Source organism: Triticum urartu, chromosome 2A (assembly GCF_056163025.1).
Source record: "Triticum urartu cultivar PI428250 chromosome 2A, HENAU_Tu73, whole genome shotgun sequence".
NCBI lineage: Eukaryota > Viridiplantae > Streptophyta > Magnoliopsida > Poales > Poaceae > Triticum > Triticum urartu.
This window is the reverse complement of record NC_141874.1, coordinates 93,109,131-93,181,219: the sequence shown is the minus strand read 5'-3', so window position 1 is coordinate 93,181,219 and position 72,089 is coordinate 93,109,131. Positions and strand designations below refer to the sequence as shown.

The following is a 72,089-nucleotide window of genomic DNA, read 5'->3' as shown; positions in this document are numbered from 1 at the left end:
ATATTGTAGCGGTGCTTAGGCGAAGCCCTGCGACGGTTAAACATCAAGATCGTCACCACGACGTCGTGCTGACGAAACTCCTCCCCGAAGCTTTGCTGGATCGGAGCCTGGGGTGCGTCATCGAGCTGTACGTGTGTCAAGAACTCAGAGGTGCCGGAGTAACGGTGCTTGGATCGGTTGGACCGGGAAGACGTACGACTACTTCCTCTACGTTGCGTCAACGCTTCCGCTTCAGTCTACGAGGGTACATAGACAACACTCTCCCCTCTCGTTGCTATGCATCACCATGATCTTGCGTGTGCGTAGGAAATTTTTTGAAATTACTACGTTCTCCAACAGTTAATCATATGGTGATGTGAACTATTGATGTTAAATCACATGGCGATGTGAAATAGATTATTGACTCTAGTGCAAGTGGGAGACTGAAGGAAATATGCCCTAGAGGCAATAATAAAGTTATTATTTATTTCCTTATATCATTATAAATGTTTATTATTCATGCTAGAATTGTATTAACCGGAAACATGATACATGTGTGAATACATAGACAAACAGAGTGTCACTAGTATGCCTCTACTTGACTAGCTCGTTGATCAAAGATGGTCATGTTTCCTAGCCATAGACAAAGAGTTGTCATTTGATTAACGGGATCACATCATTAGGAGAATGATGTGATTGACTTGACCCATTCCGTTAGCATAGCACTTGATCGTTTAGTTTATTGCTATTGCTTTCTTCATGACTTATACATGTTCCTATGACTATGAGATTATGCAACTCCTGTTTACCGGAGGAACACTTTGTGTGCTACCAAACGTCATAACGTAACTGGGTGATTATAAAGGTGCTCTACAGGTTTCTCCGAAGGTACTTATTGGGTTGCCGTATTTCGAGATTAGGATTTGTCACTCCGGTTGTCGGAGAGATATCTCTGGGCCCACTTGGTAATGCACATCACTATAAGCCTTGCAAGCATTGCAACTAATGAGTTAGTTGCGGGATGATGTATTACGGAACGAGTAAAGGGACTTGCCGGTAACGATATTGAACTAGGTATTGAGATATCGATGATCGAATCTCGGGCAAGTAACATACCGATGACAAAGGGAACAATGTATGTTGTTATGCGGTTTGACCGATAAAGATCTTCGTAGAATATGTAGGAGCCAATATGAGCATCCAGGTTCCGCTATCGGTTATTGACCGGAGACGTGTCTCGGTCATGTCTACATAGTTCTCGAACCCGTAGGGTCCGCACGCTTAAAGTTCGATGACGGTTATATTATGAGTTTATGTGTTTTGATGTACCGAAGGAGTTCGGAGTCCCGGATGAGATCGGGGACATGACGAGGAGTCTCGAAATGGTCGAGACGTAAAGATTGATATATTGGACGACTATATTCGGACATCGGAAAGGTTCTGAGTGATTCGGGTATTTTCGGGAGTACCGGGGAGTTACGGGAATTCGTATTGGGCCTTAATGGGCCATATGGGAAAGAAGAGAAAGGCCTCAAAGGGTGGCCGCACCCCTCCCCATGGGCTGGTCCGAATTGGACTAGGGAGGGGGGCGCCCCCTTCCTTCCTTCTCCTTTTCCCTTCCCTTTCCTTCCCTCCTACTCCTACTACTTGGAAGGGCTCCTAGCTCTACTAGGAAAGGGGGAATCCTACTCCCGGTGGGAGTAGGACTCCCCTAGGGCGCGCCATAGAGAGGGCCGGACCTCCCCCTCCTCCACTCCTTTATATACGGGGCAGGGGGCACCCCAAAGACACACAAGTTGATCTTCGTGATCGTTCCTTAGCCGTGTGCGGTGCCCCCTTCCACCATATTCCACCTCGGTCATATCGTAGCGGTGCTTAGGCGAAGCCCTGCGTCGGTAGAACGTCATCACCGTCATCACGCCGTCGTGCTGACGAAACTCTCCCTCAACACTCGGCTGGATCGGAGTTCGAGGGACGTCACCGAGTTGAACGTGTGCAGAACTCGGAGGTGCCGTATGTTCGGTACTTGGATCGGTCGGATCGGGAAGACGTACGACTACTTCCTCTACGTTGTGTCAACACTTCCGTTGCCGGTCTACGAGGGTACGTAGATAACACTCTCCCCTCTCGTTGCTATGCATCACCATGATCTTGCGTGTGCGTAGGAATTTTTTTGAAATTACTACGTTCCCTAACAGAAATGTCATGTAATGTGATGCAAACAATGTTGCCAAGCAAGATAAAAGGGTATTCTCACCTTTCTGAGAAATAATAATGTAAATTGGCACACTTAAAATCTATGATCTTCAAGGACTTATGCCCCGGAAAGAAAAAGTACTCCATTGCGGCAGATGGAGTTCTTTTTGTACAATGATAATTAATAAGATAAGTATAAAACATAGAGACACACAATTATATCTGATATCATCCAAAAATTATGAATGCAATAACTTATTTATCATATTTATTTATAGGGATAAAGACAATGCACAAGCTCCAATTAACACGTCATGGTGCACAGTGGCATCTTTACTGAAGATAAACTGCCACACAACCTATTAGAGCCTACATGGGAATGGTTTCAACAAAAAGGCTCTCAACAGTATCCTTAAGATGGATATTGAAGGTATATGCATCTTTCTCAGCATAGAATAATGGCATGCTATTAGCAAAGTTAATAATCCTCCGCACCATCGGGAGTTGTGCGTGATGTTGAAAGAGGGCTTGATTTAGAGTTTTCCAGTCATCTTCTAGCAGTGAAAGGATCTTGGAAATGGCAACCGCACTTGTGACCCTATGCTCAACCATGTAACACTCTATAGAGATTGCTATATCTCCCTTGGCCTTCCCGCCCTGCATATTTATATTATAATAGTAATTAGATACATTATCTTGATTCCCGGTGGTGGTTGATGCTTATAGTTTGGCCTAAATAAGAAGATGAAAGAGTATACTTTAAATGCAGCAATGTCATCCATTAGACATGCTATCTTCCCGCATGATATGGTGACATTAGGGTAACCAGCTGCCCACTCAAATGATTCCCTCGTCACTAGATCACCCATGCCAACCATCAAACCTATACATAATGTTGGTGATCCTATGGACATGGCAGATAAACTCATGTGATCTTTGAAGCTTGGCTTGTGATTCTGGTGTAACCATTCAGCTTCTTGGAGATAATAAGCTGATAGATCTTGAAACTACATAGAAGAAAATAAATTAGATACAAAGCCATCAGTATATAGAATGATAGTAATGATATAAGGCACATGGTGGTGTACCGCTTTCCGGGCATAGGCAACATGGTAGGTGTCACGAATGGCCACTTCACGCTTATGTTCATTAAATATCCTTAACAATTCAATATAGAATCTTTGAAGGTAGTTGGGCAGAAGAGAAGTGGCACTCTCATCCCATCTACATGTCGTCAATGAAAAATTAAATAGAAACTGATTGTATGTTAGTTCTTGACACATGGATGTAAATCAAATCCAAATTTAACAAACCTTTGTATGGCCGCATTTAGCAATCGACATTCCTCTATGGTGGCATGGGAATCATACGTGTCATCCATCAGGGAAATAAGCATCAACTGCTTCCTAAGAAATATTCTGGACAACGCAAAATCTTTCTCATGGTATACCGCATAGCACCAAATGTAACCCTTGACCAGGCGGTCCCGAGCATAGTTTAGCCCGACATGTCTGTAAAGATCACGCCACCACCTACAATACTTTGGTTAGTCCAGGTAAAATAGATTTTTTCCCTAATAATCCACATGATGGACAATGTCCAAACTATATATGTGTAGGATACAACATGTGAAGGGCACGTTTTATATTGATTCCATCTTCATTGTGTAATTGAGTATGACGAAGACATACTTAGTGAGATATTTCAGTTCCTTCAAGTGGACATGCTATAGAAGGTTAAAATCCAGCTTTGCTAGCTCCAATAGAGTTGGGTTATGTCCTTCCTCATGCTTATACTCAGAGATATAACGCAGTGTTTCCATCCTCTTAAACGTCCTTGAGAATGGCATGTGAAGGGCACGTTTGACTTGCTCAACTAAAGGGGACTTGAGAGTGTCCCTCATCAATTGAAGATGGTGCCTTGAAAAAGAGATAGCTTGTTCCAGTGATGGCTCGGCATGAATGAGAAGATGAGCTGCGTTGTATAGACATAAAAGTCCCTTAGGGTCACTAGTAATATCTTCCCTAAAGCTCCCATCTTCATTTTTAAATTTGTCGAAAACATCTGCAAGACAAATGTTGGCTAGACATTGTTCAAATAACTCATGCCATTTTATAGTTAGTAATGAAAGCTCAGTGTTACCCTAGTGGAGAATAATATTGTTCTATGATTTGTGAATATTCGTGCAAAAATCCATCTCTGCACCCGAGCTCATCTGCACCCGCGCTGACGAAAAAAATCAAAACAAATACTAGAAAAATTCTAATTTTTTTGTGTGGTAGACAATTTAATGCGTCAGGTCCGCTTCAATTTTAAAATCATTTGGACATCTGAGGAGCTCTCAGCAAAAAAGACAAATTAGGGGTCTGTAATTTTTTTACTGTTCATGTACTGTTTTGGCCTGATTTATCTTTTTTGCTGAGAGCTGCTCAGATGTCCGAATGACTTGAAATTTGGAGTGGGCCCTCATGCATCAAATTGTCTACCGCACAAAAAATGATTTTTTTGAATTTATTTTGAATTTTTATGAATTATTTTCTAACCGGGTGTAGATGAGCCTGGGCACTGAATCGCCCTACTCATATTCGTTCCTTGTATTTATTTATTTATTCATTTATTTATAAATAGATACTCCATACACACCTGAAGACACCCAAAGACCATGCTCTCTAAGCAAGCGAAACCGAAGGGCAACCTGATGGAGGCTAGAGATATTGAATTCACCCTCAAAAATTTGACTTGACGTGGTATCAACATGTTTCTTAAAGTGATGATCTATTCCAAGATGTTGGACAGTGTCCAATAAGGTTATTCTTTCCACCATGCAGTTGCAACTCTTAAACAACATGTCAACGTCCTCCTTTAATTTGTCAGCCCTTGCACTCATCCATTTCTCCGATCTCTGCACACATGCACGAATGCATTGATTAGCTGGGTCAAACCAAAAGGGACAATACATACCTGAAAGTAATAGGTATGCCGTTTGTGATGACTAATATTTTTATACTCCCTTCAATCCATATTAATTGTCGTTGATTTAGTACAAAGTTCTAAATTAGTGACAATTAATATGGATCGCAGAGAATATTATATTTTTAGGACTTTATGTCTATTAATATACCATATATGCATATAAAAATTAATGCCAAAAAAATTCTAAGTTGAGAGAATAGCTTGTAATATTGCAATGAAACAAATATCTTGATTGGTGATGTTCGTCCCAAACCATAATGATGAGGAAGAAAGCAAATTATATGTATACGTGGGAGTAGTGTATGCCTGCAGTGGTTTTGGCTCGTAGTTGAGGAAGTAGTCACCCCACAAAGAGGGCCCATAGCTGGACAACGTCTTGGGAGCAACGTCATCATAATCCACATCTGTTGTTTTTTGTTCAATACTAGAGGATGGTGTAGCTTTCGCTGCCACAGGTGATGCTTGGACATGGGGGAAGCAGGGGCGAGGAGATGCTTGGAGAGGAAGACGAGAGGAGTAGTTGCCACGGGTTGCGATGGCAGATGAGAAGAAGGGGCTGCTAAAGAGGATTGGCGGTGTTGGCGTCAAACTCACTGCCATCGTGTAATGAGTTTAGTGTAGTTGTGACTTATGACCTAGGAAGCAGCGTGGTACCCAGGTTTTATAAGAGCATCCACATCCATGGAGCTTTTATATAGGAAAGATGTTGTGTACGTCTAACCTCCACCACTCAGTGAACTGTCGGCCTCCTGAATCCTCATCCACACCAGGCTCTTGCGTTCATGTAGTAGGTCGTTGTCGACTTGTCGTGTAACCTGCCCTTGCCGAGCGCGCTAATAGTTTGTAAACGGAAGGTAGTGTGGGAATTAAAGTTAATGATGACATAGGTCATTACTTTCAGACACATAAAGGCCTAAGACAAGGAGATCCGATGTCCCCTATCATGTTTAACATTGTGGTGGATATGTTAGCAATTTTGATAGGAAGGGCTAAGGAAAATGGTCACGTAGGTGGATTGGTACCTCATCTCGTTGATGGAGGTGTATCCATCCTTCAGTACGCTGATGATACAATTATCTTTATGGCGCATGACTTGGCCAAGGCGAGAAATATGAAGCTTGTGTTATGCCTATTTGAACAATTGACCGGATTAAAGATTAACTTTCATAAGAGCGAGCTGTTCTGTTTTGGTAGAGCCAAAGACGAACATGAGGCTTATAGGCAATTGTTTGGGTGCGAGTTAGGAGAGTTACCCTTCTCTTACCTGGGTATTCCAATCCACCATCGTAGGCTGACAAATAAAGAGTGGAAGTGTATCGAGGACCGATTTGAGAAGAAATTGAGTTGTTGGAAGGGTAAGCTCATGTCATACAAAGGCCGATTAATCCTGATTAATTCGGTGCTCACGAGTATGCCTATGTTTCTCCTATCGTTCTTTGAGGTCCCAGTTGGTGTTAGGAAGAGACTGGACTTCTATCGATCGCGTTTCTTTTGGCAGGGTGATGAGTTTAAACGAAAATACCGGCTTGCTAAATGGGATATCATCTGTAGACCGAAAAACCAAGGGGGTCTCGGTATTGAGAATCTAGAAGTTAAGAATAGATGCCTTCTTAGCAAGTGGCTGTGGAAGCTCTCAACGGAGAATGATGCCATGTGGGCTCAAATTCTTCGTTCCAAGTACCTCCAGACAAAAACTTTGTCCCAGGTTACAGTCAGGTCGACTGATTCACCTTTTTGGAAAGGTCTGATGAAAGTCAAACAATCTTTCTTTAATAGGATGAAGTTTGTTATTGGAAACGGCTCTAGTACACGTTTCTGGGAGGATACTTGGCTCGGCGAGACACCTTTGGCCATCCAATATCCGTCTTTGTACCGTATTGTTCAACGACGTGAAGTGTTCGTCGCCTCGGTATTTCAATCTATCCCCCTTAATATTCAGTTCCGACGGACGCTAGCGGGCAATCATTGGGAAGAATGGCTCCGTTTAGTTAGGAGACTAATGGAGGTCCAACTATCTCAACAACCCGATGAATTACGCTGGAAATTGACTAGGTCTGGAGTATTCATTGTTAAATCAATGTATATTGATGTTATTAATTCGAACTCCATTCCTACCTCTAAGCATGTTTGGGCTGTCAAAGTTTCTTTGAAAATAAAAGTGTTTATGTGGTTTGTCCATAAACAAGTTATTTTAACCAAGGACAACTTGATAAAGCGTAGTTGGACAGGACCTACTAGGTGTAGTTTCTGTGATCGGGATGAGACAATCAAACATCTCTTTTTTGATTGCCCGTTGGCCAAAGTACTTTGGCAGACGGTCCACATTGCTTTTAATATAAATCCACCGAATTCTGTTAACACGTTATTTGGGACATGGCTTAATGGGATTGAGCCTGACTTAGCGAGACACATTCGGGTTGGAGTTTGTGCTTTGCTGTGGACTATCTGGACCTGCAGAAATGATTTGGTTTTTAACAGAATATCATGTATTCATTTTTTGCAGGTTTTATTCCGAACTACGGCTCTGATCCGTTCCTGGTCGCTACTCACCCAGATGGAGGTCAGGGAGCACTTGGTTACTGGGTCTTTCCGATGGGAGATGGTAGCTCGGGATATCTTCAACCGGTTTGGATGGCGGTCATGTAATAGGATAGGCATGTAGTTTACCTATCTAGTTTTAGCCAGCCGGTTGTGGCGTCTTTACATGGCTAGTGGGTGTTTCTAGCCCTTTTTGGCTCTGTGTGAGCTTTCTTTTGCTTTTTATTACTTTTTGAAGACCTTGGAACTATGTTTGCACTGCTTTATTTGTTTAATAAGATGGCCGTATGCATCTTTTTGATGCAGAGGCCGGGGATTTCCACCTTTTCTAGAAAAAAGACAGTCAATCTTTTAAACATGGAGACATGCGTATCACCGCCAGACATAGAACTTGTCACCGAACGAACTTCTGCTGGAGATGAAGGGGCATCACGCTTGTAAAAAAACTGAGTAGGATACAATGTATCCATAATTCATAGACGATCTTGAGCTCATATGCTCCCACATAAACAATACATAAGAAAATATAACTGAATATTTGTGGCATCAAAGATGTTCAAGTGTTCTAGGTGCGCAAAAAATTACGTCAAGAAATGACACCTGAGGAGCTGTAGACAGAAAAAAAGGGCTTTCCAGAAGGCCATTTGTCCATCAAATTTTGCATTCACCTAGCACACTCAAGCATCCTTGGTACCAAAAACGTTTAGATTTTTTTTTTGAATTTACTGTTCATCTAGGTGGAGAGAAACACACACCATTTGAGCCAATATTGTTGGGAAATACTCCTGCATGGGTAAGTATGCGTGGGGCGTGTGTATGAACGCCTGTAACAGACGCTTCTAACTACCGAATAGGTGGTATAATCTAACCAAATGAACAAAAAAACTAGATCACGGTCTACCGAACGAATGACGGAATGATCTCTCCTACTCAAGAATAAAATCTTAGCGTAGTATTTTTATCGAGGAGTCAGTCTAACCAAATATAATCTTATTAAGAGGAATTGGCATGGAAGCGTGCAATGTGTTTTTTGTCACTATGATGAGACTATAAAACACTTGTTCTTTCAATGCAAATTGACTTGTCTTATATGGTCAGTCATCAGTAGTTTCTGACTTGTATCCTTCATGTAGTGTTGCTAATATTTCTGGTAACTGGTTACATGGGATCAATAACAAGTTTAGAACTCTTCTTGGAGTGGGGGCGCTTGCCGTGATTTGGTCGCATTGGCTATGAAGAAATGATAAGGTTTTAACGATAAAAGTTCTTCTGTTCTGCAGGTTATCTACAGATGTATTGGTACGCTCTGTTTATAGTCGTCTCTACATCATGTGGAGAATCAAGACCTGTTTACGGAGGTGTGCACATGCTTGGAGGCCACGGCGAGGGATATTTTACCCGACATGGATGGCAGCATGATGTTTCGATTGGCCCTCCTATGTCTTAGGCGTTATACAGTCTCCACATGATTACTTGTATTCCGCCTTTTCTGTTTTTCTGAAACTTGAACTTGGTTATGCTTGTATGCATCTTAGTTATGCGGAGGCCGGATGTAATGCTTAAACCTTTTAAGCAATAAAGCGCCCTTTATTAAAAAATATCATAGTTCTTGCTAAATTTCGTACTAGTTATCATGATTTGCGCGACACATCAAACTACCTTTAGATCATATGCAACCAAAAGTACCAAATCCCGGTACCCAAGCGATAGGCGCGTTTGTGGACAGTGACGGGACAACAAACAAAATTTGTCCCCCACAATCAGATACATCAAATCGAATTCTCAAATCCATATTCTTCTCATACTACATACGTACATAGCTAAACTCGTGTCATCGGTCTACCAAAAATTGACATGCTCTACTAACTACGAACGAAGCGGCAGTGGGGAAAGTTCATCCACGGCCGCCCTTGCCCTTTCCATCATCCGTGCGGCTCTAGCGGTCGAAGATGCAAAACGGATCGAGGTGGATCTGCTCACTGCCGGAGTTGTCCGATCCATCATCGTCCTTGGCCTTCTTCTCCTTAGGAGGCCAACCCGACCGTGGCACAGACCACCCGACTTTACTCTTTTATCATCTCCTTCACTACACTCCTTTTCGTCGCTTCTTGGCTATGCAGGCACTGGGGCCTCCTCCGATGCTACTTCGCAGGCTGCCAAAGCCTCCCCCGCTTGAAGCGAGCCCGCAGCCTAGCGCATCGGGCTTGCCATGCCTCCTTTTTGGATTGACAACAACTCATGGAGGCGCAGATGGCCTCTTTTTTGGTGTCTGGCGCCACAGAGACGAGGCGCCACCAAAATGGTTCCGACGGCACAACGGGGTTTCTCCATGTGGTGGCCACCGCTTCCGGCGAGACCGTGGTCACACGCTGAGATTCATCGGCCCCGGATCAAAGCGTCATTTGGGTAACGGATGCCCGACGGCTCACGGAAGATTGGGGGAGGATGCACTCCTCATGGGAACGTCGGAGAGCAGCGCGGTCGGGCATCTGCTCCTCCAGAGCTACAAGGGATTCGCTCCTAGTCCTCAGATCCAGACATCTCTGAGTCGAATCCAGTGGCCTCCATGGAGGAGAATGCCAGAGCTTGACGGAGAGGAGCTTGATAGTGTGGGAGGGAAGTGGGGAGTGGAATGCGGCTAGGGTTTTGTCAGGAGTGCGTATAGGGTCCAATTTATGTGGGGCCGAGTGGGCCAGAGTCGGTCGGATCCGACATGACGGGCTCGTCCGGGCATCCCCATGTCCACCCTACATATGGGCTGAATATGGGGAGTATCACTCAGTCCGGGCTTTTGGGCCGATTAGAGCAAGGACTTGGCAAATCCAGGACCTAAAATGGCCGCGCCATGGATGCGCACGTGCACGTCCGCGGGCAGTGACTGGCTCAAATTTACTCCTCTGCATTCGGATACCTCATATTTGAAACCTTAAATCAATACAAAGCATGCAAACGAGGAAATCCTACGTAGATCAACCTATACTACCTTAATCCTCGTCGGAGATGTCCACTATCTCCGTGCCCGGCTCCAGGTACATGGGTGGCATCCGCAACTCCGGCTCTTGTGGCTCCTCTGGCTGCTCCACCTTGTCCTCCGTGCCCGCCACCGTGTCAAGTTCGGCGAAAAGTGTGTTGGCCGCCGCCCGTTCCCGCCGGATGAACTGCTGGTTGGTCTCGACATATGCCTCATCCTGGATGGACTCCAGGATGGCATGCTGCTCCTCCATCTTCGCCACTTGGGCGACCGCGAACTCTGCCATGGCGTCCTCCATGTCGAAGACCGCAACCGGCACTGGCTCGTCATCCGGCTCCTCCTCCTCCGGATCCGCCACCTCCATCAGAACCAGCTGCTGCTCTGGCTCCTCCTCCTCCTCCGGCCCAGGGAGTCCAGAGATAGGCCGTCTGCGATGCTGGCGGCGCGCCTCGCCCGGATCTCCTCCTCAATCCGAAATCGGCGGTCCGGTGTGAGAATAGCATACGCCATCTTATTTTTCTGGGCCATGACGAAGCCGGGTGACGTGGGAAGAGCAGCGGAGCGGGAGAGAGGTGGATGGGCTCGGGCTGGTGGCGCGGAGAGGGAGGATGTAGGCCGGCTTAAATAGCCGATTTTGGCATCCAACGGCAAACCGGGGTGGCACCATGTGGCGTTCACACCCCCACCGAAGGAGACGCCCGTCAGACTGTTGAGTTTCAGGGAGATTCCGTGTGGGGCTCCATCGTCAGTCCGACATGGCGGACATGTCCGGTCGTGCCCCGGCCTCCCCAGATTCGCCCCATATTTGGCTGAATATGAGGGGTGCCGGTCAGGCCGGGCGTTTGAGGCTCGTTTCAGCGCCTGTTTGGGTCGCCTTTTTTTTTGACGGGTCACTGGCCGGGCCGTCCGTCCGAACATCGGGGGAGGGGGGGGGGGGGGGGGGTGCCCGGCTGTAGATGCTCTTATTGGGAGCCTGGTTGGATGATTTTCTTTTTTGTCCGGACTCTTACCAGACAGTCCGTCCGGATATTCGGGGCGAGGATGGGTTCAGTTGTAGACACTCTTAAGAGACACTATTGTAAAATTGCCCTTTAGGTAAAAATGAACCAGGTACCACATCATTGTTGCATTAACGACGATCGACGTACAAAGAACCTTTAAGGTAGAAAGTGACAAACATGTGTTTGGCATTTACCGCCGCCCAATCGACTAGTCACTTGACAGTGAGCTCGATCGGCCGCCCAATCGACTGGTCACTCGACGTAAGGGACATCTCTAGCTTAGAAATCTCGTGGAGTTGTCATGTATCACGGCTCGATCTGCCGCCTAATCGACTGGTCACTCGACAGTGAGATCTTCCGGACAATCGCCAAGACACGGACAGGGTCGCAAAGCGCTAAACGTACAGTAGCTAGAACTTGCGCGCGATAGTGACGATGAAGACAGCCGATCCTCCGGTTAACACATGGAGTCCATGGCTCGGGCATGCATGTGCGGTGGTGTTGTTGCCGCCAAAATTCTCTATTCCCATCACGTGACTATGTACCGTAAGAGAGGGCATCCAATGAATCATTGAGCTCATAGTCTGACAAAACCAGCTCTTGTATCACGTACGATTTTTTATTGGAACCGGATGCAAAACATTTCAAATTCAGTAGTGAATATGGAGAATGTTTGTGCCCTCCGTAGTAGGCTCCTACTTCCTCTGTTCCTAAATATATGACGTTTTGTTAGTTTAAAGTTTCTTTTTTCTTTTTGCAATGTTCAAGTTCTCTCCATATATGAAAACCCTTCCGGTTCTTCTGCCTCACATGCCTAGAAAAACAAGTTGTTTATTACTCACTTGTTGGCAGGTACTCCCATACTGAAAGCTTTACTAAACACCAAGAGGTGAATGTTTGTGCCCTCCGTAGTAAAGCAGCTGAGAGGCAAGAGGATCACGTGCTCATGTGTGGTTGGTCCCAGAACGGACAACGGAGAGACGCGGCAACTACGAATGGATCAAGTTTTGAGAAATGGCGACAACAGAATGCATATGCAATGCGAATGATGCGCTGATGAATGCAACAAACATATAATTAACGCGACGAACACGAAACATGTAAGGCATCTAGAGCGTCGGTCTCGGGCTGTTACACTCCCCCCCCCCCCTCGGGGTCGTCCCTGCCTGTTTTGGGTCTCTGTGTGTGTGTGTGTGTTGTGATGGCGTGCATTTGTACCAGGTGTTGTTCTTCGTTGCTTTATATACAAAACTAGGAGAAAGACTTTTTCGGTAAATGCAGTTTGTTAATATAAAAGACAACAGTGTTTCGGGACTGGTTCCAGATGTCAGATACCAACATGCATGCTGCTGGAGGGTTCATTCAGGTTATGACATACTAGACGGATATGCACGCTTCGCCGTGCCGTTTCACACTTATTGGGCTAGATTTTTATTTTTATTCAGTCGATGGGTTGTTATGATTGACTAACTTGTTTTGATTTTGCTTGTTTGGGCTAAGCCTTAACCATGTTGGAGTTGGTACCACACCCGCCGCTGAAGCGCTAGTGTTAAACCCTCCCCCGCCCTCTCGATAAAGGCAATGACCTTGGGTTGGTGCCCACGCTCACTCTCGATAGACGCGGGGCCGGATCGGAGAGCAGCATTGTTGGCTTCCTTCGTGACCTTTGTCTTCTACTCCCTCCGTTACAGAATATAAGGTGTATTGATTTTCATGCAAGTCAACCATTTAAAAGTTTGACCAAGATTATAAAATAAAATAACAACATCTACAATACATCAAAGATAAAATATGAAACTACTTTTCATGATGTATCGAATAATATAAATGACGTATTGTGGATATTGATATATTTTTCTAAAAATTATGTCAAACATGCACTCGTTTGACTTTTGAAAAAGCAAATACACCTTATATAAAAGAACGGACGGAGTGTTTTAGTGAGTCCTCGTCATGCAATTTCTCGTTCGGTCTATTTCTCACATAACTCATAATTTTATTATTAAAAACATGACCATGTTAGCATTTCTTACCTTAGAGTTTATGCTTTTACCTTGATTAGTAGGAAAAGGAAATTTTAATCTTTATGTACTTCACCTCGATCATGAACAAAATAAATCAAGAAAACAATATGACCACTTTTTTCTGCCTCATATGCCTAGTACAGAAAAACACGTTGTTTATTGCTCACTTGTTGGCAAGTAATCCCATACCGAAAGCTTTACTAAACGCCAAGAGGCCACATGGCAGTTGACTGTGAGCAATTCTACGTACAAAATTAGAAATGCAAAAACTTCCTTTGATTGGATTGGTGAAACAGTCCTACCTAATAGCAACGTGTTTGGTTACTTGTATCCATCCACCATACTGTTTCTAGGTTGTTTCGCTGTTTACTTGCATCATTTGCCAGACTAGCGTCACAATAATTGTATATGATATCAATCAATAATTATGATTACAATTGCTTATTTTACGATTTTGTTATATTTATTTAGAGGGATATAGACAGCAGGGGCAGAGCCCAATGGGCTAACCCTGTGGCACAGGCTACAGGGTCCAAAACAACTTTTAGTGATAATAATAAGGCTCGAGGCAACAGGGTGGGCCAACAGATGCTACATGGCCCATCTAACTAACCTGCACGCTCCGTGGCTTCCAGCAGCCGATGATCTCGCTGATAGCCCTAAAAAAACGTACACTCGCTGATTGCCTATAAAATTGTACATTCGTTGACCATCTGACGTCACGCACGATTGATGGCCCCTAGATATATATCGATCCTCCAAAAGTCCTATTCTGTCCCCGAGCTCAAATGCTCTCTTATGAGCAGTAAAATCAAAAAATAGTAATAAGCTAAAAAAAAATCTACAAATGATGCAAGTTTTGAAAAATGACGACAACAGAGTGCATATGCAAGTTGGGTATGAGTGCTGAGAGGCAAGAGGATCACGTGCTCATGTGTGGTTGTTATCAGAACGGTCAACGGAGAGACGCGGCAACTACGAATGGGAGCAAATTTTGAAAAAATGACGACAACAGAGTGCATATGCAATGTGAATGATGTGATGATGAATGCAACAAACATATAATTAACGCGACGAACATGAAAACGTGGAAGGCATCTGGAGCATCCGTCTCGGGATGTTACACTCCTGCCCTCCCTCAGGGCCGGCCCCTCCTGTTTTGGGTGTGTGCGTGTGTTGTGATAGCGTGCATTTGTACCGGGTGTTGTTGTTCGTTGCTTTATATATAAAACAGGGCGAAAGCCTTTTCGGTAAATGCAGTTTGTTGATATAAAATGCGACTATGTTTCGGGACTGGTTCTAGATGTCAGATACCAACGTGCAGGCTGCTGGACGGTTCATTCAGGTTATGACATACTAGAGGGATACGCGTGCTTCGCCGCGCCATTTTTTCACTTATTGGGCTACATTTTTATTTTTATTCGATTGATGAGCCGTTATGGTTGACTAACTTGTTTTGATTTTGCTTGTTTGGGCTAAGCCTTAACCATGTTGGAGTTGGTCCCACACCCGCGGCTGAAGCGCTAGTGTTAAACCCTCCCCCGCCCTCTCGATAAGGGTAATGACCTTGGCTTGGTGCCCACGCTTACCCTTGATAGACGTGGAGCCGGATCGGAGAGCAGCATTGTTGGCTTCCCTCGCGACCTTAGTCTTCTACTCCCTCCATTACAAAATATATATAAGGTGTATTGATTTCGTGCAAGTCAACCATTTGAAAGTTTGACCAAGATTATAGAATAAAATAACAACATCTACAATACATAATAGATAAAATATGAGACTAATTTTCATGATGTATGGAATGATATAAATTATGTATTGTGTATATTGTTATATTTTTCTAAAAACGAATACACCTTATATAAAGGAACGAATGGGGTATTTTAGTGAGTCCTCATTATGCAATTTTTCGTTGGGTCTTCTTGTTTCTCACATAAATCATAATTTTATTATTAAAAACATGACCGTGTTAGCATTTCTTATCTCAGAGTTTATGCTTTTACCTTGATCATTAAGAAAAGGAATTTTTAATCTTTATGTGTTTCACTTCGATCATGAATAAAATAAATCAAGAAAACAATATGACCACTTTTTTCTGCCTCACATGGCTAGTACAGAAAAACATGTTGTGTATTGCTCACTTGTTGGCATGTACTACCATACCGAAAGCTTTACTAAACGCCAAGAGGCCACATGGCAGCTGCCTGTAAGCAGTTCTACGTACAAAATTAGAAATGCAAAAACTTCCTCTGATTTGATTGGTCAAACAGTCCTACCTAATAGCAACGTGTTTGGTTAATTGTTTTTTTAGAATCATCGGGGGAGGAGTCCCTTCACCTGAATATATTACTTAATTGTTTGGTTAATTGTATCCATCCACCATACTGTTTCTAGGTTGTTTCGCTGTTTACTTGCATCATTTGCCAGACTAGCGTCATAATAATTGTATATGATATCAACCAATAATTAGGATTACAATTGCTTATTTTACAGTTTTATTATATTTATTTAGAGGGATATAGACACTAAAGGAGAGAGAGGAGCGAAACCACACCCGGTGTGGGAAGAACAGAGCAAAGAATACAACACAGCGCTAAGCTCACATAGCTCGAACTCCAGCCAAGGAAGGCGAGGTGATTGTTAAGGATTAATTTAATCCAAATAATCAATGCTTAAGTCAGTTGTTTAAGTCGGTTGTAATTACCGGCACTGTAACTCTAACTGCCTTGTAATCAGGGTATAAATACCCAGTCATCAATCAATGAGAAAAATTGTTCATTCCATCATTTGGTCTCTCTCGCATCTTTCTCTTTACAGAGATGAGACACATGACACCTAGACAGCTGAATCCACGATTTTGTTGCCTGTTGAGCTTCAGGTTAAATCCGAGGCGGAGAAGAGGTTGAAAGAACTCCTCCGCGAAGAAGAACTGAAGTGGGCGTTGCGGGCTAAGGTCCGCCAGGTTGAATCATTCACGCAAAAAGGTAGTGTGGGAATTAAAGTGAATGACGATATTGGTCGTTACTTCCAGACACATAAAGGCCTAAGACAAGGAGACCCGATGTCCCCTATATTGTTTAACATTGTGGTTGATATGTTAGCAATTTTGATAGGGAGGGCTAAGGAGAATGGTCAAGTAGGTGGCTTGGTACCCCATCTTGTTGATGGAGGTGTATCCATCCTGCAGTACGCTGATGATACAGTCATCTTCATGGAGCATGATTTGGCCAAGGCGAGACATGTGAAGCTGGTGTTATGCCTTTTCGAACAATTGACCGGGGTAAAGATTAACTTTCATAAGAGTGAGTTGTTCTGCTTTGGTAGAGCAAAGGAGGAACAGGACGCTTATAGGCAATTGTTTGGGTGCGAGTTGGGGGAGTTACCTTTCTCTTACTTAGGTATCACGATCCACCATCGTAGGCTGACGAACCAAGAATGGAAGTGCGTCGAAGACCGTTTTGAGAAGAAGCTGAGTTGCTGGAAGGGCAAGCTCATGTCATACGGTGGCCGATTAATTTTGATTAACTCGGTACTCACGAGTATGCCTATGTTTCTCTTATCGTTCTTTGAAGTCCCAATTAGTGTCAAGAAACGACTGGACTTTTATCGACCGCATTTCTTTTGGCAGGGTGATGATTTAAAAAGAAAATACCGGCTAGCTAAATGGGATATCATCTGTAGGCCGAAAGACCAAGGGGTTCTCGGGATAGAGAATCTTGAAGTTAAGAACAGATGTCTCCTTAGTAAGTGGCTCTGGAAACTGTCTTCTGAGACTGATGCCATGTGGGCGCAAATCCTTCGTAGCAAGTACCTCCACACAAAAACTTTGTCCCAGGTTACAGTCAGGCCGACCGACTCGCCTTTTTGGAGAGGACTGATGAAAGTCAAACAGTTCTTTTTTAATAGGACAAAGTTTATTATTGGCAATGGTGCTAGTACGCGATTCTGGGAGGATACTTGGCTCGTAGAGACACCCTTGGCCATTCAATATCTGTCTTTATATCGTATTGTTCAACGACGTGAGATGTTCGTTGCAACGGGATTTCAATCTATCCCCCTTAATATTCAGTTCAGACGGTCGCTAGCGGGCAATCGTTGGGAAGTATGGCTCCATCTAGTTAGGAGACTGATGGAGGTTCAGCTTTCCCAACAACCCGATGAATTACACTGGAAGTTGGCTAGGTCTGGAGTTTTCACAGTTAAATCAATGTATATTGATGTTATTAATTCGTCCTCCATTCCTACCTCTAAGCATGTTTGGGATGTTAAAGTGCCTTTGAAAATAAAAGTGTTTATGTGGTTTGTCCATAAACAAGTTATTTTAACTAAGGACAACCTGATAAAGCGTAATTGGACAGGACCTACTAGGTGTAGTTTCTGTGATCGGGATGAGACGATTCAACACCTCTTTTTTGATTGCCCGTTAGCCAAAGTTCTTTGGCGGACAGTCCACATTGCTTTTAAGATTACTCCATCGAACTCGGTCAATGCGTTATTTGGGATATGGCTTAATGGGATTGAGCCAGAACTAGCGCGACATATTCGTGTTGGAGTTTGCGCCTTGCTGTGGTCTATCTGGAATTGCAAAAATGATTTGGTGTTTAACAGAATATCACGTATTCACTTTTTGCAGATTATTTTCCGAGCCACCACACTGATCCGTTCGTGGTCGCTACTCACTCTGACGGAGGCTAGGAAGCATTTGGTTATTGGATCTGTCCGCTGGGAGATGGTAGCTCGGAATATCTTCAGCCGGTTTGGATGGCGGTCACGTAATAGGATAGGCAATTAGTTTACCTATCTTTCTTTAGCCAGACGGTCGTGGTTTTTCTTTTTTGGCTAGTGGGTGTTTCTAGTCTTTTTAGCTCTGTGTGAGCTTTCTCTTTTTTGTTTTGTTAGTTGAAGACTTTGGAACCTTGTTAGAACTTTTGTTTAATTAATAAGATGGCCGCATGCATCTCTCTGATGCAGAGGCCGGAGAACCCCTTTTTGAAAAAAAAATGACACCTAGACAGCTAAGGATGAGCAACTCTACGTACAAAATTGGAATACCAAACAAAGCACGATTTAATAAAGAAGGAAGTGAAAACCACACACATCAGATCAATAACAATCGAGGCACATCGTTCAAACGAGATACACAACGGTAAAAACGAGATAGACAACAGTAAAAAGGAGTTCTGCCGAACGTGAAGCGTGCAGCGGCGTTGTGGTAGCCCGCCACGCGGAGCACGTCGCCGACGCGGTACCGGTTGAGCCCCGCGTAGGTGGTGATCACCAGCTAGTACTCCCGCCCAGCCTCCACGCGGGCGAGGTCCACCAGCCGGGCCGCGTCACCTTCAGCCTCCACGGCCTCTCCTGTGGTCGCGTCGTCCACGGGGAGGAACTCGAGGTAGGCCACGTTGGGCATGATGGTGTAGCCGTGTAGGACACGTCGGTCGGTTGCACAGCGGCTGAAGATTGATGCCGAAGTAGCACTCGGAGGACGCGTAGGAGATGGACACCAACGGCAGGCCGCCGGTGTAGTAATCCAAGGCCGGAACGTACTGCGCCATGGCGCCGGTGACGATGGCCTCGAGGTACCTCGCGTTGGGCCAGATGCGCGGGACGATGCCGGCCCATTCGCCCGTGCGGCACTCATCCCGGACGAGCTGGGCGAGCTCGGGGTCCGGGCGGCGGAGCATGCCGGCAACCGCCTCGCGCACCGACGCGTCGCTCACGCACGGGGCGAGCGTGCCGGCCTCGATGTCGGTGGCGAGCTGCTCCCAGTTGAGCTGGAGGAAGCGAATGACGCGCAGCAGGGGTGCCAGCCAGGGCCCTGGCCCTCCTAACATCAGAGATTTGGGCCTAATATGAATAGTAACAATGATTTTTTTTGCTAAAATGGAGTTTTTTAATGGATTGGCCCGCCTCAACAAGCTTCAACAATACTCGGCCCTCCTTGTCCGATTTTTTCTGGCTCCACCACTGGGCAGGTAGGCCGGAGGCGAACGCGGCGCCGACGCGGAGGACGTCGCGGCGCTGGCACAGGCCGCACACCATCTGCGCGTACATGCTCTGGGACGTGTCCGCGCAGAGCACGGCCGCCCTCGGGCTCGTGTGGTCGCGCAAGGGGTCCTTGAACTGCTCGCTCTTGCAAATGCTTGTCAGCATCGGCCACGCCGTCAGCCCGCCCGGCGTCTTGGTCTCCGACTTGACGAAGAGAAAGTACAGCCCCTTCCCCTTGTCAAGCCCAGGGAAGTGCCTGCACATTCAGGACGATACATTCAGCACCACCATCACTCGGTCTGTGCTTTGCATGGAGTATATATCAGTGGACTCACGAGTTCATGACTGCCTTAAGGAGACCGAAGGGAAGCTGCCGTCGGCGGCCCTCCTCCGCGATGCTGGGAATCAGCTTGCGCTCGCTGCCGGAGGTGTCCATTAGTGCAGAACCGGGCTTTAGCGTAAGGGCCTTTAGTGCCGGTTCCGCAACCGGCACTAAAGAGTGGAGACTAAAGCCCCCCACTACCGGTTCGTCACGAACCGACGCTAAACTGTCACCACGTGGCATGAGTCAGGCCCGGGTGCGGGTAGACCATTAGTACCGATTGGTAACGTCAACCAGCACTAAATGTTTGGGAGATTTTGGTTTTATCTTTTGTGTTTTCTTTAATTTTATGTTTTCCATTTAATTCTTTTTCGTTTGCTGATATTTTATAATACTACATATTGTGCGTGTTATGCATATATATATATAAATAGAATTTCTTGTAGAACCGACCATATATATATATATATATATATATATATATATATATATATATATATATATCATCGAATGTCTCGCACCACCATATTCACACATACACATGCATGTACGTGTATATATATATATATATATATATAATTTCTCCTACATGGAGGCATTAGTGCGGTAGCGGGTAATGGAATTCTTCTCTAGGATCTATGACTTGGTTGAGAAAAAATCCCGCTATTTCCTCTGCAATTGCTCGTACGCGATTCATTGGTAGGAGCTTCTGCCGCACCTCATTGAACTGTTAAGAAGGAGATCAATATGCATGTATTAGTTGTGTGACTAGATATCGATAATGATGTAAAAATTATATATAGTGTGTTCTGGCAAACGTACACATATCTGTCTATCAGATGTGCTCCTTTGGGATCTCATCATGCGAATGTTCTCGCAAACGTAGTATGCATATAAATCATTCCCCGACTCCTGCTTCATGGCCTGTACGAGAATAGAGTTCAATCAGATAATAATTAATCAAGCCTGATAATTAACGTTATTGAAACTATAGAATTAAAGAGAATGCATGGTAGCTAGCTATAGTACTACTTAATTAATTACCATGGGTCGATACCAATACAGTTTATCTCTGAACGGGCCTGGAACGTCTTCGATGAACTTTTGCCAAGCCCTGCCGGCCCGCCGGCAAAGAAAATGAATAAATGAGTTATTAATTAGTTGATATCAGGACATATATATAATGAGATTGAAATTACCTGTTGACTATCCCCTTCACGATTGAGTACTCTTTAGCTTCTTTAAGCAGTGAGTCCAGTACTTCAACTTTTCCTTCTTTAATTTTAATGTCTACCAAGATCCAATGAAACCTGCATGCGCACTTTAATGTCTAGCAAGATCCAGTGGTATCTAGCTAGTAACAAAAACAAAATTTGTAGTATAAGACAGTGTGAACTCACTGAAAGTTGTAAGGAAGTAGTATATCTGCATTGCTATTGAGGCGCTTCAAGAACTCTAGCATGTTATTCTCTACTTCTTGTTTATAACGTTCATATGACCATGTCTCTTCGTTAATGGTATTTGGGTCAATGAACCCAATGCCATGATGTCCAGCTTTTCTCATTTCGAACATCTTCATCCTGCATAATACCACAGAAAAAAATATAGTCAGGTTAATTACAGGTAATGATCGACGAGAGCACTACAACTAGCTTGAGACTTAAATTACAGAAAGAAATCACTTACAGACAATAGCAACTGACGATAGATTTGTCGAGTGCGTCATAATTGAATAACTGAAACAGTTCTGTATACTCAATAGACAGAGCTAGCTTATGGAAGTAATCCTCTTCCTTGACTTTCACCATGAGGGATTGTAGATTGTGGGTCTTGCAAATTTTCATGTACCATTGATGCAATTCATACATTCTTGTTGGGAGGTTCTTGACCTCCTCGGGCTTGACCAAAGGTTCACCGCGGACATATTTCCGTTTTATTTCCTCCTCTCTAAGCGGAGACATGGGCTCGATCTCGAGGAATTGTCCAACAGTCATACCGAGCATTTCAGCCTGCATTATATACTCCTCGGTTATTACCAGATTGCCCAGCTGGGGAACGTTAATGGTTTGCCCACATATATATATAGGGTGTCCGTACTCTTATGTGTTGTTGGCACAACAAGCGGGGGGATCGATTGTGTCGCCTGTTCTCCCAGCTGGGGAACGGTTTTCCCGCATTTTTTGCCAGCTGCTTGGCTCGAGCTCGAGCTCGACTCCTTCTGTACTCGTGCTCGATGTGCCTTCCTGATTTGGTGCTCATAGTCTGAGCAGGGCCGGTCCTGAGGGGGGGCAGAAGGGGCGGCCGCCCCGGGCCCCCAACTTCCAGGGGGGCCCCTCCCAGGTGCACAACGAGGCAGGGAGTCAAGGGACGCAGAGAGACGCAACCCACAACTTCTTCGTCCGGTCTTCCTGTGTTGAATAGCCCAAAAATTTCTATGTAAGGCCTGCATGGTATAACTACGCTAAGGGGCCTGGCCCAACTAGTAGCAGCTACACAGTTGGAGATGCTTAGCAAACAGACACATTGACAAAGCCAGACAGGCATCACGCGCCGCCGCCGCCTTTTCGCCCGAAGCGGCGAAGCCCTAGATCGCGGCGGGAAAGAAGCTAGCTGGAGGAGGAGGCCCTAATCAGAACGGAGCTTGGCTGCGCTGCGTGTTGCTTTGGGAGGAGCTGCGTCCCGTTGCTTTGTGGATGTAAGAGTTGCCGGTCAGGTCGATGTTTTCCGTCGTATGTTTCATTAACTGCTATGATTCTGCATTTTGATAATGCTATTCCTGTGATGTACAGATCTCAAACAGATCAAGAACGAGGAGTGGTGCTATAGATGTTGATATGAAATGTACAATGACTGTAGAAATCAGGTAAATAACTCTGGATTTACTCATTTTTGCACAATTAGGTAAGAGTAAATTTGCACTATCACAATATTGTTGATTTGATCTTTGAAGATACAAACTAATAATTATATCATTTATATGAATATGTTCACCTATCAAAATACCTTGAATATTGCTATATGGAATAACAATCTTACTATTAGTCCATCCAAGGACTACTCAGTATTTTTGATTATTTATGGAGTCGCTTGTCTCTGGGCCTTTTGTTACAAGTAATGTATTTATATAGTTGTAGTACATGACATTAAACATGACTTTGCATTTCTGAGATATCTTGTGATAGACACACATACATACCTTTCTCTACTTCCTACATAGGCCATTATATATAACTTTAGTAACTCGCAATATCGTCGTGACATAGATCCCCAAGCATTTATTGGACATTTCGAATGTATACATACGTTAGTTATTATTTTTGAGATGACTTTGTTAAGGGCCCTAAAATTTTGTTTCGCCCCGGGCCCCCAAAATCTCAGGACCGGCCCTGAGTCTGAGTCAACAGGCTTGGAAGCTGGTGGTATAGTCATACGAATAAAGTGGTCAATCATTTCCTCATGCACTTTCTCCCTTGGCGGCGGTGCCGATTTCGGTCCAAAATGGGCGTCCACTTGGCCCTTCACTATGGCTGTGTTTTGCTCCTCGGTCATGTCGTAAGGCCTCTGAGGAAGAGGAGCGAGGCTTGGACCATATTTATATCGCTTGCCTCCGCCTGTACCTCCTGTAATACCTCGACTCGTAGCGCTACGCACCATAGTTGCGGCATCATAATCATAATCATAATCATAGTTCATGACTTCATCAGCTTGATAGTCGAGATCGAATATCTTATCATCACCCTCCCCGGTATTGTTCAGAAATTGGGAGCCGTCGTCTGCTTCATTCAGATCATCTAGCCTGCGAGGGTTGCGCATGATCTCGAACAGGGCCTCTTCTCCCTCTCTGCCGGTATTGTCCGCCATAGCTTTTTTAACTAATCCAGAAGAAATATAAAACAATTTAGTATTCAAATTACAATGCATGGATGCAATCAATAAGAAAAAACTGAATCATATAGTACATATATAATATGCATGGTCTCGAATAATATATAATGTCGAATACATCGTCTTGAATAATATATAATCTCGAATACATCGTCTCTAATAATATATATAATTTCGAATACATCGTCTCGAATATTATATATCGAATACATAACTAGCTAGGTAGCTAATAAAGATCGAATACTACAGAAGAATCTAGGCCACTCGCGGTTCCTAAGGCGCGGGTGGTGGATAGCCAAAGAGAAGGAACCATCACAGGATCATGTCTCCGATCATCTGCCCAAACAACCCGCCAGGTATTGGAGAACCTGACGTCCATAGCAGTCATGTAACGACGGATATGCTCGTCCTCCTCCCTGACACGACAACGCACCACCTCTGGCGGGGCCGGCTCCCTCTGCACCGAATGTGGCCCACGCGAACGCCACCAAAGGATATCAGGGTCGACGACGGGACCCGGAGCCGGGTTCCTCACCAAGCGGTGCGCCCCTGAATGTAGCACCTCCCAGTGCCAGCCCGGCGAAGCCCAGTCACGGACATGGGTCCTCTGAAGCAGGACGTCGTCGCGAACGGGTCGACGGCGAGGATGCGAGCCGGGCATCGTCGAGAAAAAATACTATACGCCGCAAAAGTAACATTTTTTAAATGATTGGATTGTGACTTATATGCAAATTCTAAATTTCTATAACTAAAATTATAAGAAACTAAAAACTAACATTTCTATAACATTTCTAACATTTTTATAACAATTTGAAATTAATCTAATTCATCTAGCTAAAACTAACATTTCTAAAATTTCTAACATTTCTATAACATTTCTAACATTTCTATATACTATTTGATATTAATATAATATATATATATATATATATATTTAATTAATTCATCTAAAACATTTGTATAAAAACAGAAAAAAACTAAAAACAGAATCGTGTGTTTGTGTGTTTGCGTGTGTGTGTGTGTGCGCGCGCGCGTGTGTGTGTTTGCGTGCGCGCACGCGTGCGCGTGTGCACCTACGGCGCCTGCGGCGCGACGGCTTCGATTGGAGGGAGGAGAGGGGCCGGGGAGAGGGGCTCATAGCGCGGGCGACGGCCACGGCGACGGCGAGGCGACCGGACAACGATGCAGAGGGGACGGGGGCGGGGGCGACGGGGACGGGGACGGAGACGGGGGCGGCGACGAGGGGCGACGACGACGAGGCAGAGGAGAGAAGAAGCAGAGGGAGAACAAACTGATAAATTTATTTGAAATGTTTTCTTATATAGAACCCACCTTTAGTACCGGTTAGAGCCACCAACCGATACTAAAGGTTTGTTTTGGCCAAGCGAAGCGGTGGGAACCGCACCCCTTTTAGTACGGGGGTGGCTCCAACCGGTACTAAAGGGGGTGCGCTGCCAGGCGAGGGGCGCAAAGTTTAGTCCCACCTCGTCGGGCGAAGGGCACCCGCACTGGTTTATAAACCCAGCCGCGGCTGCTCCCTCGAACTCTTCTGTATAGCAGGCTTCTGGGCCTAACTATGGCGCGTTGTCCTGTGAGCCTGTTGGGCTTTCTCGGCCTGAATTTGCACACCCGAGGTCTGACAGGCCCACTGGGTAGCGCCCCCACAATTTTTTATATAGGTTTTTCTTTTCTGCATTATTTATTTTCTTCTATTTATTTCTGAGTAATTTTTATATAGTTGTTTCTTTTACGCATTGTTTATTTTCTTCTATTTGTAGTGCTTTTAAGAGTTCATTTATAGTGCTTTTCAATTTCAGGGCCATTTAGCTCAAAACAAATTAGTAAATGCATTAAAAATAGCAAATTATGTCAGAAAGGGTTGAAAGTTGATGACGTGGCTTTGAATGGCGCCTGCTGAATGCAAAAAAAGTCTGAAGTTATAATAAGTTATTAAAATTTTGAATTGCCGGTGTAACAGACGAGTTCTCGTGTGAAACCCTGATATTTCGAAAGAGATTGTCCAGTTTGTACATGAAGTGCGTCCAGTTTTTATCGTGACCCTCTCTACTCTTTTGCATATGCTATGTGGGTGAAATTATGATACCATGCCAAGTTTCAACATTTTCAGATTTCATTTTGTAGTGATTTTCAATTTCACGGTCATTTAGCTCTCTAAACAAATCGGTAAATGACTGAAAAGGAGCAAATGATATCAGAAAGGGTTGAAAATTGATGGCGTCGCTTTGAATGCTGCATACTAAACACAAAAAAATTCTGGAGTTCAAATAAGTTTAAAAAAATGAAGTAATTGTGTAACAGATGAGTTCTCGTCCGAAACCTTGATACTTTGAAAGAGATTGTCCAGTTTGTACACGAAGTGCGTCCAATTTTTGCCGTGACCCTCTCTACTCTTTTGCACATGCTATGTGGGTGAAATGATGATACCATGCCAAGTATCAACATTTTCAGAGTTTATTTTGTAGTGATTTTCAATTTCACGGTCATTTAGCTCTCTAAACAAATCGGTATATGACTGAAAAAGAAAAAATGATGTCAGAAAGGGTTGAAAATTGATGACATCGACTTAAATGTTGCATACTGAGCGCAAAAAAAGCTAAAGTTCAAACAAGTTTAAAAAGGTGAAGTAACCGTGTAACAGATGAGTTCTCGTCCGAAACCCTGATACTCCAAAAGAGATTGTCCAGTTTGTACATCAAGTGCATCCAGTTTTTGCCGTAACCCTCTCTACTCTTTTGCACATGCTATATGGTTGAAATGATGATACCATGCCAAGTTTCCACATTTTCAGAGTTCATTTTATACTGATTTTCAATTTCACGGTCATTTAGCTCTCTAAACAAATCGGTAAATGACTGAAAAATAGGAAATGATATCAGAAAATGTTGAAAATTGATGACGTCGCTTTGAATGGTGCATACAGAACGCAAAAAAAAGTCTGGAGTTCAAATAAGATTAGAAAAATAAAGTGTCAGTGTAACAGATGAGTTCTCGTCCGAAATCCTGATACTCCGAAAGAGATTGTCTAATTTGTACACGAAGTGCGTCCAATTTTCCCGAGTGAGTGAAGAGAGTGAGGGCATAAACATGTCAGCAGAGAGTGAGGGGCGGTCGGCGGGGGAGGACCAGTGCGGGGGGATTGAGGGGGAGACCGAGTGAGTGGAGAGAGTGAGGGCGTAAACATGTAAAAATATACATCAAAAATACATTGATTATCAATGATCTTTTTGTGTACAATCTGAATTGTCAACATGAGTCCTTAACGGTTTAGAAACCGGTGAAGACTCATATTGCGACCACAAATTCTATACATAGAGTTCAATGAAGACCAAGTGTTTGTGATAGTTTGAGAATTAACATATTTAAGATGGTAAAAATCTTGCTAGGGGAGTGAGGTGGGACTAAAAACAGCCTGCCACAACCTCTTTACTACCGGTTCATGTCACGAACCGATACTAAAGGGGCTGGCCGGGCCCCAGCCTCTTTAGTACTGGTTCGTGGCATGAACCGGCACTAAAGGTTCGTACTGAACCGATACTAAAGATCTCCTCCCGCCTAGCCGTTTGAACCGGCACTAATGGACACATTAGTGCCGGCTCAAATGCAAACCGACACTAATGCGTCTCACATTTGACCCTTTTTCTATTAGTGGCCAGAGCTGGTGAGGAAGTCGGAGACAGGGTGCGTCGACATGATGGGCGACCTGTCTCCATCAGCGATGTGCTGGATGTACGGCTTGAGAGCGTCGTACGACACCACCGGCACCTTGGCCCGAAAGGTGACACGGTTGGTGGGGCCGCCGCAGTCCGGTCCGGGAGGTACTCCGTGGCGGCGTTCCGAGAGAGGATCTCCGCCAGGACTCGCTCTTGCACGGCGCCCACGTTGGAGGTCATCTCCTTGATGAGACGGAGGTTCTCGGCGTCCTTCGCTTCCGCCTCCGACGCCATTGTTGATGAGGCTGGTCTCCGGCCGGCAGGCGCCTTTTCCTCACTCAGGAACACGTACTGGCAACGAAAGCTAGCGCTAGGAGCTACAAAACGTCTATACTATGCTGTGATCGGTCATTAAGCTTTCTCTTCTATTTATAAATGGGTTATCAGTCTCGAAATAAGGTGTTCTAACGGCGGTAGTGCTTGCTCTCAAAAATTTGATGTGATTTTTATTATATTTGATGTGTTTTGTACTTCCCATGAACTTGATAATAGACTGGATCAGTACCGCAAAAAAAAAATCATGATAAGTACAAATCACAAGAATACACTATGCTGCTATGATACAAACCGACAGCATATACGGCAAGCATGTGCGGGAGGCGATTCGAGGCAACGGTATCTTTTCTTTTTACTTTCAGTTTTGAATCGGTTATATCAAACTGAAAGTCCAAGTTATGTTTCATATGTATATTCTTGTTTCTTATGATGAGAGAGCTTTGAAATAAAACACTTTTGAATCCGTAATCCATTTTTGAGCCCGGGCTCAGCTGCACCCACCTCGATAAAAAAAATCAAAACAAATACTAAAAAAATTCCAAAAACTCAAAAAAAAATGTGTCATAGATATTTTGATGTGTGAGGTTCGCTCTAATTTTCAAATCTTCTGGACATCTGAGCAGCTGTCGGCAAAAAAGATAAATCCGGGATCCGTAAAAATGTTTACTGTTCTTTCACTGTTCAACCCGATTTGTTTTTTTTGTAGAGAGCTGCTCAGATGTCCAAATGATCTAAAAATTAGAGCGAACTTCACGCATCAAATTATCTACCACACAAAAAAATAAATTTTTTAAAATTTTTCTACTATTGTTTTTGATTTTTTTACTGACCAGGTGCAGATGAGTCTGGGCACCGAAACACTGCACTCCTTTTGAATACGTTTTAGTAGAAAAAGTTAAAGCTTTTCTAAGTTTCGACTGCTGAAACTTGATACAACGATTTAAAATTTATTGAGTTTTAGAAACTACTTTCTTCGTCTCATAATATAAGATTTTTTTGGCACTACACTAATATCAAAAAACATTTTACATTATAAGATGGAGAGCGTAAAACTTAAAACCATGCAAGAGATCAAACGAGTTTGCGGACCACAAAGCAAACATGTTGCCGACATGGCTGTGCAGGTGCGTGTCTCCTCAACTGTGTGCCCATGTGAACTACGGAAGTTTTCTCCAAATTTTGCTTAGTATGGCACCAAAGTTGTTCTCCATCGTTTTGGCTTTACATAATCCTTGGGCTAAGTATCCCGTGTCTTCTCCTCCGGTCAACACCCTCACACCAGCTTGCGTACATGTATTAGTGTAGCCGTCCCTTTACTAACTTTACTCTCCAAAATCACTGCAATGATAGCGTATCCACAAAAAAATTACATATTCCTGTCGGATTTCGGGTTTCGCGGACCCTTGAGAGGATTGAACTCTAGGATGCATGCGAAAAACTCAACCTCTTCAATCTGCCTACTCGCCAATCTCACGGCCTAACTCGACGAACTCAAAGGAAAGAGGACATGGCAGTTTACCCAGGTTTGTGCCACCATGCGATGTAAAACCTCATACTTGGTGCTATCCATCCGAGTATCTTATATTTCATCCCCTAAATTCATAAAAATCATGCAAAAAAGGTCCTACGTACTACGCACATCACGTTAGCCTAACTACACTTCGTCGTCGGAGATGTTCACAATGTCGGTGCTGGGCACCGGATAGATGGACGCGTATGAGGGCTCCTCCTTCTTCTCCATATACGCGAGCATCTCATCGATGTCCGTGGCGTGCTCCGCCTCCACCTCCTCCACCTTCCCATGATTTGAGAGAGACACATCGAACTACCTGTAAAGGACACCATGTTCTAAAATTGCCCTCTTGGTAAGAACGAACCAGGCACCACATCATTGTTGCATTAACGAGGATAGAGTACAGAGCATCTCTAACAAAGAAAGTGTCATACATGTGTTTGGCATTTAACACCGCCTAGTCTGACTGGTCACTAGCCAGTGAGCTCGATCCGCCGACTCGCCGCCTAATCGACTGGTCACTTGACGTACGGGAGTACGGGGCATTTCAAACGTACAAATCTCATGGAGTTGTCATGTATCACGGGTCGATCTGCTGCCTAATCGACTGGTCACCAGACAGTAAGATCTTCCGGACAATCGGCAAGACGCGGACAGGGTCGCAAAGCGCTAAACGTACAGTGGCCGGAAACTTGCACATGATGGTGACGATGAAGACAGCCGAGCCTCCGTTTAACACATGGCTCGGGCATGGCGTGTGCGGTGGTGTTGTTGCCGCCAAGATTCTCTATTCCCAGCACCAGCACGTGTCTATGCACCGTAAGAAAGGGTATCCAATGAATCATTGAGCTCATAGTCTGACGAAACCAGCTCTTGTATCCAGTTCTTCGGCCTCGCATGCCTAGTACAGAAAAACACGTTGTTTATTGCTCATTTGTTGGCATCTATTGTACTTTCATACAGGAAGTTTTAGACTACCCATGATAAGAGTAACATATATGATAACATCACATATATCTAAAAAAATAGATGATGTGACAAGTAATTAATGAAAAAAAAGCATATGGTAACATAGCTAGTTACTAATAGTATGAGTAACATCACACATATCAAAGCAAGATGAGTCTAAACAAAGTGTTACATGACACCACATGTTACTCCCCACTATAAAGATAGTAACATAAACTAGCAATATATGCATGTTAGTAGTCTCCCACTGTGGCTAGTCTTACTAAACGTCAAGAGGCCACATGGCAACTGACTGTGAGCAGCTCTACGTACATAATTAAAAACAGTTTTGCTAAAGCACATCTAGATGTGCCATAAGTATTGCACATCTAAATCATATGCCAATGATTTTACATGAAGATTTGTGCAACCATTTTTCTAGTTTTTTTTTTCTTTTTTTTCTAGTTTGATTGAGTTACTTAGATGTGTAATAACTATAGCACATCTAGATGTGCTCTAGACACACCCTCTTTCTTTACAGAGGGAGTACGTAGAGTTGCTCATCCTTAGCTGTCTAGGTGTCTCACGTTATTCGTGACGCGGTCTAGGTATCATGTGTCTCATCTCCTCGACTTTCTTGGCTGGATTTCAAGCTAGGCGAGCTTAGCACCGTGTTGTATTCTTTGCTCTGTTCTTCCCACACCGGGTGTGGTGTCGCTTCTCTCTCCTTTGCAGCGGCGGAGATGCACCACTAAACTATGGGGTCAAATTTTCAGGTGATGATGTATTGAATAAAGGTGTGTTCCACAAATTGTGAGACGGATTATCGCACATGATAGAAGTTGGTGTATAAAAAATGCAATAGTTAAAATGCTTAACGTAATGATAGAACAAAGGACAAAATTATTGAAAAGGATGTCTTGCATTTCCAGATTCCAAAACACACATTAGACATCAAGGTTCAGTAACCTACAAGTTATGAAATATAATTAAACTTTCAAGTAGAACATAATAAAATGCTCATATCAAAGCACTTAGATTGCTAAATATTTAGAAGTTACCTTTAGTATATCCTCTTCCTCTGAGCCAACCACTTGATCATTGGTGAGCTTTTCTATTTTTTCCTTTTTCACATAACAAATAACATTTTCAAGTTGTAATTATTGTGGCGATTATGCAAACAAGTTTTGACAAGTTTCATAGACGACAAGCACCTCTCAAGTGTAAAAGTAGAAAATATGCAACACAATTACTAGTTTCAACAACTCCCCGCAAAAAAATTACTAGTTTCAACAACTTATAAAACAAAGGATGCATAGTAATAGCTGATAAACTAATAAAGTTTACCTAGTTATTCGAAGTTAAAACAATAACTAATGCCCTAAGTTTTGCCAAAACACATACATTTAAACATATTAAGATAAGATTTAGTCTACTAGCTACAAGTTCACATATATGCAATTGTTGCAACTTGTAAAAATATTTAGGAAAAACAACACAAAATGGGATTCTGGAAAGAATTTGAATCAAGTGGAAACTGTAAAAACATATTGCTATTTTTCTAGAGAAAGAGGGGATGATGAAATTACGGTGTGCAGTGATAATGTGGGAGGCGTAGGCATGGCCGCTGCACCGTTCGCTTTGGTGTCGTCGATTGGTGGCCTACCGACTGCCGCTGCCCTGCATACGAGTGAGCCGACCACCAAACCCTGAGGAACAGATCGGTTTGATGGATCGATTGCCGCCGCTGCGCTGTGCGCGCCTGGTCGGTAGTTGGGACAGAACAGGAGATGACGAGATGGGGTCGAGTCGCTTTTTTAAGACGTATCCCTAGGAGAAGAAGCGAGAGGATCAATGGACATGGAGTTTCTACTCCCGAGCTCAAATGCTCCCTTATGAACAGTGAAATTGAAATTATAATAAGAAATCAAAAGAAATTTAAAAAATAAAAAAGTATGATTTTTCTGTGGTAAACATTGACAAATGTTGTGTATGCTTGAAAATTTTCAGCACGAAATGGCATTCTTAGAACTTGTCGCAAAAAAACATAACAATGTTCCAAAAATGCTAGTTTTGAAAACATTTTGGAGTACTGATTTTACTTTTTAGCCACGCCTTCCACAAATGTCATTATATGTTGAAATTTTGCAGCATACAAAACATTTGCCGAAGTTTAACCCAAATCTTTTACAAGTTTTTTTTAGCTTTTTTACTATTTTTTTGATTTTACTGTTCATAAGGGAGCATTTGAGCTTAGGAGTAGAATAGGACTTTCAGAGGTAATTCATGGGTTTGTTCCACTTTTAATAGATCATAGTCAAAATAGTATTGCTCGTAGTCTAGCTAATGTAGGGAGAACTGGAGGTAGCACCGCCTGTTGGTTGCACCAGGTTCCAGACAGTACCATACAGCTTGTATTAGCGGGCTGTAATGCTATTTCTAAGGAATAAGAACCCACTTTATTCGCAAAAAAAAAGAATAGGACTTTCAGAGGATCGATCATATCTACGGGCCATCAATCGCGTGTGACGCCGGATGGTCAACGAGCGTACATTTTTATAAGCAATCAGCAAGGGCAAATCCTAGGCATTTCCTATTTGGCGCCGGTTATAGCTGTTTCTGCAAACCGGCGCCTGCAGCGGCGCTACTTGGGCTCGGCCCAACTTCTATTTTTCCTGTTTCTCCAAACCGGCGCTTGCAGCGGCGCTACTTGGGCTCGGCCCAACTTCTATTTTTCCTGTTTCTTAAACTCTAGATAAAACTACAAAAAGGGCGTGCAAGCTAGGATTCGGACGTGCGTTGCCGGTTACCAAGTATCAACGTATAACCAACTCGACCACTTAACCAGATGAGCTGAAATACATGTTTTCCTCAATTTATTTATTGTTCTTTTTCCTTTTTTCTTTTTCTTTTGCTTTTTTTCTCTATCCTTTTTTACTTTCTTTTTTCGAAATTTGTAATTGTTTTCTTCAAATAGATGGACTTCTTCTCTAAATCCATGAACTAAATCTTTCGAAACTCGTGAACTTTTTTCAAATTGATGAACCATTTTCAGAATAGAGGAACTTATTTTTCAAATTTGATGAACTATTTCTTAAAATAGATGAACTTTTTTCGCAAAATCGATGAACTTTTTCTCAAAATCGATGAACTTTTTTCAATTTACGTGAACTTATTTTCAAAATTGATGAACTTTTTTCAATTTAGGTGAACTTTTTCATATTCGATGAACTTTTTTCAAATTCAATGAACTTTTTTCTCTAAATCGTTGATTTTTGTTTCAAATTTGATGAACCTTTTCAAAATCTATGGACTTTTTTGAAATTTGATGAACTTTTTTTCAAAGTCGATGAACTTTTTTCAAATTGGTGAACTTCTTTTCAAAGTCGATGAACTTTGATGAAGTTGGTGAACTTTTTTTCAAAGTCAATGAACTTTATTCAAATTAGTGAACTTTTGTTTCTAATTTGATGAACTTTTTTTTGAAATCGATGAACGCTTTTCAACTTTGCTGAATGTTTTTCAAATCTGATGGACTTTTTTTTCAAATTCAGAAACTTTTTCCATTTTTGCGAACTTTTTTCAAAAAAAAATTCAATTCATGGTTTTTGTGAATGCTTTTTCAAATTTATGTTTTGATTATTCAAATAATTTATAGCTGGTATATAATACTACTATATGTTTAATATTTGTACTAAAGGAAGGGCCAAATAGCGTTGTTTCCCCAAAAAGATAACAAAGGTAGCCTGTCTTAGTGGTTAACGCGCCTGGCGTTCTAGTAAGCGGCCGAAGTTCGATTCCCAGACCGGCCGAATAAACATGGATCTTTTTCCTTCGCGTTTGCCTCTCAACTGGTTGCTGGGCCTGCTCGCTGCGCGTCTCACGTGGGCGCCAGTAGCGCGAACTGGCGCCTCCAGCACTGACTAGGAGCTCCCCAAATCCTAAACGGCGCCCGTTGCGCCCGTTTTAGTTGTTTTCCCTAACCCTAACAGGCGCATACCCCCCGCAGCGACTTGGGCTCGGCCCATCATGTTTTTTTTTCTGCTCTTATCCCGCAAAAAAAAGGTTGGGAAGCGCGCAGGCAGGACTCGAACCGACGATTTCTGCATTGTACGTAAGCTGCAGCAACCAACTGGCCAACCACATCAGATGAGTTCATTTCCAACCTTGTTTTTTTCAAAATTGATGAACTCTTTTACAAAACAAATAATTTTTTTCTCCAAATCGGTGAACTTTTTTTTCAAAATCGATGAACTTTTTTCAAAATTGATGAACTCTTTTTAAAATTGATGAACTTTGTTTTTCAAAATCGATGAACTTTGTTTTTCAAAATCGATGAACTCTTTTCGAAATCGATGAACTCTTTTCAAAATCGACGAACTCTTTTTCAAAATCGGTGAACTCTTTTTCAAAATCGGTGAACTCTTTTTCAAAATCAATGAACTTTTTTTCGAAATTGATGAACTCTTTTCGAAATCGATGAATTATTTTCAAAATCGATGAACTCTTTTCAAAATCGATCAAAATCGATGAACTCTTTTTTCAAATTGATGAACTTTTTTCCATTTGATGAACTCTTTTTCTTTTTTTCAAATTTGATGAACTAACTCCAATATCGTCTTTTTTCAAATGAATGAACTTTTTAGGAAAAAAACGATGAACTTTTCTAAAACTCCATGATCTTGTTTTCAAATTTAGCTTTTCTTTTTAAAAAAGATTTATATTGGTTTTACTAAAGAACACGTTAACTAGGGTGGTTATTCTTTGAGTGTGTGAAAGAGCTAGCTTGGTCTAGCGGTTAATTCATCAAGCCACGATTGGTGAGGTGCTAGGTTCAGTCGATCCCATTTTTTTAGGAATTGTTTGATTTCTTTTTCTCGTTTGCTTCTGTTGACTCGGTTAGTGGGCCGGCCTGCTGCGCGTCGCTAGCGGGCGCCGGTAGAGCCAGTCGACGCCTAAAGCGCTGGTTAGGAGCACCCTCAGCAAGCGTACGTTTTTTTAGGGGTATCAACGAGCGTATGTGATCATGGGCTGCTGGAAGCAACGAAGAGTGCGGGTTGGTTAGATGGGCCATGTAGCACTTCTGCTGGTCTACTGTGACGTCCGGATAATTAAGCTACAGTGAACCTCCGCTAATGATGTCACGTCACCTCAGTTACTGCTGCTAATTCCTTGTTAGTTCAAAAACCGGTTCAAAATTCAAATTCCAAATATGGCATACAATAAATGTTTTCAAACATTGAAACAAAAATGTTCGGGGTGAACCAAATATTGCATAGATAATTGTGGTGGAGAAACCAAACCTTGATAAAATGTTTAAGGGCTCTAAAATAATTAAAACAGTAATGAAAACAATTAAACAAATACCTATTGAATTTTATAAAAATATTAAAACTATTTTATTATGGGTTAAGATTTAATCTAACAGTAGATTGTTTATAAATACAAATTTAGGTACTAGTTATAATTTTTATAAATCTAAAAATAAAAAAACTAGAAATAAAACAGTACAAGAAAATAAATAAAAGAAAAGATAAAAACAGAAAACAAAATAGAAAAAAAGGAAAACTACCCCCCCCCCCCACCAGGCTCGGGCCCAGCAGGCCACAGCCCCACTGGGCCAACCCACCCGGCCCCCCCATTATCCCCCCATCCCCTGAACCCTAGCCCACTACTCCACCACCCACACCCCCCACTCCTCTCATCCCCCCTCGCTGGATCTGGATCGGGGCGACGCCCCCGACGACCACGCCCGCGTCCGCTGACGACCACGCCCGCGTCCGCTGCCGCCCGAAGGCCTCCCCGTCGCCGGACCAGCACGCCGTCGCTGCTCGTCATCCTCGCCCGGAGCTCCTCCGCCTCATCCTCCACGTCTCCCTTGCCGCCTCGCCTTCCCCGACTCCTCCCCATCGGTCTCCTGCGCACCTCGCCATCCGACGCCGCGCCGCTGCGTCCCGAGGTCGTCGCCGTCACGTCCTCGCCGGACCGCCCCGTCCCCGCCTCTCCTTCGTCGGTCCTCCCCGAGCCTCAACGCCCCTCTCCCCGTCAGACGCCGGTGAGGCACCGCCCCACCTTCTTTCTCCTGCGGTCACCGCGTCGCCGTCCCTCTCGTAGCAGCACTCGCCGTGCCCCGTGCGTGCCCCAAGGCCGCACGCGCGCTCGCACACGCAGCGCCCCAGCGCGACCTCACTCGCCTGCTGCTTCCCCCATCACTGCCCGCGCCTGGCCGCACCCTGCGCCGCCTGCACGCGCGCTCGCGCGCCCACCTGCGCTGCTCCACCGCCGCCCCGCGCCTCGCTCGACATCCGCCTCGGCGCTGCTCGCAGCCGAGCCCGCAGCTCCTCCCCATGCCGCGCCCGCCTCGCCTCTGGCCGCCCTCCGCCGGCGCCGCCCGGCGGTGTTGCCGGCCCCGCGCCGTCCCATCCCCTCCTCCCGGTCATGGCCCCTTGGCTGCGCCGCGTCGGCGCCCCCGCTGGCCTCGCCCCGCGCCCGGGTGTAGCGCCCCTCGGGCACGGGCGCCCGCTCGTTACGCCCAGCACCCGCTATGGCCCCCTGGGCAGATGACAGATGGGGCCCACGCCCCCTCTCTTGTTAAAAATAAAAACGAAAAGAAAATGTAATTTAAAAATGAAAATAAGTAATTAGTTAATTAATTAATTAAGTAACTAACTAATTAATTAAATAGGTAATTACTTAACTTAATTAACTTTGTTTAGTACTTAATTAACTTGATTAGTTAATTAAAACTGTTAATTAGTTGTGAGACTATGACAAACGGGACCCACGCGTCAGTTTGACCCAGTCAACGCCCGACTGCTGACGTCATGATGACGTCAGCGTGCACTGTTCTGGATAATGTTGGATTAAAATAATTAAATAAACGCTAAAAATGATTTTAATCTTTTAAAATTAATATAAAATAAACCGTAGCTCAGATGGAAAAACTTTGTACATGAAAGTTGCTCAGAACGACGAGACGAATCCGAATACGCAGCCCGTTCGTCCGCCACGCATCCCTAGCATAGCGAACATGCAATTTTCCCCCTCCAATTCATCTGTCCGAAAATGCGAAACTCCAGGGATATTTTCTCGGATGTTTCCCCCCTTTGCCGGTACCACCTCATACCGCGTTAGGGCACCCCTAGCACCGCATATTGTCATGTTATGCCTTGTGATGCTTTGATTGCTTTGTTATTTATTGTATTCCCCCTCCGTTACTTCTTTCCGGTAGACCCCGAGACTGCCGGCGACCCCCCCCCTCCAGTTCGACTACGGTGTTGACGACACGTCCTCCTTGCCAGAGCAACCAGGCAAGCCCCCCCTTTGATCACCAGATATCGCCTACTCTTCTCTATACTGCTTGCATTAGAGTAGTGTAGCATGTTACTGCTTTCCGTTATTCCTATCCTGATGCATAGCCTGTCCTTGCTACTACTGTTGTTACCATTACCTGCTATCCTACTGCTTAGTATAGGATGCTAGTGTTTCATCAGTGGCCCTACACTCTTGTCCGTCTGCCATGCTATACTACTGGGCCGTGATCACTTCGGGAGGTGATCACGGGCATATACAATATACTTTACACTGTTACATTACTGGTGATACTGTTTGGAGATGGGGGCTGAAGGGGCAGGTGGCTCCATCCCGGTAGAGGTGGGCCTGGGTTCCCGACGGCCCCCAACTGTTACTTTGAGGCGGAGCGACAGGGCAGGTTGAGACCACCTAGGAGAGAGGTGGGCCTGGCCCTGGTCGATGTTCGCGGATACTTAACACGTTTAACGAGATCTTGGTATTTGATCTGAGTCTGGCTACTGGCCTATACGCACTAACCATCTACGCGGGGACAGTTGTGGGCACTCGACGTCGTGGTATCAGCCGAAGCACTTTGTGACGCCAGCGACCGAGCGGCGCGCGCCGGGTTGGACCGCGTAACGTGACTTCCTTTGTAATGAAGGTTAATATGTCTGCTCTCCGGCCGCGTACGCAACGTGCAGGTGTGCTATGGGCGATGGGCCCAGACCCCTGTGCGCTTAGGTTTAGACCGGCGTGCTGGCCTCTCTGTTGTGCCTAGGTGGGGCTGCGACGTGTTGATCTTCCGAGGCCGGGCATGACCCAGGAAAGTGTGTCCGGCCAAATGGGATCGAGCGTGTTGGGTTATGTGGTGCACCCCTGCAGGGAAGTTAATCTATTCGAATAGCCGTGATCTTCGGTAACAGGACGACTTGGAGTTGTACCTTGACCTTATGACAACTAGAACCGGATACTTAATAAAACACACCCTTCCAAGTGCCAGATACAACCGGTGATCGCTCTCTCACAGGTCGACGAGGGGAGGATCATCGGTTAGGATTATGCTATGCGGTGATACTTGGAGGACTTCAGTCTACTCTCTTCTACATGATGCAAGACGGAGGCTGCCAGAAGCGTAGTCTTCGACAGGATTAGCTATCCCCCCTCTTATTCTGGCTTTCTGCAGTTCAGTCCACCGATATGGCCCTTTACACATATACCCATGCATATGTAGTGTAGCTCCTTGCTTGCGAGTACTTTGGATGAGTACTCACGGTTGCTTTCTCCCTCTTTTCCCCCTATCCCTTCTACCTGGTTGTCGCAACCAGATGTTGGAGCCCAGGATCCAGACGCCACCGTCGACGACGACTCCTACTACACCGGAGGTGCCTACTACTACGTGCTGCCCGCTGACGACGACCAGGAGTAGTTTAGGAGGATCCCAGGCAGGAGGCCTGCGCCTCTTTCGATCTGTATCCCAGTTTGTGCTAGCCTTCTTAAGGCAAACTTATTTAACTTATGTCTGTACTCAGATATTGTTGCTTCCGCTGACTCGTCTATGATCGAGCTCTTGTATTCGAGCCCTCGAGGCCCCTGGCTTGTAATATGATGCTTCTATGACTTATTTTATTTGTAGAGTTGTGTTGTGATATCTATCCGTGAGTCCTTGATCTTGATCGTACACATTTGCGTGCATGATTAGTGTACGGTCAAATCGGGGACGTCACACCCATCCTGTTGCCTCGGGCCTTATTGCTAATAATTAGCACTAAAAATTGTTTTGGACCTAGCTTGTGCCATAGGGTTAGCCCATTGGGCTTCGCCGCTGTAAATAAATATGATAAAACCATAAAGTAAGAAATTGTAATCCAAATTATTGAATGTTATCAGATACAATTTTTGTGATGCTAGTTTGACTCAAATGATGCAAGTAAACAACAAAACAACCTAGAAACAGTATGGTGGATGGATACAAGTAACCAAACACATTGCTATTAGGTCAGACTGTTTCACCAATCCAATCAGAGTATTTGACGTATAAATGTGTTTCCTAGACTCTTTCATCAGAACGATTTTTTGGTTGCATTGGCTAGAGCATGCACTTTTATACGGTATCAGAGCCAAGAGGTCTTGGGTTCAAAAACCGGCTGGCGCAATTAAATTGCAGCCCATTTTCGGTTCACATTTAGGTCTGAGTAAGAGCATCTCTAGTAGAGCCCGTAAAAGACCGACCCGCAAAACTCGTTTACAGTTCGCGAAAAAACAGTTTTGCGGGCCGACGCATGCTGTGATCGAGCAGACCCCACGTAGCCGACCCGTAAAACAGGATATTCTGCGATTAGCCAATTTGACAACGATTCCGACGATTGAGTTCAAATTCAAAGAATAAAACATAGTTGGCGCGCAAATAAAAGCATAGTTTTCTACGACAAACGCAAAAGGACTTCATGCAAAAGTAACAACCACGTCTCATCTTGGTCTCTTTTCACTCGTCGTCATGATCTTCACTCCGCACCACCGCCATCGATGCCATCGCCGCCTTTGAGTCCATCAACGACACTTGTCAGGCATTGTCGGGGTACCTCTTGCCGGGGCGGAGGGAGAGGATGAAGTCGTCGGCCTTTTCGTAGGAGCCTTCTTGCGCTTCACGCCCGAAACCTTGCCCTTCTTCTCCGGCGGCGGCAGGGCAGAACGCGCAGCGCCGGCGGCGCCGGGCGCGTGTGCCTTCCCGGCGGGGCCAGCCGGATTTCGGCCCTGCACGACGATGTTGCCCTGCCGCTTGCGGACAGGCGCGGTGGTGCCTTGAGCGACGGCGGGGCGACATGGCCGACGACGAGATATGCCGGAGGGGATTGCGCGTGCGCGACATCCACGGTGATGGGGGACGGCTGGAAGGCTTCCATGGCGGCGAGGAATGGTCGGGGAAGATGGACCGAAGCGGGCGAAGGCGGGGCAATGGCGGCGAAGGGGGTGGGAAGTGGGAACGGCCGCGCGGAAATTTCCCTCGCGCCAAATCTCATTGTAGATAGGGGGCGAGCTCGGGTCGGCCTCCCAACCTGTGAATCCAAAGGTTGAGGGTGAACTTTTGCCATGCCCCACAAAAAAATTTACATGCCGCGGCCTGATACGGGGTCTGATCGGGCAACTTTTTTCGCCCGAACCCGTATTTTGGCAGTTATTTTGCGGGTCGGGGCATTATGCGGGGTCTGCTAGAGATGCTCTACATCACACGTGAGTGGTAGTCTTGACGTATAAATGTGTTGCTAAATCTCTTCCATCAGATCGGTATTTTGATTGCATTGGCTGAAGCATGCATTTCTACCCAAAGAAAGTTTGTGCATTTCTAATTTTGTACGTAGGACTACTCACAGTCGGCTGCCATGTGGCCTCTTGACGTTTAGCAAAGCTTTCGGTATGATAATACATGCCAACAAGTGAGCAATAAACAACGTGTTTTTTCTATACTGGGCATGTGAGGCAGAAGAACCGGAAGGGTTTCCATATATGGAGAGAAGTTGAACAGTGCGAAAAGAAGAGAAAAACTGTAAACTAACAAAACGTCATATATTTAGGAACAGAGGGAGTAGGAGCCTGCTACGAAGGGCACAAACATTCTCCATATTCACCACTTAATTTGAAATGTTTTGCATCCGGTTCAAATAAAAATTCGTACGTGTGAGAGTTGGTTTCGCCAGACTATGAGCTCAATATGATTCATTGGATGCCCTTTCTTACGGTGCATAGACACGTGCTGGTGCTGGGAATAGAGAATTTTGGCGGCAACAACACCACCGCACATGCCATGCCCGAGCCATGGACCCCATGTGTTAAACGTGTTGGAAGTAAACCCGACATACCCTCCCAGCTGGCGGTGTTTGGGTCATGTACGAGCATGTATCCAATTAGTATTTGAGTCAGAGTTAGTCTAGGAGTAGTATTACTCTAGATAGCTTAGCTTTCGTAATATATATATGTACGTACCCCTGGACTTGTAACACCACCGTGAGATCAATAAAGCAATACACCAGGCTCGAGACGGGCCTGTGGCAATCATCCAGATACTTGTGTGCGTGCGTTTGTTTCCGGCCGGCTGGCCGCCGTGCACGTACGTGTGATTTTGGTGTTGCCTACGGAAAGATTGATTAGGAGCAGACTAGCTAGTACAAGCTAGCTTTGCACTACGGTGTGTATCGACGTAAAGCACTTCGTCGAGATTGTCGGCAAAGTTTGTTCGTCATCGTCCATAGTCGGTCGTATCATCGTTGCCGGAAAGTACTCGACGTCGGGTTTAGGCCAACACGGCTGTCTTCATCGTCACTACTCTCGGCCACTGTAGGTTTAGCACTTTGCGACCCTGTCCGCGTCTTGGCGCTTGCCCAGAAGATCTCACTGTTGAGTGGCCGGTCGATTAGGCGGCAGATCGAGCCGTGACACATGACAACTCCACGAGATTTCTAAGCTAGAGATGCCCCTTACGTCGAGTGACCAGTAGATTGGGCGGCCGATCGAGCTCACTGTCAAAGTGTCAAGTGACCAGTCGATTGGGCGGCGGTAAATGCCACACACATGTTTGTCACTTTCTACCTTAAAAATTCTTTGTACGTCAATCGTCGTTAATGCAACAATGATGTGGTACCTGGTTCAATTTTTACCAAGAAGGCAAATTTTACAATAGTATCTCTTAGAGCATCTACAACCGGACCCATCCTCGCTCCAAATGCCCAGGTGGGCTGTCAGTGTCTGGACAAAAGATAAGCCATCCAACTGGCTCCCAAAAGATCATCTACAGCCAGGCACCCTAAACCCTCCATAAATGTCCGGACGGACGGTCCGGCCGACGGCCAGTAAAAAAAGCCGGTGTGAGGGTGATGATCGGAGCAGAAGACAAGGGGTACTCAGCCAAAGGATTATGTAAAGCCGAAACGATGGAGAACAACTTAGTGCCACATAAGTAAAATTTGGGGCCAGATATCCACAAGTTGCCTTTATTTAATGAAAATATACCGTGAAACTATTGTTCTACGGTTGGTGCTTCAAAAAAAAATCCACAAGTTGCACATGCTCCAGTAATTCATTGGGGCATGCAGGTGCGGAGGCACGCAAATGCCCAGCCGTGCCGAAAACATGATTGCTTCGCGGTCCGCAAACTCGTTTGGTTTCCTGCATGGTTTTTAAGTTTTACTTTTTAAACCTTGATGAATTTGTCGTCAACTTCCAGCAGTTAAAACTTGGTAAGCTTTTAAAACAACTGTTAAGACGTATTCAAAAATGGTTTATTTCAAAGTTCTCGTCATAACAAACACGAATATACATATGAAACTTTGGGTTTAACAAATATAACCGATTCAAAATTGAAGGTACAAAAAAATGGTGTCGGTGCCTCAAGTCGCCTCCCGCACATGCTTGCCATATATGCTGTCGGTTTGTAAATCGTGTCAGGTTAGCAGCATAGTGTACTCTTGTGATTTGTACTGATCACGATCTCTAATTCATCGCCACCTGATTTCGAGACCGATGACCCATTTATAAATAGAAGAGAAAGCTCAAGGACCAATCACAGCATAGTACATATACGTTTTGTAGCTCCTAGCGCTGAGCTATCGTTGCCAGTACGTGTTCCGGGGTGAGCAAATGGCGCCGGCGGCGACGGCCGGCCGGAGACCAGCCTCGTCTACAACGGCATCGGAGGCGGAAGCGAAGGACGCCGAGAACCTCCGTCTCATCGAGGAGATGACCTCCAACGTGGACTCCGTGCAAGAGCGAGTCCTGGCCGAGATCCTCTCCCGGAACGCCGCAACGGAGTACCTCAGGGACTGCGGCGGCCCCACCGACCGTGCCACCTTTCGGGACAAGGTGCCGGTGGTGTCGTACGACGCTCTGAAGCCGTACATCCAGCGCATCGCCAACGGAGACAGGTCGCCCATCATGTCGACGCACCCCGTCTCCGACTTCCTCACCAGCTCCGGCACCTCCGGCGGCGAGCGCAAGCTGATTCCCAGCACCGCCGAGGAGGGCCGCCGACGCCAGCTTCCCTTCAGCCTCCTTAAGGCAGTCATGAACTTGTAAGTCCACTGATCTATACTGTAGCCCTCATTTCCATGCAAAAGCAGAGAGTGATGGACGTGCTGAATGTGCAGGCACTTCCCTGGGCTTGACAAGGGAAAGGGGCTCTACTTTCTCTTCGTCAAGTCGGAGAGCAAAACACCGGGCGGGCTCACGGCGTGGCCGATGATGACAAGCATTTACAAGAGCGAGCAGTTCAAGGGCCCCTTGCGCGACCACACGAGCCCGAGGGCGGCCGTGCTCTGCGCCGACACGTCACAAAGCATGTACGCGCAGATGGTGTGCGGCCTGTGCCAGCGCCACGACGTCCTCCGCGTCGGCGCCGCCTTCGCCTCCGGCCTCTTGCGCGCCATCCGCTTCCTCCAGCTCAACTGGGAGCAGCTCGCCGCCGACATCGAGGCCGGCACGCTCGCCCCGTGCGTGAGCGACGCGTCGGTGCGCGAGGCGGTCGCCGGCATCCTCCGCCGCCCGGACCCCGAGCTCGCCCAGCTCGTCCGGGACGAATGCCGCACGGGCGAATGGGCCGGCATCATCCCGCGCATCTGGCCCAACACGAGGTACCTCGATACCATCGTCACCGGCGCCATGGCGCAGTACGTCCCGGCCCTGGAATACTACGGCGGCGGCCTGCCGTTGGTGTCCACCTCCTACGCGTCCTCCGAGTGCTACTTCGGCATCAACCTTCAGCCGTTGTGCAACCCGACCGACGTTTCCTACACCATCATGCCCAACATGGCCTACTTCGAGTTCCTCCCCGTGGACGACACCACCACAGGCGAGGCCGTGGCACCAGAAGGTGACGCGGCCCGGCTGGTAGACCTCGCCCGTGCGCCACAAGAACGTGCTGGTCTCCATCGAATCTAACAAAATCGACGAGGTCGAGCTGCAGCGCGCCGTGGAGCGGGCCTCGGAGCTGCTCCGGCCGCACTGCGCGTCCGTGGCGGAGTACACCAGCCACGCGTGCACCAAGCGCATCCCGGGGCACTACGTCATCTACTGGGAGCTGCTGACCACCGGCGACGAGGCTGTGGGCAAGGAGACCCTCGACGGGTGCTGCCTGGAGATGGAGGAGGCCCTGAACGCGGTCTACAGGCAGAGCCGGGTGGCGGATGGGTCGGTCGGGCCGCTCGAGATCCGGGTCGTCCGGCCCGGCGCCTTCGAGGAGCTCATGGACTACGCCATCTCTTGCGGCGCGTCCATCAACCAGTACAAGGTGCCCCGCTGCGTCGCTCTCCCGCCCGTCATTGAGCTGCTCGACTCGTGTGTCGTGTCCGCCCACTTCAGCCCTGGCTTACCGCATTGGACCCCAGCACGGCGCAACGACTAGAAGGAGACAGCTCGTCGGGTCATGCTCGCCAATGCTTGGGATGATTGATTTCCTTGGGTATGAAGTGCTTCAGCTGGCCTTGGTCCTAGATTGTTGTTGATCGGATGTGTGGTTTTCACTCCCTTCTTTAATAAATCGTGCTTTGTTTGATATTTCAACTTTGTACGTAGAATTGCTCATACTCAGCTGTCTATGTGTCTCACATTGTTCGTGACGCGGTCGTGTCATGTGCCTCGTCTCCTCGCCTTCCTTGCTGCAGTTCGAGCTTTTCAACAAAGAGCATTTTTTATTAACTCATAATGTAGCATCAAGCGATATAATCACAATAATACTAGTAGAAAAGGGGGCAAAGGTTCAGGCCGGGTAAGCCCATTAGTCCCGATTCAGTCTAGAACCAGGACCAATGGGTGCATTGGACCCGGTTCGTGAGCCCAGGGGGCTGGCCGGGCCACGTGGGCCATTGGTCTCGGCTCGTCTGGACTTTTTGGTCCCGGTTTGTGGGACGAACCGGGACCAATGGTCCTGGCTCCTGGCCCACCACCATTGGCCCCGGTTGGAGGCATGAACCGGGACCAAAGGCCCCCCTTTAGTCCCAGTTTATGCCACCAACCGGCACCAATGGTGGTGCCTATATATGCCCCCTCGCGCAAGAGCAGAGCACACTGCTCTGTTTTTTCTGGCTAAGGAGGAGAGGGCTTGGTGGTGCTCTAGCTCACCTCCTATGCACACAAGGTGTTCGATGGAATGCCCGAGCCACACTACTTAAGCTTTCTCCTCTCCAAGCTCGACCTCCAAACTCCATTTTCCTCAATATTTGTCTAGGTTAAGCGGTCCGTCACGCCCCGCCCCCGTCTTCACCGCCGTCGATCACCCGCGCCGATCTCATCACCGGCACCACCGTGGTGAGCCTCTTGTTCTTATCTTCATCTGAAAGGAAAAATATTCTTACTTGTATGTTTAGATAGATACTTGTATCATTTTCTTACTTTTATTATTGCATCTTATATAGTGCGATGGTTTTGGTATCCGCCCCCGTCGGCCCTCGTCCTGTCTATGATTCGGATGTGGTATATATTATCTTTATAACTATTGGTTCATTTATTGTTTATGAAAATTATGCCGCCTAAGGTGACATAGATTTTATTTATGTAGGAGGTATGTGAACCGGAAATTCCAACCGACCCTATTGTTCAGAGGTTAAATTTAGTTGAAGAAGAAAACAATTTCTTGAAGGAAAAAAAAATTGAGGAGGAGAAGATGATATTGGAGTTGCATGTTGCGGATGTCGTCGATGATCACAAAATCAAGATGGATGCAATGCACGTGAAGATTAGAAAGATTAGAAAATATGCCGTTCATACCGAGGCTTGGTATCATTATGCCGTTGGATCAATTGTTACCTTGGTTGCGATTATGATCGCGTTTGTTTTCGCATTGAAACGTTTTACATAGTTTCAATGTATGGTTTAATTAATTAGATGCTCTGGAGAGCTATATGTTGTTAGCTGAGAACTATGTATGTACTTTGGTTTTAATGTGATGATGAACTTATATTAATTTGGTCACTTAATTATCTATTCATGATGTTCTGTAATGGTTTTTGACACACTTAATTATATATAACGCACGCAGATGAACCGGCTATGGATGTATGGTGACAGACACACCTCCGAGTACATTAAGGGCGTGCATGAATTTCTCGAAGCGGCTGAGGCAAACAAGCAGAATGGTTTTATGTGTTGTCCATGCCCTAATTGTGGGAATACGAAGTCTTACTCTGACCGGAAAATCCTTCACACCCACCTGCTTTACAAGGGTTTCATGCCACACTGTAATGTTTGGACAAGGCACGGAGAAATAGGGGTTATGATGGAAGACGGCGAAGAAGAAGAGTACGATGACAACTATGTGCCCCCTGAATATGGTGATGCTGCAACGGGGGGAGCTGGTGAAGATCAAGAGGAACCAGACGATGTGGCCAATGATGCTGCAACGGGTGAAGCTGCTGAAGATCAAGAGGAACCAGACGATGTGCCCGATGATGATGATCTCCGCCGGGTCATTGTCGATGCAAGGACGCAATGCGAAAGTCAAAAGGAAAAGCTGAAGTTCGATCGCATGTTAGAGGATCACAAAAAAGGGTTGTACCCCAATTGCGAAGATGGCAACACAAAGCTCGGTACCATACTGGAATTGCTGCAGTGGAAGGCAGAGAATGCTGTGCCTGACAAAGGATTTGAGAAGCTACTGAAAATATTGAAGAAGAAGCTTCCAAAGGATAATGAATTGCCCGACAGTAAATACGCAGCAAAGAAGGTCGTATGCCCTCTAGGATTGGAGGTGCAGAAGATACATGCATGCCCTAATGACTGCATCCTCTACCATGGTGCATACAAGGATCTGAATGCATGCCCGGTATGCGGTGCATTGCGGTATAAGATCAGACGAGATGACCCTGGTGATGTTGACGGCGAGCCCCCCAGGAAGAGGGTTCCTGCGAAGGTGATGTGGTATGCTCCTATAATACCATGGTTGAAACGTCTGTTCAGAAACGGAGAGCATGCCAAATTGATGCGATGGCACAGTGAGGACCGTAAGAAATACGGGAAGTTGAGAGCACCCGCTGACGGGTCGCAATGGAGAAAAATCAAGAGAAAATACTGAGATGAGTTTGCAAAGGACCCAAGGAACATATGGTTTGCTTTAAGCGCGGATGGCATTAATCCTTTCGGGGAGCAGAGCAGCAATCACAGCACCTAGCCCGTGACTCTATGTATGTATAACCTTCCTCCTTGGATGTGCATGAAGCGGAAGTTCATTATGATGCCAGTTCTTATCCAATGCCCTAAGCAACCTGGCAACGACATTGATGTGTACCTAAGGCCATTAGTTGAAGGACTTTTACAGCTGTGGAATGGAAATGATGTACGTACGTGGGATGAGCACAAACAAGAGGAATTTAACCTAAAGGTGTTGCTGTTCGTGACCATAAACGATTGGCCCGTTCTCAGTAGCCTTTCAGGACAGACAAACAAGGGATACCACACATGCACGCACTGTTTGAATGACACCGAAAGTATATACCTGGACAGATGCAGGAAGAATGTGTACGTGGGCCATCGTCGATTTCTCCCGACCAACCATCAATGTCGAAAGAAAGGTAAGCATTTCAAAGGCGAGGCAGATCATCGGAAGAAGCCCGCCATGCGTACCGGTGATCACGTACTTGCTATGGTCAATGATTTACACGTAATCTTTGGAAAGGGTCCCGACGGACTAGCTGTTCCGATTGACGCTGAGGGACGCGCACCCATGTGGAAGAAGAAATCTATATTCTTCGACCTACCCTACTGGAAAGAGTTAGAGGTCCGCTCTTCAATCGACGTGATGCACGTGACAAAGAACCTTTGCGTGAACCTGTTAGGCTTCTTGAGCGTGTATGGGAAGACAAAAGATACACCTGAGGCACGGGAGGACCTGCAACGTTTGCACGAAAAAGACGGCATGCCTCCGAAGCAGTATGAAGGTCCTGCCAGTTACGCTCTTACGAAAGAAGAGAAAGAAATTTTCTTTGAATGCCTGCTCAGTATGAAGGTCCTGACTGGATTCTCGTCGAATATAAAGGGAATAATAAATATGCCAGAGAAAAAGTTTCAGAACCTAAAGTCTCATGACTACCACGTGATTATGACGCAACTGCTTCCGGTTGCATTGAGGGGGCTTCTACCGGAAAACGTCCGATTAGCCATTGTGAAGCTATGTGCATTCCTGATCGATCCAGAAATCATACCAAGGCTAAGGAGTGATGTGGCGCAATGTCTTGTCAGTTTCGAGCTGGTGTTCCCACCATCCTTCTTCAATATCATGACGCACGTCCTAGTTCATCTAGTCGACGAGATTGTCATTCTGGGGCCCGTATTTCTACACAATATGTTCCCCTTTGAGAGGTTCATGGGAGTCCTAAAGAAATATGTCCGTAACCGCGCTAGGCTAGAAGGAAGCATCTCCATGGGCCATCAAACAGAGGATGTCATCGGGTTTTGTGTTGACTTCATTCCTAGCCTTAAGAAGATAGGTCTCCCTAAATCACGGTATGAGGGGAGACTGACTGGAAAAGGCACGCTAGGAGCGGACTCAATAATATGTAGGGACGAACATTCTTGGTCTAAAGCACACTACACAATTTTACAGAACTCTACCTTGGTGACCCCGTATGTCGATGAACACAAGAATAGTCTGTGCTCCAAACACCCGGAGTAGTGCGACGACTGGATTACATGTGAACACATCAGGACTTTCAGCAGTTGGTTGGAAACACGTCTCAGAGGTGACAACACTGTTTGTGATGAGCTGTACTTGTTGTCCAGGGGACCATCTTTGACTGTATTGATTTACAAAGGATACGAGATAAATAGGAATACATTTTACACGATTGAACAAGATCAAAAGAGCACCAACCAAAACAGCGGTGTCCGCTTTGATGCAACAACCGAAAAGGGAAAGGACACATATTATGGTTACATAGTGGACATATGTGAACTTGACTACGGACATGATTTTAAGGTCCCTTTGTTTAAGTGCAAATGGGTCAATCTGTCAGGAGGCGGGGTACAGGTAGACCCACAGTACGGAATGACAACAGTGGATCTGAAAAATCTTGGGTACACTGACGAACCGTTCGTCCTAGGCAATGATGTGGCACAGGTTATCTATGTGAAGGACATGTCTACCAGACCGAGAAAAAGAAAAGATAAGGAAGCGAATACATTATACGATGAGCCAAAGCGCCATATAGTTCTTTCAGAAAAAAGGGACATCGTGGGAGTGGAGGGCAAAACAGACATGTCTGAAGATTATGAAAAGTTTCATGAAATTCCTCCCTTCAAAGTCAAGGCTGACCCAAGCATCCTGATAAACGATGAAGATTATCCATGGTTACGGCGCAATAAGCAAATGACACAAGCGAAGAAAAAGTGAAGATTTTCTCCCGCAACTATTATGATGATACCATGCCAACTGTGTAACAGACGAGTATGATACCATTCTCCATTTTGTACATGCACATGCTATGCCAACTTTTTCAGAGTTCATTTCAAATGCTTTAATGTCTTATGGTTTGGCCCTCGTAATACCATTAATCCCGGTTCACTCCTTGTCAACAATGTTCTCACCAAGAACACTCTCAAGAGGGCAACAAACTTGTGATTCACACAAATTTCAAAATATTCAAATTTTAACTATTCTAATTTAAAAACTAATGGCACTAACAGAAAGTTTATAATTTTCTAAAACTAAAAGCAAAAAGAATTAAAAAATAAAGCAAAAAACAAAAGAAAATAAATAATGCAGAAAACAAAACAAAAAACTGAAATAAAAATAAAAATAGCAACAATAAGTATTTTTTTGTAAGTAGAAACAAAATAAAATAAATAAAGCAACAAAGAAAACAAAAAAAATGTTTTCAAATTTGAAAACTAATGGCAATAACAAAAAATTTATAATTTTTCTAAAACTAAAAGCATAAGGAATTAAAAAATAAAGCAAAAAACAAAAAACAAAATAAATAAAGCAACAAAAAAACAAAAAAACAAAAAAAAGTGCCACCTACTGGGCCCCCACAGGCTGAATACGACTAGAAACCCATCCATGGGCCAGGATTCAGGCCCGCAGGAGGCCCAGTAGGCCCACAGGCATAGCAGTGACAATTAGGCCCGTAAGCCTGCAATGGATAGAAGCTCGAGAGGGGTGCGGCAGTGGGGCTTATAAACCACTGCACACCCCTCTCAACTAGCGAGGTGGGACTAAACTTTCGACGCGGGCGCAACAGCACAAGGCCTTTGGTCCCGGTTGGTGGCACCAACCGGGACTAAAGGTGGGCATTGGTCCCGGTTGGTGCCACGAACCAGTACCAATGAGCCCCTTTAGTCCCGTTGGTGCCACCAACCGGGACCAAAGGCCGCCGCTTCCCGCCCTTTGGGCTGCTAAAAAGTGGCCTTTGGTCACGGTTGGTGGCACCAACCGGGACTAATGCCCACCTTTAGTCCCGGTTGCTGCCACGAACCGGGACTAAAGGCTCTGCTATATAAGTCCACACTTAGGAAATTTTCACTCTCATCTTGCAGTTGCCGCCCCCGACGCCGCCGACGCCGCCAGGCTGCCCCGACGCCGCCCGCCCCGGCCCGCCCCCGTCGTCGCCGTCACCCGCGCCCCTGCCCCGACGCGCGCCGCCCCGGCCCGCCCTCGTCGCCGTCGCTCGCGTCCCTGCCCCAACGCGCGCCGCCCCGGCCCGCCCTCGCCGTCGCCCCGTGCCGGCCCCTTCCCCGACGCGCGCCACCCCGGCCCGCCATCACCGTCGCCCGCGCCCCCTACCCCCAGCGCGCGCCCACTGCCCCGTCGCCATCCTCGCCGCCGACCCTGCGGTCCTCCTGGTCCGGCCGGTGCCCTCCCTAGCTAGCATTTTTTTCCATATATATGCTTTTTTCATATATATGCTTGTTTTTTATATATATGTATATATGTTCTCTGTGTATATATATGTTCATGTATATATGCAAAAGATAGTTTTTTAGAAAAATTAGGATTTTTTTCTGTTTATAGATTTTTTTGGTGATATTAATTATTGTAAATATGCAAATGTTTGTATATTCATATGAACAATGAATTAGGCAATACTACTTTATGTATTTTTAAGAAGGAAGAAGAAGAAAAAGAATGAGAGGAAAAAGGAAATAAGAAGAGGAAGAAAGGAAAAGAAGAGGGGAGAGGAAGAAGAGGAGAAATAAATAAGAAGAAGAAAAAAGAATAAAAAGAAGAGGAGAAGAAGAAAGGAATAGAGGAAAAGAAGAGAAAATATCACTTGATTCAATTGGGAGTTAATCTTCCAGATGATTGCGTCATTGACAGAATTCTCCAATCACTGCTACCAAGCTATTCCTTTCTTTTTCTCTTCTTTTTTTTCTTCTTTTTTTCTTCGATCTTCTCCTCTAGCTATTCCTTTCTTCTTCTCCTCTTTTTATTTCTTCTTCGTTTTCTTATGTTTTATCGGGTCTGTCATCGTCGATATACCCCTCCCGATAACTTCAACACGTGGGGGGGGGGTCGATATACCCCCTCCCCGATAACATTATTTTCCCGTGTATGTATCTCATCGTTGTCGATATTACCCCTCCTGGTAACTTCAACACGAGGGGGGACGATATATATACCCCCTCCCGATAACTTCAACACGTGGGGGGGGGGGGTCGATATACCCCCTCCCCGATAATATTATTTTCCCATGTACATATGTCGTCGTTGTCGATATATAAACCCCTCCCGATTACATCAACACATGGGGGGGAGTCGATATACCCGCTCCCCGATAACATTATTTTCCCGTGTATGTATCTCATCGTTGTCGATATTACCCCCTCCCGATAACTTCAACACGTGGGGGGGGGTCGATATATATACCCCCTCCCCGATAATATTATTTTCCCATGTACGTATATCGTCGTTTTCGATATAAATGTACCCCTCCCGATAACTTCAACACGTGGGGGGGGGTCGATATACCCCCTCCCCGATAATATTATTTTCCCATGTACGTATATTGTCGTTGTCGATATAAATGTACCCCCTCCCCGATAACATTATTTTCCCGTGTATGTATCTCATCGTTGTCGATATTACCCCCTCCCGGATAACTTGGACAGTGAAAACTCTCGAGGATTACACCCAAACTAATATATCCACGTGCTGTCATGATTGTGTAATAATTGCCATGTTGTAATATATATTTGAAGAAACAATGGAGCACGGACGAGACGAGGAAGCAGAAAAGAGGTTGCGGGACATAATCTTAGACGGAGGTGATGTCATGTCGTGTTTTCTTAACGACAATGATGGTCTCGAAGAACAGCAGGGTGAAGAAGCAGGTCCGAAAGAACAGCACGGTGAAGAAGCAGGTCCGGAAGAACAGCAAGGTGAAGAAGCAGGTCCGGAAGAACAGGGTGATGGCTCCGGTGACCGAACAGAGTCGGCCAGGTAAATATATTAGTTAAGCATGTGCTGAGACTAGCTAATTGATGCATTCATTGTTTTGGTACGTACACATATTAATTAACTCTCGTTTTTCTTCTTTTTTCTAGCCCTCCGGATCAAGCACAACTTCGGTAAAGAGACGAGGCCCGAAGAAAAAGTTGTGCGAGGATGAAAGGTTTGAGATCACAGCAATCGCGCGCGAGGGCCTACCGATTGAACCCATCCGGACGAAGGATGCATTTACTGCTCAGTGCGGGGTTCTTGTTAGGGACAAGATCCCGATCAGTATCCACCAATGGTTTAAGCTGGCTAAAGAAGACCCTGAGGTGTCTTATGTCAATGATATGCAGAAAGATAATCTTTGGAAGGAGCTGAAGGCAAATTTCACCCTACCGCCAAAGGAGGATCCGGAGAAGCCGGTTATAGAGCAATTAATTAAGTCTGTTGCTCTTAAGAAGATGGCAGAGCTATTCAGGAGGTGGAAGAATGAGCTGAAAGGTTTGTCGACAAAGAAGAGACACCAGAATTCAAGGGCAAATATAAGAAGATCAGAGATCAATGGCCCGCATTTGTGACCCACAAGACATCGGATAAGAGTAAGAAGATGTCGGAGACAAACAAGAAAAATGCTGCGAAGAAGATGCTTCACCATCGCACGGGGTCAGGTGGCTACCTCAAAGGCCGGCCTAAGTGGGCAAAGGCTGAGACTGATCTGCTTGATAAAGGGATCGAACCAGAGACAATGAACTGGCCAGACCGTTGCCGGACTTGGTTCTTCGGGGCTGGCGGATCCTTGGACCCTGTAACAGGGAAGTGCATTTGGATGGACGAGCAACTTGACATACCCTTGAAGAAGCTTCGGTACTATATCGATGCAGTGCAGAAAGGGACGTTCCTTCCAGACAGAGAGAACGACGAGCTCACAAAGGCCCTCGGAAATCCTGAGCACCCTGGACGGACACGAGGCACGCCAGGCTCCATTCCGTGGAAGGCTGGGTTTCCGGACGCAGGCGGTTACAAAAGCCACGAGAGGAGGAAGAAAGTGCAGCAGACCGAACTGCAGGCGCTGCACGCAAGGGTAGAAGCGATAGAGGAACGAGAAGCAAATCGCAGCAAACGACTTGCCGAAGCTTCCCCTGAAGCTACCCTGCCATCTCAGCGGAGAAGCAGCGTGGCTTCCACCGAGCTGCTTCAGCCGGAGCATGTCTTGACGGCTCCTGCCAGCTATCCCGTGGATGCTATCACGGAGTCTCAAAATTGCCACCTTATGACGCAATGGATTAATATGAAGGTTAAGGCGGCTGTTGGCTCTGTTTTTCCTAATGAACCCGGTGCAACTTTTCACTGCCGGCTGATTCCAGAAGGATATGCTAAGGTGATGGTGGATGAAATAACGGAGGGATTTGAGGACCTCCCGCTTGACCACCCTACCGGAGAAGGGGAGACTCGGCTGGGTTCTTCTCTGAAGACTCCATGCCTATGGCGGAAGGAGCTCATCAACCTTTCGAACTGGACGCCTCCACTTCCTCCTCCTCCTCCGGCGAGTCAGGGCACTCCGCCTCCTCCACCGCCTCCTCCTCCGGCGAGTGACGATCAGGGCCCTCGGCCGGCTCCTTCTTCGGTGCGTGGCGGCACTCCGCCTCCTTCTCCGCCTGCGCCGGCGCGCCCGAGCAGCCAGCCTCCTCCTTCTCCGCCTCGTCAGCAAGGGCGGAAGAGACCCGCCGCCGCTCCGGCAGCTGCTCCGGCGCGTCGTAGTCCTTCTCCTCCGCCTCGTAAGCAAGTAAAGAAGATAGCCGCTCCGTCTGCTCGGCCGGCGTCTAGCAGTACAGCCAGAGGCGGGACGAAATACAGATTCGGTCCTTCTCTGAAGACTCCAGAGAAGTTACCATATGAGATGAGACCGGAGGAGAACGTGAAGATCGCGCAAACCGAAGTGAAGGAATGGTTTGAAGGGTTGAAAGCACAGAGACATCCACTTCCGGAGGAGAAGATAGATCCGATGAAAGCGAAGCGCACTCTGGCTGCCCTGGCAAAACCACCCAAGTCTCCGCCGAAAGGCAACTATGAGCGCATTATTGAAAAGACATGGGACGAAGCGGAGCGGTCGGGAAGTACAGTCAGTGATCAAAGGATGAAAGAACGACGAGCAGCTGGAAAACAAATTTCCCAACTCGGGGAACAAGGGAATCAATCGTGCCGCCCGCTCAAGGTGCCTAGCGACATCGTCGATCCGAGGATGGTGCCCGGTTATAGCAATCTTGGAGATTACCTGCCCGACGATGTACATTATGATTTCATGGACGTGCAGATACACAGATACGAGTACGGAAAGCCTCTCGTCAAAAATGAAAGATCTCTATCAACGATGATGCGAAGATTGCATGATTGGTACTTGAAAATCTGCAGAAAGTCTGGGGGAAGGAGTACTTTGTATGTGAGAGTTAAACCGGAGCATGACCTCGTTGGAATTGATCTGTTGCCTATTCCATTTGAGGAGTTCTATCAGTTTTTCAATCAATTGGCCCTCGATAAAGCAACGGTCACCTGCTACTGTCTGTAAGTACTACTACTTCTGTCATTAAGTCTCTCTATATAGCTCAGCTCTTTCATTGCATGTATTTATAATTATCCTCACTATATTATGCAGATTGAAGATCACCGAATTGAAGAAAAGACAAATCGGTGATATTGGGTTCATTAACACATATATCATAGATGCAACTGAGGTTAAATTTCATGCTGCAGATACCGAGGCCAACTTGCTACGATCATTCAAAATAAATGAAAACAAAGATATAATACTCTTTCCTTACAACTTCAAGTGAGTGTTACTGTATTGTGCATATTCGGTTTCCCTTATATATTAGTCCAGGTTATAGTAATGTAATTGATGAGTTATGCATGCGTGTGCAGGCACCACTATATTCTCCTAGAGATTAGGCTTGAGCAGGGAGTAGTAACTGTCTTGGACTCTAAACGAAAATATCCCCAGGAGTATGCGGACATGACTGAAATCCTCGAGAAGTAAGTTAAATCGATCATTATCCACCATATCAGCAACTTTGTTCATTTCCTGATATCAAGTAATTGTTTTCTTTTGTCTGGTAGGTTTGGAGAAAATTCACCAAAAAATCTCCGGGACTGCCGAAGATGCTGCAATTTAGATACCCGAAATTAAGTACTATAGTAGCATGTTCTGCGCGTCTCCTAGCTATTGATTCAAGCACTAGTTTCATCAATACCATTTGGCATTCTTGCTTATCTGTTTGATTGACCTCTATTTCTTGTAAAGTGATTGTGGCAGGAACAAGGGAATGATTTCTGTGGATACTACGTTTGTGAGTCCATCCGCCACACGACCTGTGAGCGGGGCGGGTACTCTGACGAACAATATGAAGTGTGTAAGAAATAATATTCACAATTTTAGTTTATTACCATCATTTGTGTTGAGTTTCATTTATTCATATATATATATATGTATTAACCCCCTTCTTCAAATTAGATGTTCCAGATGCGGGATGAACTCCTACCACCAGATCGCATGCGAGCAATTCAAGAGGAATTGACGGCATTCTTTCTTGACCACGTGATCGCTGAAGACGAAGAATACTATGTGGACCATGCGTCCGTAGTTTAGGAGATTATATTTGTAAGAGATAATTATTGTATATATGTAGCCGCTAGTGTCGTATAGATATACGAGAACTTGTTGTTCGACCAATCTCTCGGAGAAGGAGAGGTGGTCGATATCACTTCTCTGTGTATGCATATATGTTCATGACGATCTTCTGTTTCCTTCGTTTGCTTACTAGCTAGCTAGCGTGTCTAGTCCTCTCTATATGTATGTAGTACGTAGCGTCGACCAAGCACGGACATACGAGAGGACACTTCTCTCTATTAATTAGCTATCTAGCACAATATATACCTAAATTAACCCCCCAAAACCCCCAACCCCCCCTCCTTTAAAAAAAACAAAAAACCCAGCCACAAAAATGCTGACGCGTGGATGCCTATTGGTCCCGGTTGGTGCCACCAACCGGGACCAAAGGCCCTCCTGCCTAGGCTCAGCGCGCAGGCCACGTGGAGGCCCATCTGTCCCAGTTCTGGTTAGAACCGGGACTAAAGGGTCAGGGCATTAGTAACGACCCTTTAGTCCCGATTCTGGAACCGGGACAAAAGGCCCTTATGAACCGGGACAATAGGCCCGTTTTCTACTAGTGTAAATACATATCCGACCTCTGCATAATTAGGATGCACACAGCCAACACTACACACACTCAAAGATCATCACACCGGCAAAGAGCGAAGTCAAATAAGACCGAGGCAATGCCAAGGCCAAGAAAAAGAATTAGAAAAATGAAGCGATCAAAACAATGAACGATGATATACAACAACGACCATCGAACCGGTCATCTTTTGACAACTAAGGACTACGAAAAAGGGTTCTTCAAAAGCAACGCCTTCGGTAAGGAAACGATGCATAAGCACCGCCGTCGCCAGATCGACCACCGAAAGCTAGATCGTGAGCTTTCACCCTGAAGATCAAGTCCGAGCAACTCCTAGAAATGCCTTCAAGAGGGTAAAGACGCAAAAAAACGCTGCCATTGCCAGATATAACAAACTAAGGTCAGACCTAGAGTCATCACCCTGGAGCTCGAGACCGGGTACTCGAGGAGCACCACCCAATCGAAGGCATCCAATGTTATCTCCTCCACTCGAGGGCTCAGCCGATACCGCGTCGGCGACGTGCTCCGCGTGGCGGGTTACCACAACGCCGCTCCACGGTTCACGTTCGTGCGCCACAAGAACGTGCTGGTCTCCATCGAATCTAACAAGACCGACGAGGTCGAGCTGCAGCACGCCGTGGAGCGGGCCTCGGACCTGCTTCGGCCTCATGGCGCGTCCGTGGCGGAGTACACCAGCCACGCATGCACCAAGCGCATCCCGGGGCACTACATCATCTACTGGGAGCTGCTGACCACCGGCAATGAGGCGGTGAGCAAGGAGACCCTCGACAGGTGCTGCCTGGAGATGGAGGAGGCCCTGAACGCGGTCTACAAGCAGAGCCGGGTGGCGGATGGGTCGGTCGGGCCGCTCGAGATCCTGTCCTCCGGCTCGGCACCTTCAAGGAGCTCATGTACGACGCCATCTCTTGCGGCGCGTCCATCAACCAGTACAAGGTGCCCCGTTGCGCCGCGCTCCCGCCCATTATTGAGCTGCTCGACTCGTGTGTCATGTCTGCCCACTTCAGCCCTAGCTTGTCACACTGGACCCCAGCGCGGAGCCACGGCTAGAAGGAGGCAGCTGGTCGGGTCATGCTCGCCGATGTTTGGGGTGATTGACTTTGTTGGGTATGGGAGGTGCTTCCCGTGGCCTTGAACCTAAGGCACCATTGTATCTCGCTTGAGTGATGTGCCTTGATTATTGTTGACTGGATGTGTGGTTTTCGCTTCCTTTTTTAACAAAATCGTGCTTTGCTTGATATTTCAATTTCAATTTTACTACTGATTCACATCTAGATGTGAAATAATTATCTCACATCTAATTATCAGACCGTCAGATATAACTTGTTAGATCTGTACGTTGTTAAGGTAAATGTGGACGAAGATGGAGTGGCTAGAGGTAACCAACTTCGGGTTAGAGCAAAAATCTCTGTTTATGAGCCTTTGATCCATGGTTTCTATCTGAAAAATTCTCAGGGTGATAAAGTTGGCACCTGGCTTAGTTTTCATTATGAGAAAAAACTGCACTTCTGCTTTGAGTGTGGAAGACTGGTGCATGTTGATGGACAGTGTGATCCTCCCATGGACTCAACGATGCAAGGGGGGAGGGCTGGCTGAGAGCCTCACCAGGAAGGAGTGCTGGTATAGAGATCTGAAGCTAAAGGAGGAAAAGGGAACAATAGTTACAACTTTGCAAGCTCGCAGTCAGCAAATAGTAATAGAGAGCAGCAAAGTCATGATAGGGTCAGAGACTTCCCGACAAAGCGCAACCTGCATGGTGAGTTCAGTCGTCCGGCAAACTCCCGCACTGGCATGGAGCGTAGGCCGGATAGAGGGGAGGTAAATAGTCCAAGTAAGACCGTTGTAGAGGAGAGTGGATGGCAGAGAGAGACCTAAGGCATGAGCTTGAACGTAAGAAGGAAAGAGATCTCCGTGAACAGCTGAAAGAACAACAGAGGCAGAGGGAGTACGCTCGGGAGCAATATGATGAGAGCAGGTGCAGGGAACATGCCTTTGCATCCAGAGAGAAGGAGAAGGTATACAAGTCAAGCTCTTAGTATCCCATAGAAAGGATGAAAGGGTATTACGTCAGGAAGCATAGACAGGATCATGAAGCTTGTAGGGGGAGGGGTGAAAGCCCTCAAACCTCCCTCGCTACCAGGAAGAGGAGACCTAAGCAGATTTGGGTAGCTAAGGATGATAATGATGATCAGGTGATGCATGATACGTTCATTCGCGGCACGAGGCAGAAGACTCTATTGTATTTGACCATATTTCTGAGAATTATGATAGAGCGGCGGACCCTGCCGGGGAGCAGGTGTAGGGGAGCGTAGTAATTTCAAAAAAATTCCTACGCATACGCAAGATCATGGTGATGCATAGCAACGAGAGGGGAGAGTGTTGTCAATGTACCCTCGTAGACCGTAAGCGGAAGCGTTATGGGAACACGGTTGATGTAGTCGTACGTCTTCACGATCCGACCGATCCAAATACCGAACGCACGGTACCTCCGATTTTAGCACACGTTCAGCTCGATGACGTCTCACGAACTCCGATCCAGCAGAGCTTCACGGGAGAGTTCCGTCAGCACGACGGCGTGATGACGGTGATGATGTTGCTACTGATGCAGGGCTTCGCCTAAGCACCGCTACGATATGATCGAGGTGGATTATGGTGGAGGGGGGCACCGCACACGGCTTGGAACAATCAACTTGTGTGTCCATGAGGTGCCCCCCTCCCCACGTATATAAAGAAAGGGAGGGGAGGCCGACCGGCCTCTCTAGGCACGCCAAAGGGGGGAGGAATCCTCCTCCTAGTAGGAGTAGGATTCCTCCTTTCCTGTCCTACTAAGATGGGGAAGGAAGGAGAGGGGGAGGAGAACAACAATCTACTAGGATTCCTCCTTTCCAGCCCAACAATCTACTAGGATGTTGCCTAGGTTGTATTCAGGAGGTCTAAATATTTTGCAATATGCGGATGATACTATTTTGTGTTTTAAAGATGACCTTGAGAGGGCTAGGAACCTCAAAATAATTCTATGTGTTTTTGAGCATTTGACCGGTCTGAAGATTAATTTTTTAAAAAGTGAAATTTTCTATTTCGGTAAAGCTTTGGAGAAACAAGCTGACTACGCCGGCATTTTTACTTGTGCTATTGGGGGCTTCTCTTTTAAGTATTTAGGTCTTCCCCTGCATTATAAAAAGCTTTATAATGCTGACTGGAAGCCAGCGGAAGAAAAAGTAGAGAAAGGAGCTGCAGCGTGGCAAGGGGCTCTTTTATTTATGGGTGGTAGGCTTATCCGTGCTGAAACTTGCTTGAGTAACGTCATTAGTCATTTACTTAACTTTTTCCGTCTATCAAAGGGAGTAGGCAAAAGAATCGACTTCTTTCGAGCTTGGATGCTGATTGTTTATCACTATAATTCAAAATGAGACAAAATTCCACTACCAAACGAAATATAACATTCGTTTCATTTCACAAATCCACACGGCGAATTTTGTTTTCTTACAGAAGACCTGGGGTGGCGCGTGAAAAACAAAAACGAAAAAGACCCGAGATGGGTCATGTGGCTGATGTGTGGCCTGCTCCCTCGAAGATCCCTCGCTCCACGACCGAAAATGCTACACCTACGTACGGCTGTTACGTGATCTACGTAAACTTCCATTCCATCTAACTAAGCACCCCTCCTGATTCTCAGGATGGACCCCAGCCTCCACTAATGTCTAATCAAAAACAGCCAAATCACCCCATACGGAAGGTACGTGAAAACCTTTTCGTAGATGTAGCATTACACACCGGCACCTGGCGCGCGCATTCCGCGATCGACGAGCACCGCGCGAACTTACACGTACGTGGCTTTTGTGGTTCCAGGACGACTTGGAACCTCGAAGACCGAAGACGTGGACCGTACGTCCTCTCCAAGCCCTCGACTGGGCTGTCCGTGTGTACGTGCTCCGTGGATATTTACCGGAGCTCTCTTGTCTCGTGCGACTCAACAGTGTCCCGTTCCATGCTGGTCGACCCAACATTGAACTCTCGACAGTGAGCTACTTCGCTGGTGCGCCCTGAATCAGTCGCCGGAGACCTGTGCTTGCGAGTCCCGGCGATGGAAACACTTGTGGCCTTGGGTTAACACACTTGCCGTGGAGTGCTTTTCTTGTAGTATATTATTTAATTTCACCGAAGAGAAAATTGGATATTTGCCGATTTGTTTTACCATTTTCACCATTTATAGGAGTTCAGAGCCAAACCCATCGAAAACCACTCGAACACCAGACTCACCACCTTAGCGGCCGACGGCCCGCGCGCGTGTGCTAGTGTTGTTTGCTGCCGCTGCTGATAGCAGAGAATGGCGAGCGCCGCCGAGCACCGCGTGCCGATGCCGGCTGATCCTCCCGCCGGCGACGGCAAGGCCGCGCATCCTGAGAAGCGGCTGGACCGCTTCGTGCACTCGGTCGCGCCGATGGAGAGGCTGGGAAACGCGCTGGGCATGTTTGCGCTCGCGTGGGCGACCATCGTCCTGCTCGGCGGCTACCCCGCGCAGCTCCGCTGGCAACATTTCGTGATCACGACCATCGTAATTTTCATGGAAGGCGTGGGGTACGTAATCAAACTACCACATGTCGCACAAATTCCTCAATTACTTTGTTATTACTCCCTCCATTCTTTAAATATAAGTCTTCTTACAGATTTCAATATAAACTACATATGAAACAAAATAATGAATCTACGCTCTATACTTTGTCTATATACATCGATATGTAGTACATATTAAAATGTCTAAAAAAGACTTATATTTAGAAATGGGGTAAGTACTTACACCCTTTATTTCTAAAAATAAAGTGTTTTTGCAGTTCATATCTTATATTTAGAAACAGAGTTAGTACTTAAAAGTTAAAACCATGAGAGGAACAAATTACTTACTTAATTTGTCCTAACAACCAACAAAAGTGACACAAAATAAGGCATAAATATAAGGCCGCCTTCACATACTATTTTCCTGTGGGTTTCACGTTACCCAGCGCGTTTCCCAGCCTCTCCATCGGCGCGAATTGATCACTTGTGGGGATCCATAGAGAGTCCATTTTATGAAATATCTGCTGAGAAAGCAAAAGAATAAAAAGGGAGACAGATGGTTTATCTATCATCAAATAGAGATGAATATTATATGATAGCAACAGGAAATTCTTTGCCCTTGAATCAAGGTATTCATGAAGAACAAGTTGTTCCAGCTAGATACCTGTCAGGAATTTTTGACTATTGCATGGGAGCAAATTCATGGTAGAAGTATTTTTCCTTCCCAATATGTTTCTATTGCGGGCTCTCTCATTTCTTTTATTAGGCGCAATGATGCGAGTCGAGCTTGAATGAGTTCTAATATGTAGCGCCAAGCAGTTCCACTTTCTCAGTCAAGAAATGCATTGTTGAAATTGGATTGGAAGGCCAAATAACTCTAGATTTCGAGGGTTTCCGTTATAGCCAAACACGAGGAACATCATTCCTACTGATAGTCATAAGATATTTTTATCAAGTAGTGGGAAGACTATAAGTATTCCTTTAGTTAACCACTGCCGCTCTATCAAAAATACTTGTATGTAACAAAAACATCGGGTTCCATGGGGTAAACCCATAAAAAAGGACAAATTTTAGCGGAAGGAGTTGCTACAATTGGGGGGGGGGGGGGGGGGAGGGGGGGGTTACTTTAGAAAAAAAATGTATTGGTACCTTAGTTATATGTCATGGGAAGGTTACAATTTTAAAAACGCAATACTAATTAGCGATGTTTGGTATATGAGGATGTTTATACCTTTTTTCACATCCGGAAATATGAAATTCAGAAGGATACGACAAGCCAGGGCTCTGCTGAAAAAATCACTAAAGATATACCACATCTAGAAGAACATTTACTCCAAAATATGGACAAAAATGGAGTTGTTAGGTTGGGATCCTGAGTAGAAACTGGTGATACTTTATTAAGCAAATTAACGCCTTAGATAGCAAATGAATCATTGTATATCGTGTAAGCTGGATTATTACATGCCATATTTGGCCTTATGATTTCCCGTTCAAAAGAAACTTCTTTGAAATTACCAATAGGTGGAAGAGGGCGTGTTATCGATGTAAAATGGATCTAAAGGGACACCCTCAACATAATGGTTGTTTATATATTTTACAGAAACCTAAAATCAAAGTGGAGGATAAAGTAGCCGGAAGACATGGGACTAAAGGGACCATTCTCAAAATTTTGCCTAGGCAAAGTTATGCCCTATTTGCAAGGGAAAAGATAACTTGGGTATGTTCCCTGGGAGGGAATTTCCATGGAGCCCCAAAGCCGTCTGACCACAATCGGACAAACGACAATTGCTGTGCGAAACGTGGCGATTTTTCTGGTTTAAACATGCTACATGACAGTTTTCGCCTCTTTACATGGCCATTCTTACAAAATTGACACGGCAACTTTAGTTGATTTGGCATGGCAAGCTAGGCGTTTGCTAGGAAAAATGCTCCCAGGAAACATTCCTCAGATCGGTCCATTAATATCTGATGCGTACAACTACGTGAGTTGATTTTGTTGTCTGCTTGTAAGGGATTTCTTGCTATTGGTGATTTACTTGATTTCTGTTGATTGCTTTGCAAATGACTTCTTTCCCGAAAACGAGTAGGTGGGGTTGGTTTGGAAAAATAATAATGGGGTTATCATGTGGTGTGGTAAAAAATCGGCAGGAAGGAGCATATATCGATGGGCGGGTGGAAGAGGTGGAAGCAAAACCAACAAACTCGCCTTTAATAATAAAGATAGTGTGATAAAAGATGGTACCATGTTTAAAGGGGATTTTTTTAATTTCATTTTATTTTGAGAAGATCATCTCTTAGGTAAGGAAAGAAAACGTCTTTTTTCCTATGTTTCTCTTCCAAGTCCAAGTCACCCTACATGCCTCTCCTAAGAGAAGGCTGACACTACTCTAGTATATGCCTTCCACATGGACGCGGAGTATCTGAGCTCGAGCTCAAATGAGCTCAGATGAACAGTAAAATAAATAAAAAAGTTCAAATATTTTAAATTTTTTGGTAAAATTTGACAAATGTTCTAAGTGCTTGCAAATTTTCATCATGAGATCACATTCGCGGAAGGCGTGACAAAAAAAAGAAAATCAATGCTCCAAAAATGCTATTGTACTTTCGAAAGCATTTTGGACCGCTGATTTGTCAAAGTTTGGCACGCCTTCCACGAATGTTTATGCGAGATCATTTGAGCTCGAGCCCTCGTACTATCAGAAGCAATGATGCTACATATTTCGTTGTGTGATCTGCCTTATAATGTAAAATAAAGATGGTACTCCCTCCATAAAGAAATATAAGAGCGTTTATATCACTAAAATAGTGATCTAAAAGCTTTTATATTTCTTTACAGAGGGAGTATTTTCTGCCAGCACTTTCAATGTAGTTTCAGTATCTTATTCTCACTTTGCCCTTCATAGATACCATCATGAAAACGAGCAAATAATTAACTAACCGTGGTTGATGCTTCCACACCAATTCCTTTGGTGCATGCATGTCATGTTTTCGCCCGTGGGGGGGGGGGGGGGGGGGGGGGGAGGGACAGATAATATACTGCCTTACGGGACAATGTAAGGAGATGGAGATGTAAACAACGGGAGATCGATACTAACATGCCCCCTTGTTGAGAAAGAACACACACAAAATATTGTTGATAGGAAAAAGATAACTACTATGTAATCATGCACACTACTTATGAATTTTATAATTACATGCTCCCTAAATTTTTAAGGAGATGGAGATGTAAACAACGGGAGATCGATACTAACATGCCCCCCCCCCCCCCCCCCAAATACTCTTGTTGAGAAAGAAAACACAAAAAATATTAAATATTGTTGACAGGAAAAAGAATAACTACTATGTAAACATGCACAGTAATTACATACTCCCTAAATTTTTGGAACTGAGGGAGTATATACTAAATCAAGCATAATACAAGCACATCAAATTTGAAGCCTGTAAATACATGTATAGATAATTTCATCTAAAAGGAGGAAACGTTGTTTCAAAATTTTGGACTACATTGTATTGTTTGATAACGAGGACAAAATGCCAGTAAAAATATCTAAATGAAAAAAAAACCATTCTGAGATATCTTAATTTTAAATTGAGTGACTACAAGACATTAAATATAATTGGGAGATGATGATTCATTTTTTTCACAACCATTACATGAAAATATTGTGAATTGTATAAATGATTTTGGATGGCCCAGGTAAAAAAAATACAATTCATGTTTTAAGACTAGTATAGATATCCTATCACCTTATACCAGAGTTTCAACGACATGTACTATTGACACATTTCCTAGGGTTTCCCGGACATGTCCTAGGGTTTCCCCCGGTACGCAGAGGGCAGTGGGGAAGGGGTGTACCCAATGCCCTTCAGGAAAGTCCGGCGGCGCCCGCAGGCGTCACCGCGTCGATGACAGGCGAGCCGCCAAGGGTTTCTCCCAACCCAAACAACCACCACCCCAGACGTTTTGGAATGCACCACCAGACCTCCCTCCCACCAGCATGTGCCACCACAGTTACCGAACCAACCTCGTCGTCGCCCTGAGGCCACCGACACGAGACATGGAGGAGGGACGAGGAGCCAACGGGCTCGGAGGCATCCGCAACTCAGCCGACGGGAGGGGACAACCACCAGCGTCAGAGAAGTACCACACGCAACCATTTTGTTTTGAAACCACATTCAACTACAAATATCAAACAATCAACAAGGATCCCTCGTCTCACGACTGAAGTACAAGATCTAACATCTTTTGGCAGTGCCTAGGCAGCTCATGCCGTCACACTCTCCACACCATCTGTAAATATATATCTGCCCATGTTTTGTCAAGAAAAAAATCCTGCCAGATAAGAAGGCGTAGAAGACAGTTTTTTTTCCATTGCGTGAGTTTACAAGACAGATGATAATGTCTAACACTGAGCTGGATATTATTCGAAATCATTTGTGTTTGGTTGCAAAGTAGTTTTAAAGTATTTCAGGAATACTGCAGTATTTTAGATTACTATGGTTTTAAATACTTTGAGGTGTTTGGCTCTAGTTAAAATTGTAGCATTATAAACTACAGTATCCACAAAACTGTAGTATTTTTGCAGTATTAAAAAAAGAGGTTAGGACCTCTTTTTTAAAAACTGAGAAACACAACAAAGGCCTTGTCTTAGCGGTGGCCTATTACAACGCTGTATACTGATTGCCAAACATGTCATTGTTTCCACAATACTTAAAAAACTGTTGTTTTCATAAACTACAGTATTCATTGTCATCGGTATAAAAAACTGTAGTATCGGAATACTGAGGTTTTACAAAAACATTGCTTACAAATAGAGAGGACTGGAGGCCTACAAAATAGGTAATAGGAAGAATTTACCGCTGTCAAGGCCTGACCAACACATCTCAAACGAGATGAAAAATATTGCTTTCTTCAGTCTTTCATGTTGGGCAGTAAAAGAGCTTGCTGAAATGTGCTGCCTTTCTTTTTAATTATAACATATGTGTATGTACTTCAGGAAGTTCTGCCGCAACAAAAACAGGCTGGATTACCAATTGTTCTTCCGCACGAGAGGTGCCTTCAGGTCTCTTGGACCGGATGCGCTGATCTTACTCGTATGTTTTTTCAATGTTCTGGCGTGCATTGACTCCATATGGGGAAATAATAATGTAGTGGACAAACTGGCTTTGTTAATGATGATACTTGTGATTGGCACAATTCTATTTCCAGAGACTGCAATACCACCCATGTGCAACCCCCTACGCCACACACTATCATTATGGAGCCCAGTGGTTGCAATAGTACTGCTTTGCCCCTCTGTACTGTACAGGGTCGATGATGATTCCATTGACAGACTCAGTTTGAAAGCCTCAACTACCAAGCTGACAGTGTACCTGATACTATCTGTGGTCGTGCTTCTACTCACAGTAAGCAGGCTGCAGTTCCCAAGAATAGTCAAACTAGTAGACTGCACTCTTGGTAACAAAATAGTATTTTGGCGTCGAGTTATTATGAACTTGTGCATGTTGGGCTGCAATGGTATTGCCCATCGTCACTTCTCATGGCCATGTAAGAGGGGCGATGATCATGTTAGACATATTTGGTCTAATGATAGCGTCATTTGGCAACCTCCAGATTCCTGCAGCAGTAGTGCGCATTGGGCTAGCACTGTGGGGCCTTATAGTTATAAGGCAACACTCACATGATGATCATGAAAATGTTGACCAGACAAATCTTGGGAAATCCCAGTTAATCTTTTATTTGATGGTGCTTGGCCAGGGAATACTCTATATTGTTGGTGGCCTCCTTGAGATTTTCTCGTTCATCCTACGGCGATCCCTCACCCGTCATGCTGGATTTAGAGGTCCCCAAGGATTGGAATATGTCAATTTATACTATGCATATGTCTTCGACAAATGCATGAAAGGGGCTGTGCTTGCTCCAGAGAAGACTAGCCTCATCACATTTGCTGTGGATTCTTTAAATTCAGGCTCACCCAAGAAGCAACTCTATGGGCTTAAGATGCTGCTCACCTTTCTCGAAAAGGATCCCTTAAAGACCAAAGCCATATCGGAACTCACCACTTCCATAAAGACAATGACCTGCTTGATCAGCATGTTGGGTTGGACGTGTGAAGGGGATAAAGATATTAGATTATGTGCTGCAAAGGTCACAGCCAAGCTCGCAGATAACCTCTACATTGTCCCTATCCCTGGGGCAATGCAGCTCATAGCCTCACTTCTGGACACTACTCACCGGCAGAAATTAAAGGATCCTCTTCTGGACATTGGCAGCCCTAAGGCAAAACAGGATAGTCCGATTCAACAAGTTAGAAGGAATGGACATACCTCCCCGATGCTTAAATGGTTGAAAGAGTTGTCAATATACTGTTTGATTCCAAGGAAGGAGCCAACTAACATGGATGAACAAAATTCCCATGTACTCCGATGCTGGAAGCGGATTACAAAACGTTGGTCTGTTCCAGAGGAGGAGCCATCGACAGATCAAGATCACCTACCTTTGTTGGGCATGTTAATTCTTGGCAAGCTTGCCAGCTTTGATCTTGAGAACTGTATAGAAATCAGCAGAGCAACTGGCCTCATCTCAAAGATCATAGAGTTCACAAGCAGCAGAACTGAAATGACTAATATTAATGAGACACAGCAGGCACTGCTGAAAGGTTCATCACTGGAGCTGCTGACAAGATTTTCAAGTACTAAAGGGGAATTTGGTGTAATTATGCGTCAGAGGATTTCAGAACATCCCTTCCTTTTGAGCCATCTTGCAGATATCTTGGATGACAGTGGGAGTAGCCAAGAACTTAGGGAGCTCACGTCAGAACTCCTTAGAAACCTGGCCATGGAGGGAAATACAAAGGAGGAGATTGGACAAATCCGAGTGATCATTAGCAGGTTGATGCATGCATTTCTCAGCCAAGATGCACTCTCAAGTACGGATTCAGGTCAGCGGCTACGAATGAAATCAGGACAAGCACTGGCAGTATTGGCAATGGAGAGTGCGAATAACTGTTCCGTTATGTTAGAAGAACCAGGGTACGTATTCATCAAGGAACTCACACTTATGATCCATAGTGACAGGTACAGGTACGTAGCATCAATCTTGTTGCGGAATATGTGTGTGCATGTTCGACCAGAGCTTTGCAACTCTGACCTGAAGGAAATCTCCTACATCGTGAGAGAGGTGAGCCCTACTAATAGAACCTAAATGTGCAATATAAGAGGCAGATATTGTAAATTAATATTTGACATGGTACTGCAACCTTTTCCTTCCCATACATTTAAGCTAATACTATGGAAACACCATAAACTACAACAGTTATAATTGCTATGCACGACAGAGCTAAATAAATGGACGTTTAACATCAACCACTTAAACAGAAAGTTGTGAATACTACTGAAGTTTAATCGTGGCTTACATAGCTTATCTTTTTTTCCCACTATAGGTACTGGAAGGAATAATGGATGCAGAAGGGAAAGAACTGGAGGTCCTTGTTGATCTTAGTTCACAAATATATAATGCCACTCCAGACGATTTTGCGCGAGAACTAGAGCATGGTCAGATTAAGGAGACATTTATAAAGAGGCTTGTCAATGCACTTAACTCAAATATGGTACCCACTGCTCACTGTCCCGGCATCAGGAGGGTGATAGTTGAACATGCCATATACATGATGGAATCCAATACGGTCTATGCTAGCTGTTTCAAGAACTGTGGGATGATGGAAGCACTACTAGTGGTAGAGCGTACACCTTCAAGGGCTGAAAACTACAGGTTCTTCTCAGGTGATGCAGGACTCATGGAGCACAGCATACCTCTATCCACACTTGTGGCTAGAGCAAAAGAACTGATGGACCGCGAGTAGCTACAAGGCATCAGCAGTGAAGTGTCACCTGAGTATGTGTTTAGAAGATATTGTACTCCTACTAATAGTATATACTGGGACTTGTAGGCTCAATTTGCTCACGACAGTAGCAAGTTACACCAAGGAGATCCCAGGAAACTAGAATTGATATTAAGCATTTAATTTGCGTATAACAAGTCACAATGTGTATCATGATGATGGCAACTTAAATAATGGATGTAAGACCATGGATATATGAAAAATGATGAATCTGCTTTGCGGTTCAATATGAAATGTCATGTTAGTTGCACATTGTCAGGGTATGAGTCTTCAACACTAACTCAGTCTTTTAGATTCTATAAGACTTACATCGGGTGTTGTTTAGCACTAGTAAATGGCGCGATCATTGAGTACTCACGAGGCACCCACTTCAGTCCAGATCCTAAACACTCATTGAGTTTATCCTGCTAATTTCCCAACTATAGATGGCACTGACCCTAACAAAGAATGATGCAATTTGATCATGGATGGAGAGGAGCCTTAGCACAATCTATTTTAACTAAGAACCCACTAAGTAGTAGCATGGTAATTTTTTTGGTTTACTCAAAGACCACAAATATTGAAATCTCTGCTTCCCTGATCGCAATCGGCCATTAACTGAACACTACAGAGTACCTATCTCATACAACCACGAACCGAAACGATGTATGTGTACAATGTACTTCCAGGACTGTCAGAGCCCGGTGCTCGGGGTCTCCGGCGGCACTCTGCCTCAGGCCGGAGAAAAAAGGGATTAATCAGAGGCGAGAAGGCGAGACTGCACCTGTCAGATGAGAAAGGGTTCAAAGCTGGGACGCGACTTCCACACGGACCAGCGATTCGGATCCCTGCCGGAGAGGCTGGTGGCGCGCCACATCCGGCTCATCGGCGCCGCCGGCGCCACCCACCGCTGCTTCCAAAAAAACGTCCTCGTTTTTTTATGCCGATATCTATCACACGTGTGGCCAGTGACGGAGCTAGAAAAGTTGAATAAGGAGGGCCAAGTGTTGTTTAGCTTTGTTGAGGAGGGCCGGATTGTCAAATTACATCATTTTTAGCCGAATTAATCAGGTACTGACATGCATATTAGCTTGAATTCAATGATGTTAGGGGGGCCAGGGCCCCTGCTGGCACCCCCCTGTCTCCGCCACTGCGTGTGGCATAATAGGCATTCGCCCACACACCGTGTGTGACATGAGTAAGGGGCAGTCCACAGGGGCTGTGTGTGGGCGAACAGTAGAATTGCCCACACGTGTGAACGCAGCTACTTCGTGTCAATACGCCCAACAAGTACTACTCATCCTCACCCCGCGCGTGTGGCACGAAGCAAATATGCCCACACGTCCTGGCGCAGCTACATTAGGTACCCGCGGAATGACGATTTAGTTACCATCCGGAATGGCAGATGTAGTTATCCGGGATGTCAAATATGGTTGTAAAAACATGACAACTCTCTCTGTTTTGGTTAAGTATAGTTGCCATGTCTAATTTATGGTAGTTGCTGCGTGTAATCAAATCATAGTTGTCGTGTGTGATTAACTACTTGCCACATGTGGTCAAACAATACTTGCCATGTGTGTTTACCTAGTTGCCACGTGTGGTTAATCACAATTGCCATGTATGTTTATTTGATTGTCACGTACGCACAACTGCAGTTGCCGTCTAGCAAACGAATCATAGTTGCCATGTGTGTTTGTCTAGTTGCCATGTACGTGCAACTGCAGTTGTCATCCAACAACGTACGACTGTCATGTGGGCGAAAAACAGTTCGCCCACATGCGCGTGAATTAGGTGATGGTTGTGTGGGCAGAAACTAGTTCGTCCACACAGCGCAGCTGGCAACCGTGTATTGTGGGACGTGTGGGCGACCTCTCCAACGCCCACACACCGGTCTTGTCCTACGTGGCACGCGAAAACTGCATCGGTGTGTCAAGATTCGTGCAAGCTTAACTGGACGGTGATTCAGGCGTGTGGGCGAGTTGCAATGTTGCCACACGTGTGGGTATTAGTGTTTTCGTTTTTTTAGGAATATGCCGAGCTGCTCGTGCTCCTGATCGCTGTTTGAGTCCGTTTGCGTGCATATGGGCATGTACAATGGTGTTATCTTAGAAGTGCCATGTAGTATAAATGATGAAATAAAGGAAAGAGAATTCTTAAGAAAAGGCTTGTCTTCTCTTATTTAAAAGAAGAAGACAAGAGATAATCTCTTAACACAATATGTCTCATCACATTTTTAGAAATTGTTAGTTATTGAAAATAAGGCTAAGAGATGAGTCATTGTAGATTTTTTTATCATATCTAGATTATATATAAAACTTAAGATAAAACTATGTTATCAACCATTGTAAATGCCCTAAGCCCAAT

General features: G+C 45.4%; 2 protein-coding genes and 4 pseudogenes across 6 annotated transcripts; 3 read left to right on the top strand and 3 right to left on the bottom strand.

Moving 5' to 3' along the window:
• Positions 1 to 2,471: 2,471 nt before the first annotated feature.
• Positions 2,472 to 5,789, bottom strand: LOC125535170 (tau-cadinol synthase-like; annotated as a pseudogene).
• A 12,972-nt stretch (positions 5,790 to 18,761) lies between these two features.
• Positions 18,762 to 20,298, bottom strand: LOC147984021 (indole-3-acetic acid-amido synthetase GH3.8 pseudogene; annotated as a pseudogene).
• Positions 19,530 to 27,842, bottom strand: LOC147984020 (indole-3-acetic acid-amido synthetase GH3.8-like). Its single transcript, XM_087540952.1, has 4 exons — positions 27,661 to 27,842; positions 21,393 to 21,572; positions 21,192 to 21,302; positions 19,530 to 19,926 (listed from the first exon to the last, which is right to left on the bottom strand). The coding sequence occupies exons 1-4, from the start codon at positions 27,840 to 27,842 to the stop codon at positions 19,530 to 19,532; spliced, it is 870 nt and encodes a 289-aa protein (XP_087397078.1).
• Positions 27,843 to 43,212: 15,370 nt separating this feature from the next.
• LOC125541111 (indole-3-acetic acid-amido synthetase GH3.8-like) lies at positions 43,213 to 58,341 on the top strand (annotated as a pseudogene). The gene is made up of 4 exons (XR_015615378.1): positions 43,213 to 43,697; positions 43,773 to 44,473; positions 47,770 to 47,788; positions 57,679 to 58,341. The product of XR_015615378.1 is annotated as an indole-3-acetic acid-amido synthetase GH3.8-like (transcript).
• Positions 52,906 to 56,684, top strand: LOC147984019 (uncharacterized; annotated as a pseudogene).
• Positions 58,342 to 61,530: 3,189 nt separating the features above from the next.
• On the top strand, positions 61,531 to 69,974 carry LOC147984018 (uncharacterized). 4 transcript variants are annotated; one of them, XM_087543278.1, is made up of 3 exons: positions 61,531 to 61,869; positions 66,843 to 69,025; positions 69,288 to 69,973. In XM_087543278.1, the coding sequence occupies exons 2-3, from the start codon at positions 67,361 to 67,363 to the stop codon at positions 69,705 to 69,707; spliced, it is 2,085 nt and encodes a 694-aa protein (XP_087399404.1). In that variant the 5' UTR covers positions 61,531 to 61,869; positions 66,843 to 67,360; the 3' UTR covers positions 69,708 to 69,973. The 4 variants fall into 4 exon arrangements, with proteins under 4 accessions (XP_087399404.1, XP_087399407.1, XP_087399406.1 ...); XM_087543280.1 differs by having other exon boundaries at positions 61,745 to 61,869; positions 67,604 to 69,025; XM_087543281.1 differs by lacking the exon at positions 66,843 to 69,025 and having other exon boundaries at positions 69,288 to 69,421.
• The last annotated feature ends 2,115 nt before the right edge of the window (positions 69,975 to 72,089 follow it).

Coding starts and splice junctions, on each gene's coding strand:
- LOC147984020 (XM_087540952.1), bottom strand. CDS start 27,842: ATGGCGTCGGAGGCGGAAGCGAAGGACGCCGAGAACCTCCGTCTCATC. Junction 21,303..21,392: donor CTACTTCCTTACAACTTTCA/GTGAGTTCACAC, acceptor GTGCGCATGCAG/GTTTCATTGGATCTTGGTAG. Junction 19,927..21,191: donor GTGAAGGGGATAGTCAACAG/GTAATTTCAATC, acceptor CTGAATGTGCAG/GCACTTCCCTGGGCTTGACA.
- LOC147984018 (XM_087543279.1), top strand. CDS start 67,361: ATGGTATTGCCCATCGTCACTTCTCATGGCCATGTAAGAGGGGCGATG. Junction 69,026..69,287: donor TCTCCTACATCGTGAGAGAG/GTGAGCCCTACT, acceptor TTCCCACTATAG/GTACTGGAAGGAATAATGGA.